The 60,948-nt window shown below is 45.0% G+C and overlaps 1 protein-coding gene across 1 annotated transcript; it reads right to left on the bottom strand.

The window, feature by feature from the left end:
- Positions 1–335: 335 nt before the first annotated feature.
- Apcdd1 (APC down-regulated 1) lies at positions 336–32,050 on the bottom strand. Its single transcript, XM_036205208.1, has 5 exons — positions 31,607–32,050; positions 19,704–19,887; positions 16,304–16,835; positions 4,344–4,665; positions 336–2,326 (listed from the first exon to the last, which is right to left on the bottom strand). The coding sequence occupies exons 1-5, from the start codon at positions 31,662–31,664 to the stop codon at positions 1,881–1,883; spliced, it is 1,542 nt and encodes a 513-aa protein (XP_036061101.1). The 5' UTR covers positions 31,665–32,050; the 3' UTR covers positions 336–1,880.
- Positions 32,051–60,948: the final 28,898 nt, after the last annotated feature.

Here is a 60,948-nt window from a genome sequence, read left to right as displayed (position 1 = left end):
TGGGACATAGAGTGGCACACTTTAGTGTGCTGGTGAATCGTGAATAAATTGTTATTATTTCTCTGTAAAGATTTATAATTCATGAGAAAGTGATCACACAAACCTCACATAGACTCATCATGCACACACTGTGTATGTGTTCATATCTATGCATTTGGAGTGGTATATGTAGCATACTGTTAAAAAGTAGAAATAGTTGAGTCTAGAAGGGAGGCAATGAACCCAGTGGCTGTAAACCCAACTCCTGGTCAACCTGTGAAGTGCGTCTTAAAGTCGGTATAGGTTTTCACTTTGAAGACAGTATCATTATTAATTAAATCGACAAATAAGACATATTTCATGGGATTACTTCCAAATTCTTTCTTTTAATTAAACTTAGTAGACATTAAGTTAGTATTTTCATTTTGGATAAAACCCCTCAAGTATGCACCATGACTTAAAATATAATCTAAATATAAAGCACTCTGGTACTCCATGCCATCCTTATAACTTAACACCTCACTGAATGCGACAGCTTCATAAAGTGAATTCTTAAAAAATACATGACCAACTCTTCTCCTGGATCGTGGTGGTCTCCATGGCTGCTTTCAGTTACATCTAGGCTTTCTGTTTCTCCCCACTTGCCTGCATGGGTCTCCGCGAGCGATAGCACTTGGTGTTAATAGCACCAGTGGCAATAACATGAAGGGATGGGCAGCCACCGCCTCCTCCTTCCTGATGACTGTGAAGCAGCTAAGGCTGGGGATAAGATGGCTCCAGAACTCACAGCCGCCGCAGAACCAAGGAAAAGCAGAGAGGACGCCGGATCAAGCCAGGATGTCTAACAATAGAGTGACTGCTCCTAAGGACTCCACGTTGTACAGAGATAGAATCTAGCAGAGTGCGTCCCTGGAGTGGATGAGTCCCACCCAGTCCTCTTTCATCCAGGAGCCACTGGAGCACTGAAAAGCTCTGTCTCCATGTGTATGAAGATGGCAGCGGAGAGGTGGGGTTCTTCTCCCCACCCCAACCACAGTGTGAGCCAGGAAACCGGTGCCTCACCTGGAGAAAACTACCACAGATTTGCTTATCACTCCTGTGGCACTAATCACATCATAGCAGCCCTTTGCACTGCTCCCCTGGCTGCCTGGAACAGGAGGCCTTTCTGAATTTCCCAACTGGACCAGTCTACTCCAAGGGTTAAGCATCAGGCTGTAATCCGAGTCACCAAACCCAGCATATGGCACACACCTTTGCTCAACAAGGGAGAACTCGTGTTAGTAAACACAATTTAAATTACTTTGAAGCTTTGCAGACACCTCCCTACTCAACATTTCTGAAAGTGGGGACTGGCATTCAGGCTGGAACAATGATTTAGCTGAACCTTGTATCTTCTCTTATGTACACACTAATACCCATATCTCTTCTGTATGAATACACAGGGTCTTGACGGCAGTCCCAAGCCAACTCTTCACTGGATTCCAGTGTAGAAAACTTGGAGTATGGAAGGGGTTTGGAGAAATAAGAGAAGCATGGCAGAGAGAGCTGCAGCTTGACATTTTTCTCTTTAAAGCTCAGCTCAGAGATACCTACAAAAGTAGGGGGACAGAAGTAAGAAGCTAGCTACCACCCTTGCTGCTACTCCAAGACACACTAGCTCCAACTCTCTGCAGACTTAAAGTGCAATCACTGCTATGAAGTTCTCAGGCCAGCGATCAGGCTGGAAGAAATTCAGAGCTGAAACTTCAAACACACTGCCCATGACTCAGAGGCTGGAAGAGGGAACAGGGGTAAGGCAATGGCAGATCTCAGGCATTCAAGTGCATCAAAAGAATCAACGTCCTTTCTCTGTGTGAAGAACAGTCATAAACAGTAAAGAGTCTTGGTTTAGAAAATATCTCCTATCGGAGGATGCTCCAATGTGGTAGAGTCCAAAGGCAGGCAAAGGCAGTAAGCAACAGGGGCCCAGCTGTCCTCCCTGCTGCCCTGCCAAACAGATGGGCTCGACTGTCTTCCAAGTCTTCAGCTCTCGGTGAGGAAGAGGCACACTGGACCAAGGGCATCTGGTAGGATGTTGCCCTCTTCTCGGGCCTGTCTGGGCTGGAGCCATCACTGGGCCTCTGGCCATTGAATAGCAGGTAGCGGCCATGGGCATCTTGCTCCATTTTGAAGATCTCATATTCTGTGTGAGGTAGTTTGATGCCCAGAGCCACACAGCCATTGGTATGTGTCACGTCCTGTTGGATACCCACTTGCCAGGAGCCCTCAGCCCCACACTCGTTTCCACTGAAGACATTGAGGAGGGAGGCTGTGGCTGCATCCATGGGAGTGACCTTCATGTGATTCACTGTGGAAAAGAGAGATATCCATGACTCTAGGGAGACAACTTGGGAGGCAGACGCTTCCAGCAAATGCTTCGGACACTGTCTCAACAGAGCTTTCATTTCAAAACACAATTAGTAGCGTGCCTGCTAACCATGGTAATCACAAGAGCAGGCTTGGGTAGGGAGTTTCACATGCTGATCTGAATGGTCATGGGGAATAGAGCCAGCCAGCTCATAGTATCATGCACCCTGCAGTCACAACTTAATTACACAGCCTAATGGTACTACATTAGGTATCCGAAGTAATCTAGAAATGTTGTAAAATACAAGGAATATGTGTACAGGTTTTGGGCAAGTGTCCTCATTTTACACAAGGGACTAGTGTAACTTTGGATTTGGGTATCTTCAGGGAGTCCAGGAATTAATCCCCCATGAATACAAAGGGACGGCAGTATACTGTAGATGTGGTCAGAAAACACGGGTGACATTGGTTAGCCCAGTCTGCAGCTGATCACACCCACAAGTGTGAAATAAAACTATCCCAGCATTCCTACAAAGTGCTCTTTGGGGCAAATGACTCCCCAAAAATATTCAACAAAACTCGAATTTTATTTTTATGGGAAGGTCCTGGAAGTATCCAAAAGGTTTCATCTCAAACATGTGTCTGAATTAGCATGTTCACAGATTAATATGGGCCCATCAGCTGGGCATCTAAATGCAGTTAGGCTGCAAACAAGAAAAGAATATGAAGAAATAAATACAAGCTCCAGCCTTTGTGGACCCTTGGGGCCCTCCTATGGGACTACACTTTGCATATAACCAAGTGGGATTTGGGGTGAGCAGACAGATTTTTCTTGGTTAAGTTTACAAGGCCAGTGTACAAGAGGAAAGTTGCCCATTCAAAGGAAGGTGGCCATGCCCAGGGATTCCTCTGAGGCCATGTAGACACCTCACACTAACTGGGCCCCAGTGCTAGCCTGGAGTGGTCACCCAATGACCCACCTATGCTCATTATTTCCTATTACAGGGTTGGCACCACCTGAAAGACATTCAAACTTAAAACTAAAGCAGCAAGACCTCCCTTGCGGTAGGGGCAGGTGCCTCCCGCCCCCTGGCTTCCTTGTCGGGGTGAGCAATGCACAGCATGAACTTTCCCCCATGATGCTCTTGCCTCCAAGGCTGGGACAAGCTCTTGTGTGCATCCTCAGCTCAGGTTGGAAGTAACACCTCTGAGCATCAAGAAGTAACTACACCAGCTCTGTATTCTTCATTCAGGAAAAGTACCCAGCGCACGAATATGCCTGATGCTACCAGAGAGGCTGTCAGGTTTCACTGCAGTCACATTCTTAACTGTCACATTATAGTGGCCCATGTGATGGTTAGAATATTATTTTAAGGTGTGTTACTTCTGTTTACGTTGCGTTTGTTTAACTCTGTGAAGCTGTGTGACTGTGCCTGTCTAAAACACCTGATGGTCTATTAAAGAGCTGAATGGCTAATAGCGAGGCAGGAGAAAGGATGGGCAGGTGGGGCTGGCAGGCAGAGAGAACATATAGAAGGAGAAATCTGGAAGAGGAGGAAGAAGTAGCCAAAGAAAGAGGAGGACATCGGGGGCCAACCACCCAGCTACACAACCAGCAACAGAGTAAGAAGGAAAGGTATACAAAAATAGAGAAAGGTAAACGACCAAAGATAAAAGACAGATGGGTTAATTTAAAGTTAAGAAAAGCTGGCAAGAAACAAGCCAAGCTAAGGCCAGGCATTTATAAGTAATAATAATCCTCTGTGTGATTTATTTGGGAGCTGGGTGGCGCCCCCCCCCCAAAAGAGCAACAACAAACAACAACAGGGTCCCACTGCATCTAAGTGTCACATGGATGCCTGGGTCTAGCCTGTTCTGAGCAGAAAGGAGCTCAAATGGCCCTAACTTCATCCTCAGCATCTCAAGCAGCAAAGACACCCTTCCTCTGAGGTTCTGCCCTAACCAAAATGTCCCAGAGCTGCCCTTGAGCTGTGCTGTGAGAAGAAGAGGCTTCTTACCTTTGAACACAAACTCTGTGCCACCCATGACCCTTGAGGAGAGCACACCGCGGCTGTAGCGGCCTCGAGCATAGATGGTGAATGTGGGGTGTTTGCAGACAGGGTCTGAGTAGTGGTAGTAATGCCCTTCCCAGGTGTTGTTGTTGTCATGGAAGATGAAGTGGCGAGTGAGGAAGAGGACTTCGGGGCGCACCTCACAGCGCTGGCTCACCCATTCCCCATGTAGGCCAATGGTCAGGTCAGCCTTAGGGGGAAGGATGGGAGGGTGGTGTTCGTCAGAGCGGTAAATGATCCGACAGGCTATGCAGGCATGGTTGTGGTTCTGAAGCAAAGAAACAAAGACATTACAGACTTTAGTCTTCCCATGAGCTCAGTATGCATGTATATCCCTGAAAAATGGGGTTTCAACATGGTTAGGACTGGGCACTCAGGGCGCCATCACTTAACCCCCAAAACAAATGAAGCCAGTCTCTGATACCCAGACAGTGGAGCATGGGGTGTGCCAGAATGTATATTCACACCGGTCCAGCTGTAATAGGACAGCCTGCCTTAAAGTCAGCTATGACATGGACTCTTTAAAATCCTGTTTGGGTTTCAGACCATGGGCTGGTGATCAATTTTGGAAAGGATGGTAATGCCTCACATTCCATAGATCCAGAGGATATGTGTGGGTGAGGATGTGGGGAAATCCCAATGCTTTGGTCCTGTTTTCAGGAACATAAAATGATAACAGTCTTCATTGACAAGAGTGGTATGGTTCCCCAAAAGCTTAAATATAGAATTGTTGTATGATCCAGATTTTGCCTCCTCAATACACATCCAAAAGTATTCAAAGCAAGGGCTCTGGCCCACAGTAGTGGTAGTAATGCCTAAAAAGAAAGCAATCTAACTGCACAGCCACAAGGGTATGGTGAAGCACACGATGGTCTGCATATACGATGGCAGAGATCTCAGCTTTAATAGGGAGGATGCCCTGCACAGGCCACAGCACGATGAACCTTGAGGACACTGTGCTAAATGAAATAAGCCAGTCATGCAGACATACACATTGTTTAATTCCATTCACTTGAGAGACATGGAGTAGTGAAATCCAGAGACAAGAGGTGGGAGGGTGACTCTGAGGGATGAGAAGGGAGGTAGAGATGCAGAGTCCAGGTATAACGGGCAGAACTTCAGTTTTATAAGGTAAAGAGTTCTGGATATGAACAGTGGTGAAGGCTGTTCAACGTTATGAATGTAACTTGTGCTACTTAACTGTAGCCTTAAAATGCAAACCCATGAAAAAGATTTATGAGTATATTTCAGCACAATTACATTTTAAAATATTTTTTAAATGTATTTATTTATATTTTATGTATGAGTGCTCTACATGTATAAGAGGGCATCAGATCCTATTATAGATAGTTGTGAGCCACCATGTGTTTGCTGGGAATTGAACTCAGGACCTCTGGAAGAGCAGTCAGTGCTCTTAACCTCTGAGACATCTCTCCAGCCCCACAATTAAATTTTTAAAGGAAGGAACTGCAAAATACACTAAGGAAAACAGGGCTGTGACTATAGATGAGAGGAATTGCTGGGTTTCTTTGATACAGTGAATGCAGGAGATAGAGGAAGCAGACAGAATGGAGTGGGGAGGCCTCTGGGACATGTGTACAAGCTGTCCTAGTGTGCCTGGATCCCAGGGTTCAGAGCTTCTTAGCTCTTGAAAAGCTTGCTTTTCCAACTTTCTGCAGCTTAGGGTCCACAGTAAAGCTCTGCTCTCATTTCCAAGAGGCATGACCCGGGGAGTATTTTGGTTGGTTCCCATGTCATAGATGTCAGCTCTGATTACCCTGCTTGCCTTCAGAGCTGGCAACCCAAATCTCTGCCTGTAGAATGGGTCCTGGGCACAACACCATGAGCCTGCCACCTAATCCAACCAACAGGACAACTCTAACCCAGGGGTCTTCTCCATGTTTCTGCTCTCCTCAAAGTTGGAACAAGGCCCAAGGGGTGAACATAGCATGAACCACAGCCTTGGATCTCTGCCCTCTGATCAGGGAGACATAGCTCACTGGGACATGAAGCCCCACACTCCCAGCCCACATGCATCACACCTTCACTCCTTCCTGGGCAGGGAAACACTTGTTCTTGGCAAGTCAAAATTCACCTCTGTCACCAATGTAGGCTTGTTGTCATCATACATGTGACTTGGTAATGGTGACAAGCTTGCCTTTGTGGAAGATGGTGGTGAGGATGGGAGGGGAGGTACATTCCACCTGCTTCTTCCACACCCCCATTAAGGGGGAACCCTGTACTCACTTGACCCTCTTCATCCATTGGATAAGCTTAGTTACAACTTATAGAAGAGGATGCTTCCTTTGTTCTGGTGATGTGTGGCTTGTAGATGGTGAAATAAGCAGGGGTGAGGAGTTAAGGGGAAGGCCAACTCTTCCCTGTCCCAGGGTCCAGGTGCATTTGCTGGCCTGGGGTTTCCTGCAGAGGACTTTTGGGCATGCAGGGTAATATAAATTATGTCCAGCCTATGACCAGCAGACCAGAGGGAGATAACAGGAACACAACCCATCAGAGCCAGTGCTGATTTAGAGCAGATAACAAGCTCTGGCCAGATCCTGAAGGCCTAAGCTAGTTCCACTGCCTGCCTCACAGCTGGTAGCCATGATAAGTTATTCATTTTTCTCTGCTTCAACATCCTCACTTACACAGTGGTGACTACTGTCCACACTTGCCTAACTGCTGCAGGTGAGAAATGGTAGAGAGCAAGGTGGTTCCCACTCAGTGTACCCACTTGAGGAGACCAAGGCAATGGCCTGTCTACCTGCATGTGTCACAGTCCTTTGGGTTCACGGTAGGGAGGAAAGTATAAACTGAAGTAATGGAGAACCCACGTCCTGAGCTCTCACGTGCTATGCCCTCTCAGTAAGCTGCTAGGAGGTGAAGATTCCACAGCCTTCACCCTAAATGGGTTGCTCTGACATTTAAAGGCCAGGATGGAATGTTCACTTGGCGTCTATAACTAGGTATACTCCAGGGCTCCTGCACAGAGCAGAGGATGCTAGAACAATTACCACAATCAGCATGAAGTTGATTCACAATGACACTGAGGCCCTGTCCAAGCATGACAGTCTAAAGCACCTGCAGGTGGCCTGCCACATTCCAGTAAGAAGAGGCATCAGAAGCTGATGTTCAGTCAGGGTCAGAAATATGGACCCATAGGGTCTCCGGCGGTCCACAAAGAACTGGGTCCCTTCCTTGCTGGCATCTCCACAGCAAAGATGCTTACTGCCTACTGCTCCTGCTCCCCAGAAGGTCCCACAAGGCTCTGTGGGCCAAATCACTTACTTTCATCCATCCCAACCTCCACTTCTTCTCCATCCCACTCTCCACAACTTGAATTTCTACATTTACTGGGAATTTAGGAATATCCACTGTGCATCCTTCACTTCTGGCCATTCCAGGAAGTTGTTTCAATCCCCACAAAAGTAAGTTTTCCCCTTCAGCACCAGTACTGGTTCAGGGAAAGCGCAATACTGATGGGAAAACATTAAAGATCACTGCTGTTCAATTCAGCAGGCAAAGGCTGGGCAAGGCGAGGGCAAAGTGGTCACCCAGGCTACTCCTCCATGACACCATGAGTGGTAGGTTGGATGTCCATGAGGAACACTTTTTTAAGAAGAGGAAGCAGGGGTTCCAGGGTTCCAAGATGCTTCCACTGGCCTGTGGTCCCTCCAGATGAATGGTGTCCCGAGATAAAAATGGTGTCCCTAAGAAAAAAGCAGGCTGGGCATGTTTGAACCAGCAGGCTTATGGGATCTGGGTTTATGTGCAATGACCAGAAGGAACCTGGCTCTTAAGCACTAGTATTACAAATTCTTACACTGGTTGTTTTTGTCTTACTGTGTGTGTGTGTGTGTGTGTGTTTTTAAAGGTTACAGACCATCTTAGTAAATTTTAAGTGCATAGTTCTGTGGCATTAAGTATAGTTACATGGTTAGGCGGCTGTTACTACTGTCTATCTCTAGAACCTTCTCATCTTCCCTAACTGAAATGACCTTCCATCCCTCCCTTTCCTAGCCCGTGGCAACCACCCTTCTACTTTCTGTCTTGGAATATGATTAAGGACCTCCTGTAAGGAGACTCATACAGTATTTTCCATTTTGTGACTGGCCAATGTCACTAGAAAATGTATTCTAGGTTCACCCATGTTGTAGCATGTTTCAGAAAGCCCTTCCTTTTAAGGCCTAATCATTCCATGCAGAGACACATTTTGCTTATCAGTTACTCTGTTCATAGACACTTAGACTGCATCCCACCTTTTCCCTGCTGTGAATAATGCCATGAACATGGTTGAAGGACTATGTATTTGCATATCTCTTTCAATCTTTTTGAGTATACACCTGGATGTAAAATAGCTACACCATACAGTAATCCAGTGTTTGCTTTTTTGAGGAACAAGACTGTATTCCACAATAGTTGCACCATTTGACATTTCTATCAGCAAACTATAAGAGTTCCAATTCCCCTACATCCTTGCCAACATTTATTTTCCACTTTTCCCCCCTTTGGTAACAGCTGTCCCAATGGGCAACTTGGTATCCTATTGTGGTTTAAATTTATACTTCCTTAACAATTCGATAAAGAGCATACCCGTTATTTCTAAGAATTCTTTAGAGGAAAGTCTGTCTTGCCCACCCCTATCCTTTCTGAAGCCATTTTGCAGTTACTATTAAGCAACCAAAGATGTCCCAAGCAGAGGCAGTGTTTTTGGCCTCCGTGGATGAGGTCAACAAGGTGACAGATTTAGTCATGGCTGTGTAAGGAGATACTTCTGTTTGTGGATTAAGTTTTAAAAATTGTTTTCTTACATTTTCATACTTTTTGGCATGAATAAAAATTAAAGGGACCTATAGCAATAATTTCACCAAAGCATGGAGCAAAGCCTGCATGATGGATTGCTCTGCAGCTCCTATTCTAGGGCGGTTTAATGAGAGAACCTTTAAAGATGAGTGGATGAGAACTACATATGGAGATTTATTTCCAATGAAAGTTGGTTTGCACCACTGAATAGCATTTGCTTTACACTTGAGAAATATCCTTTTCTCAGCTCTCCAACTTGGCTGTGTACGGCTCCATTTCCCTCCATGTTGGAAAGGGCTATTTAAAGTCACGGTTTCTGTATATACATGATTTGAAAGTTTAAATCAGAGGAGCCAGGAGATGTTTCCTTGCTGCTATACTTTACACCCACTATTTAAAAAAAACCTTTAATCTAGGGACCTAGGGTGCTGTGGAGAGGCAGAGTACTTGTCTGGCATGTAAGTGACTCTGGTTCCATGCTCTGCATCAGGGCTGGGGAGTAGACTTAACTCAAGAGGGTTGGAGCTAGAAATAAGCCCCATACAAGTGTTCTCTGAAAACAAGAACTGGTGTTAAAAATGGAAATTGACCTTGCAGTTCCCAAGTACACAGCATTGCTGTCAGGGGGCAGGGAGTCGCCTCGTCCGCACACTGACGCTGGGCAGCAGGTTCAAGAACTGCAGCCTGTGCATAAGGACATGGCATTCTGAAGCCTTCAAGTACATCCTTTTCTGAAGCTTTCCACCCTCCCAGTGAGAACATCAGCACATTTTCCTAGCTGAGGTAACCAAGGTGCAGAGAGAAAATAAGTTAGGCCAGATGACCTCACAACCTTGGGCCTCTAATTTGGTTCTGGGGCTTGTGGAATGCTGCCTTTGTCTTAATTCAGCTCTCAGGCTTGAGGTTCTGCAAACAGCAAATGTCCCCTCTACGAGGGCTATAGCCCTACAGAAAAGGGCTCTGGGGCTGATGACTGATGGGGGCTCTTCAGGCGTCTCCTGTTTCCTGCCAACATTTATTTCTGGAGGGTTGGTCAACAGCATCTGCTGACAGTGCCCACTTGTTTCCATGGACTTCCCAGAATGGAAGAAATTACTTGAGATCTTGTGAAAGATCAATTGGAGTAGCAGGCTGGACAAAACACAAGCCTTCAAAGCAGCAATTCTTGGCTAAAAGTTTTGTTCAAGGAGAGCAATGGGAATAGATGATGGAAACTTCCTTTCTTAGGGCTTTGCTCCATAGGATAAAAAAGAAGAAAGGATTCATGATTCTCATTCAGAATAGCCATGAGTAAGCCACAGTAGCCATAAGCCTATGGTGAAAGCTCTCCTTACAATGGCCATTTGCAGTGTGTCGGGTGATGTTTCTGTTGCACACAGCCTCGTGTGAGCACCCTCCCTAGCTTCTGCATCTGCCCTTTCAGGCCAAGACCAGAGAGCTCCCCTTCATGATTCTCAGGTTATTCAGCAGAATACTGCTGGACCCCATGAAGCTCCCGATGGATGGACTGACAGGGAGGAAGCTGTCACAGGATATGGAAGGAGCTGAATCATGAAAGTCACATTTATCCACATGGAGAGACGCTGTCTGTGGGAGGAGCATCCTGCAGGGCTTCCTGGGCCTGGATTCAGAGTCAGGGACACAGTCAGGGGATAAGGACACTTGCTGTCAAGCTCTGAATTTCTGTGTGTGCACACACACACACACACACACACACAAAATAAATAAATGTAATGAATAAATTTATATTCAGACTCAGGTAACCCATGACCCCCTTGGTTCATTTTGATCCCTAAAGGGGCCAAGATGACGCCATTGTCCACAGAGGAAGCTTCTTCGCCTGCTCCCCCTCCTCTCTCCCTAGCTGCTTAGACATACTTTTCAAATGGCCAATTTCCTGCTTCTTGGGGGTTTCACTTTGGCCTTTCAGCGTCCTTGCCTTTTAAGGGATGAAATGTTTACCGCTTGCATTGTCCCTGACAACAAATCTTTCCAAGCCTGCTCACTCCTTAAATAAAGCAACCCTGCATGCCTGTCTGTCTGCCAAAACCCCTCTGGAGGAGTCGAGAAATAACGAGATCTGTATCGGCAATCAGGGCACTGCTGCAGCGCTGCAGTACAGCCACGGTGTGACGTGTCAAACCAAGAAAGAAACCCCAACAGCCGGCTCTCTGTCTGTATACACCAGGAAGCAGCTGCTGCCTACTGAACACCTTGGCCCAGCAGTGGGAAGAATTTGCTTTAGGAAAATTTACCGAAGAATGGCCTGAGAGAGTATCTCAAGTCATGTCTCTCCAAACCTGTGGCCTTGCACCACGACATCCATCTCACATCGTCTCTGCAACGCCCTTTCCTTTCCTTCCCCAACTCTGGCAGAAGAGAAAGCACACAGGGTCCTTGCACAAGCATCTGGCTCCTTCCTTGAGCCAGTGTCCTGTCTTCTTACCCAGGATATGCTCAAGGAGCTAACGGCCAACCTAGCCAGCAGCAGCAAGGGGCTGAAAAACCTTACTGCCTACAGAACCTCTTCCAGTCCCTCTGATGTCATCAATACCCCGAAGTTCACAGATCGTCTGTCTTCTTCACACACCATTAGCCCTCTCCATGTGTGAGTTTTGATCTGAGGATACATCCAAGTGCAGCCCAAAATACTGAGGGAGACAACCTGCATCTGCCCTAAATTTACAAGCGTCTCCACATGTTGATTCCTGAAGGATACAGTTTATTTATACAGAATTGCATTGTCTCCGATACTGTACATCCACTAGTGATAGTTTAAAGTATAAGGAAGGTATACAGAGCTTCCTCACACTCATGTCACAGGACTTGAACTGTCTTTTGATGTCTGTGGGGGGATCCTGGAACCATGTAGACAAAGCCAGCACCCTGTAGAAAGCCGTTCTTCTCAAACAAGCCTGAATCACAAACTGATCCTGGCTCCCGGCCTGGTTTCTGTAGAACTGGAGAGGGTGTCTGGCCCTTTTCTCTTCTGTAGGGGTCAGGTGCTGTGAAGGCCTGATGGGATCCTCCGCCCACCCCCTGGCAACTGCCTGGTCAGAATATTTCAGACACACAATGCCTAGATGTTGCTTTTAGACAGCCCCTTTGATTTACAATCCTGTGGATGAATCAGTGGAAGATGCTGGAGAATGATCAATTCCACCTGCTTAAAAGTCTGGGCATTGCTAAGGCTTCCGGCGATTATTTGCTTTTAATAACCATATGAGTCTATCGCTGCACTTGAACTTGGGTGTACACTCCAATTACATGGCTCTAGCGAATCAGGGCAGAGGGCAGTGGTGTGCTGGGGCTAGACACCCACTCCAAGCATCGTTAGGGGTTATTTTAGGCCACCTTGATTTTTCTTAACGAAGAGTAGCCAATTTCCTGCTGAAAGAAATCCCCGCACACCTGAGTCTGCAAACAGCACTTACTTGCCAAGGGACTCAGAGCCTTCCCTCAAAGCTGTATGAAGCCTATCAAAACAAGTTGACTTGAAGTTTCTATTTTTACACGGTGTCCTGTTTCCACAGGGGCTAAGACTAGTGGTTTCAAACTCAATTTAGCATTCAACTAATTTTCAGTCAGGTCTCCATGGACCAGCAATTGGGGGGAGGCAAAGAGTTCAAAGCTAGAGAGTCAAGGCCCCTTGGTACAAAGTGTGTACTCTTTGAAGATACTCACTCTGGGTTGCTTCCTGTCCTGGGCCAGACAGCCACAACCAGCCCAGACAACCTGCTGCTGGAATGTCCCATGGGCACAGGCAACTGGGCTTTACCACATCCAGCGCCTAGAAAGAAACTGGCCAAGTCATTCACTCTTTCTTCTAGTTGTCTTGGGGAAGGATCTAAAAACTTCCTGAGGGGCATCCCTATGCACTGAGAAGCACAAGGCAAGGGACAACAAGGGAAGAATGGGCCTTTCACAGCCTTGCAGCCATCCTGGCTGGGCAGCCACAGTGGTCCCACAGCATAGGTCTTGCTAGGCCCAGGGAAGCCTAAGCCTTTCTCTCAGTGGGTTCCAGCTTTATCCATGGCTTCACCATCCCTTAGACTCCTCAGGGCTTTTTTCTTGATTTTGAACTTTGCTTGGCAATGGTGTTTAGGTTCTACAAGACCAGGGTACAAATTATAGAAGGCACCTAAAGGAAACCTCAGTTTCTCCAACTCCCCCCCCTCCCCCGTCTTCAGAATTCATTGCCAGGTTCCCCTTCCTCATACCCTCTGCTCCTTCCTTTCTTCAATTATTTGTTTCATACAAATGAGATCACCTTAAACATGCTAAGTCTTCCTCTTCCTTATCCCTGTTAGGAAGTACATTCTGGATAAACATCACATCCTCAAGTTCTTTCCACCCCTCACGTTTCTGGAATCTTGGACCCAGACCTGGGGTTTATAAAGTCTGCGTCTTGAGAATCTGGATGAATCCGCCCACAACTGCCTCCACAGAAAGGGAGGAGAAGACAGGAGGAAGTGTCTCATGGCAGGCATCGGTGTTTGGACACTCTCCAGCCATCCATCCTCATTTCTCCTGGAGCTATCAGCAAGCAGGGCTCTCTCTACTCTCCAGTCCAAGGAGACAGGAGAGACAGCATCCTTACAGTGCCTCCATTGGAGAGGAAAGAAGTGCCGGGCTCTAAGGGGTCAGGTAAAGAGAGAGCGCTTGACCCCAGCTGATGCCAGCGAGACAGCTGTGATCTAGGACTGGCTTCCACTTCCAAATTCCACATGCTTGCCAATTTATCCAGAGTTCAAGAAAATCTTTTAACTCTTTAGAAATAAAAAACTCCCCTAGAGAAGGTCAGCATCATGCCTGTCACCCTGAAATCCCATGCCAGGGCAGGATAACTGACTCGGAAGACACTCCTCCCCACCCCCAGGGGCCACAAGCCAGACAGGCCCAACCAGGGAGGTACACAGACATCACTGAAGGTCCACCCTGGGCCTGGACTGCGGCCAGTAGGTGAGAGGTTCACTCAGAGATCTCCACACCCTGGAGGTACACCAGAGAAGGTAGGGGGAAGAGATTCAGGTAAGAAAGGATGGGGGGCAGGGGAGGACAGGAAACCAAAACCAATCCTCCTTCTGGCATCTAAAAGGAGCGTAAGACATCAAAGAGCCTAAGTGGGCACATGCTGGCAAGGAAAGAGAACCAGGCCCTGGGTGTGCAAACAGTGACATGAGGTCAGATGGGGGACAGACCTTGACTCTGCCCCTCACTATCGATGGGATAGGTTTTGCTGCTGTTACTTTGGATTTTCGTTTGTTTTCAAGACAATGCCTTATACTGTAGCTTAGGCTGACCTGGGTACTCTTTATCTCACTACATCGCCCAGGCCGACCTCTCAGCTATCCTGCCTCAGCCTCTTGAGTGCTAGGATTAGTCAGGAGCCTACACGCTCGGCACACAGCTGTTCTCCGCTCACTGCTAAGTCCACGGGTGTAAGGGATGACGATGGCGTTGCATGCTTGGCAGATTGCCATGATGATATGGAGTAACAGAACAGGCACATGCTCCTGGTTAGGGTGGCGTGAGTGGACAACCCGGACAACTTACAGTCACACTAAATGGAACGTCAGTTAGCTTCCATCCAAAGGACACCTCACATGCAGCTGTGAAATCCCCTTCCCTGCCTCCATTTCTAATCCAATTCTAAGCAAGATGGCGCACTCCCGTGATGCTCAGAGCAGAGTAGAGATGACGCTACCAGCCGGCCAGAGTTCAGAAGAGAACTGGAAGCCAGCGGTTCTTACCTACTTTTCTAAAAGATCCACTGAAGCCTGGCCTAGAACCACACCTCTAGCAGCTGGCAGCATCCTGTTAACAGCCCCTCCCTGCACCACCTGTCCTGTGGCTCCAACACACTGAAGGGGCAGAGCTTCAGGTCCCGTGCTCGTCACAGTAAGGGAATACCAGGCATTCTTCAACTACAGGCTGCCCTGGCCCCTTGGGTGCTTCTGAACACTAAGGGTGGAGCATGATGGACCTGCTTCCTCTTCCGTGTGGGAGGAAAGCCTTAGGAGCCCTGCCGAGTCCGGCTGGCGAGCTGTCCAAGGCACTGTAGCACAGCCTCAGAATCTTTTGGGGGCTCTGGGCCTCCATGCGGCATCACCTTGCATACAGGGCAGACTTTTCAGTTTCAGTCAAGATGATTATTTAATAAAACTCCATGACATGAGCTTACAATAACAGGCACTGTGCCATCTCCAGCAGAGAAGTACCTGAGACGGCTTGATTAATGGTGAGTAACCTCAGATGAGTACTATAAAGAGCACTTCAAACAATGAATCGAAGTGAACCGGAGCTTCGTGTTTTGACCCACCACTCTTAGCTCTCTTCCACCAAGGCCCATGAGCATAGCTGGGAGACACTATATGGTAACTCTCCTGACCACTCCAACAGGCTTGAAATCTGTCTGCTCCTCCCAGCCCAGAACTTCACAAACATCTCAGTGGAAATGAATGAGTTACACACTGACTAATACGCTTTGGAGCTTGGGGGAGGAGATATCTTGTGAATTCTAGCTATTACTAGGACATAACTCAAATAATGAGCATGCTAAGGTTTAGCGGCTTCCTGCCCTCCTCAATCCCCCTTCTAATCACAGTGGCTTTCCAAGTCATTTAATAAAATGGGAAGAACTCGGGTCTGGGTATCTGGTTCAAGAGATGGCGCTGAAATCCACCAAGTGTACAGTGAAGGCACCTGACCCCTGAGAACCTTAGAGGGTCACGATAGCATGTCTCAGGAGGCCCTTAGTGTTGGGGTGTGTGCCGCCGATGGGAGTCTTCCCCACATGGTTGTCATGGTACCCCTCATGTTCCTCATGCTGTCCTCTGGGCTGTAAGGAGTTTCTGAGATGTTGGAGTTATTTTTCATGAGCATCACAACTACTCCCCAGAACACAAAACCAATGGGTGGCAGCCCCAGCACTCCCAGCTACATGTCACTTCCCAGCATTCCACACTTCTCTCTTTACTTTCCAGAAACACCTACATTCCTCAGGTCCCCCTGGGATCTCTCTGACATGCCTCATGGGCCACCTGTCTTACTTAAAGTCAAGGGGATGCAGACTCAGCAGAGATCTGTGGCTAGGTGGGTACCTTGGCATTCTGCAGGGGAGGCTGATAACTGGACGGCCGGTAGAACACCCTCTGGGTAGCATCAGTGTGGATGTCGCCCAGGAAGAGCTCCTCTACCAAGTGGTCCAGGCTGTGGTGGGGATATTGCTTCTCCACACGGATGAGCTGCAGCTCGTGCATGGCAAAGTTCACAGCCTTGGTGCACTCGTGGTTACTCTCTTCTTGCCAGAGGTCATAGGCCACGTCCTGTACCCAGAGACCACCAGGAGCCAGGAAGCCTGGGCAAGTTCGGTTCACTAGTCGGCTGAGTTGTTCAGCAACTGCCTCTGTATGGCAGATGACTTGGACGCCATGAAGCTGGTAGTCAGCCTCAGTGCCCCCACGGATGATCCAGGATGCCTGGCGCAGGCGGATCTTGCCTCGGATTATAAGCGTATAGGTGGGATCTGTGCAGCGGTTGCTGCCGTAGTAAAACTGGTAGGCCTTGAAGGTGTTATTGTTGTAGAATCTGTAAGATCTTGTGACGAACTCCGGCCCCGACCTCACTTCACAGCTGTTGAGGAACAGAGCAGGTAAATCTTGAGTAAATCCAGTGGCACATGAAAAGTCACTGTAGTAATAAGACCAGTGATGACCATGTCCTTTACAAACGTTAATTGAGTGAATGTTCACAACAACTCAGGCATTGTATATGATTACCACTCACGTCTGAGGAAACGGAGTCAGAAGAAAGCAAGCGCTAGAGCCTGACCATGAATCTAGGCAATGCAGCCTCAGTGACTGACCCTAACCAGTCTAACCTAAAAGTTTTTCATTCATTGTATGTGACACGGGCCTCATAGGGACGTTCCCTTCTCTCTGGATAAGAGGGGACAGTGAGCCTGCCACTGGTCTATATAAGGAACCTCCCTGGTAGATCAAAAGGATTCACGAACACTTCAAATGATGAAACTTGTCTAAGGTGGTCCTTTGTTCTGATATGGAATCTTGGCAGAAATGGAAGTTTGCCTTTCTATCCACTCTATTATGCTCTCAGTGGGGAAAGATATAAAAAAAAAAAATTAAATGGGAGCAAAGCTAACATAATAAGAGAGACCAGGACTCCTTTGGTGTGTATTGGTTGACAAAGGGGACATGTCCTTAGATAAATGCTAGGCTCCCAAGCAAAATATCTCTTGGGCTCAGGGACATCCTCATAGGGTTTGCCATCAATCCATATACACAGCAGAGGCTGTACCAGTAGAGGGAAGGGATTCCTTGAATCACCGCCCAGAGTTTGTCTATGAAGCTGGCTAGACCCTAGTCTTTCCAGTTACAACTCTTGGCTCATCAGAATTCTACCTCTGCTCATAAAGAACTCTGAGCTGAGCCGATGGTATGGCTAAATCAAGCACAAACACAGGTGCTTCTTAAAATTGTCCACAATTTAGACTTTGAGTTGGCAGACGCATGAGCAATAACTACGACTTAATGCAAGTACTTTTGTTATATCAACCTATCCACTGCTGTTGAATAATGCCTTACGGATGTAAAATGCATGATCATTTGAGCACTGGTCACTGGAGGTAGAAGAAAGAGGCAAAGGCTACCCTAGGCTTTTGGCCCAAAGGAACTGGAGTCTAGTGTGAGCTGTGAGAGAGGTCAGCAGAGGTAGGGAGACCTCTTCTCTTTTTTTTTTTTCTCTTAAGCTCAATATTAACACCTGTGGATTCTACCCTGAACTCAGTGTATCTCAGACCCAGTCATTTTTCCATTGCTCTCCCATCCTTTTCATGTAAGCCACCATTAGTTCTAGGCAGACGTGTGTAAGGCTCTCAACAGTCACTCCCAGCTTATGGTTGCTCCCATACATTTGCCACAAACAGCTGGAGTGCCCTTTCATAAAGTTGAATCAATCTCATTTTAAACATGGACCAGGCATGGCATCATTCATTTGCTTTCAAGTTTCCCTAGATTAGAAGACCTGTTAGCTGGACACAGCAGCACATACCTGTAGTCCCAGCTATTCCTGAGGCTTAAGCGAGAGGATCACTTGAGTTCCGAGTTCAAGGTTAGCCTGGGCAACACAATGAAACTCTGTCAAAAAAAGAAAGAAAGAAAGGAAGGAAGGAAGGGAGGGAGGGAGGGAGGGAGGTAGAGAGGGAGGGAGGGAGGGAGGGAGGGAGGGAGGGAGGGAGGAAGGAAGGAAGGAAGGAAGGAAGGAAGGAAGGAAGAAAACACAACAACAAGAAAAAGCCTACTCCAGATCAACAACTATAACCAAAAGGCCTATTCTGCAAGATAGCTCAGATCCACCCTCAGGGAGCTAGGTTGCAGGGCTGGGGTCAGTGAGGTCTCCAAGCTGATCAGGCCATGCTCACCCTATATGCAGCCATAACTTGGCTACTTTGTCTACATAAATAACAAATAACTCTTCCTTCATGAAGAAACTAGACATTCAGGGCCTATCCTAACTCTAAAATAAGGCTCTCTCCTCCCACACCTGCTGCAATCCCACCCCTCATTCTCTGTGTTCCTCTGCAAAATCTGTGACAATAGGGAACAAGTCTGTCAGAGTCACCACTATATACATAAAATATACACAACTGCTTGGCCCACAGCAGCCACCTAATATATGACCATTTTCAGGTTATAATTTCATTATAATTTCACATTTAAAATCCATATGCAAGAGATTTATTACACTTATTTTAAGAGACCCATTTTTAGCAAAAAAAAACTCAATGTCATAATTTTATAGGATTTTCTTTTGTCCATACATGTTTGGTTATTTTTTCCCAAGGTCACTGGAGGCTGCTATCCATATCCCAGGAATTGAGAGTAGGGAGGAGTCATCAGATCCCAGTTAGTCTTGTAAATGCTCAACAATTTAATGGGTAGAAAGAAAATCGCTGATCTGCCTCTAGGCTATTTTTAAAAGCTCTAATGGAAGATAAGCCAGAGCTCAAACTGGGATTAATCTCAGCTTCACAACACAGTAAAGAATCTAAGAACTGGCCAGTGGAGGCAGCACTTAACTTACCCCCAGCGCCCTGAAGCCATGGATTAAGTTACTAGAATATGGCGAGAATATTTAGACCACAAGAAGCTTTGCAGTCATGTTTCAGGGTTGGTGAAACACAGACGCTTAATTTCACTTGCTAATGGTTTCTCTTTATATGCAAGTGGTCCCACAGAGTTCAGTAAACAAGGATCTATTCACTCATATTGTGTAGTTAGCAGTGCAATGATACCATTGCTGCTTTGGGCATAAGATTTCTATAGCTCTTAGCTCTGCTTAACCAACCAGTTTCCAAGAGTTGCCTGGTTCTCAGTTACTGTGTATTCCACAAAGTCAGCATCTAAACCCACCAGAGGGGTCTTCCTTAGATTCTACTCCCAGACAGCTCTCTTCCCTTTCTGTCTCAAGTCCAGTTCTTACCCTGTGGAAACCCAGTGGCCTTCGATGGTTGGGGGCATCTGCACAGTGATCCGAGCACCATTGTGGAGATGCTTGAGCATATGATGGCACTGTGACTCCTTGAAGGCCCTCCAGGCACTTTTCTCTAAGGACCGAGGATGTGATCTGCTGTCTGGATGAAGGAGGGCAGAACCCTCTCCCAGCCCTGAAAGACAAGAGCAGAAAGTAAACAAAAGAGGCAGCATCAGGTGTGAGTCAGGTAGAAAGTTATGTCTAGAGCTGGGAGTGGCTGCCGTGGAAAAGCATGCTTACTCCACCAGGCTGCACATACATAGTACTCTCTCTCTGGGAATTCCCAAGCCAAAGTGGGGAACACTCTTGGAGATCGTTTCCCAGGTGGAAAACCAAGGCCTGTGAGAATCAGAACCTAGCTTGCTTGGGGCCACTCAGCTAGTCCCTTGCAAAACCAGAGTTCGGATGCGTTCACCAAGGTTTCTTACTTCTTCGCAAGCACCTGCATGGTAGAGCCTTGAACGGACCTTACAAGGTCAATTCAGAGAGGCCTGTTCTAGAGCAGTGGTTCTCAGCCTTCCTAATGCTGAGACCCTTTAATACAGTTCCTCATGTTGTGGTGACCCCCAACCATGAAATTATTTTTGTTGCCACTTCATAACTGTAATTTTGCTACTGTAGTGAACTGTCATGTAAATATCTGTGTTTCCCGATGGTCTTAGGCAACCCCTGTCCGAAGGGGTCTCGATCTACAGGTTGAGAAACACTGTAGTAGAGGCACTGAAAAAAAAAAGGTGAATTAAAGAGGGTGGGGGAAGGGGACATCAAGAAGGGTGCCTTCACAAACTGGCATGTTTAGGTGAGGAACAGAAAGAGCAAAGAGATCAACATTGGTGCAAACACAGCATGGAAGATGTGGAAAGAGAAAGGGTCAGGGACAGCTCTAAAGCTTCTGGCTGGGATCTGCTCCTTGGCTAGCCTCCCGCATGCGGATACTGAATCACAGTTTTTCTGGCCACCACAGACTCCAAATGGATGCCCTTGCAAATTAGAATCTTGGCTTTCAGATTTGTCATTAAGAGATGGCCTGAACTTTCAAGAGGAAAAGTCCAATAGGTGGGGTGTCAAGGCCACTGTGGGTGTCGTCACCCTTAAAACCTGCAGGCTGGCTGCTCATATTTAGCTATCTGCTATCAGTGGCTCAAATGCTCAGAGGATGGAATGGATTCTCAGTGTACAGTCCCAGCAGTTAGAAGCTACATGTCTTTGCATATGAGCTCTTGGGGTTCTCTTTGTAACATGCTGCCCTGTGGAGGGAGCAACTGTTTCTACTTATTAGCACTATTCAAACACAGTTGGGAGCCACGAGGAGGAGGAACCTATGGGCACCACTCAACTAACAAAAACCTGAGTGAGAGATTCTTAACCGAAATTGATGGTGATATGGCATGGTCTGAATGTGCAATGTCTCCCTACAGGCTTATAGTTTGAAATGTTGGTTCCCCACTTGGTGGCATTATTTTGGGAAGCTGTGGAACCTTCAGGAGGTAGAGCCTAGCAGGGAGAAATAGGTCACTGGAGGCAGGCATTGGAAGGTTATAGCCTGAGCCCTGCTGCCATTGCCCTCTCTGCTTTCTGGTCCAACTTAAACTGAAAAGCCCCTGTCACATGCTCCCACCACCATGGGCTACATTACTGTACTCTGACTTCCCTGCCATGATGGACGGAAACTCTCTGGAAGAAGGAGCCAGAATGAGCATTCTCCTTTGCTGTTATCAGATATTGTCATCACAGTGAGGTAGAAGTTACTAGTACAGGTGGTGTTCCATCTGAGGCTAAGACCACTTGCTTTTGGCCTGAGCTGCTTGCAGGTAATAATGAAAGAGGGCGATTGCTGTCTAGTGATGTCATTATTTATAGTCCTAATTATGGAGCGAGGGCTTCCGTTTCTAGGTTTTCATGGAGGGAAGGTGCTTCCTTCAGTGATGCTCCTAGCACCACCTTCCATCTCACATGTACTCTCCCAGATGGGTGGCCTGGGCGGTGGAAGGAGCAGCAAGCTTGCTGAACGCAGACCTTCCTTCCTTCCTTCCTTCCTTCCTTCCTTCCTTCCTTCCTTCCTTCCTTCCTTCCTTCTCTTTCCCAAACCAGCCTGTTACCAAAAGAGCACACACCAACACACGCGCGCACACACACACACACACACACACACACACACACACACAGAGAGACAGAGACAGAGACAGAGACAGAGAGACAGAGAGAGAGAGAGACAGAGAGAGAGAGAGAGACAGAGAGAAGAGCCTGCCCTGCTGTTGTTCAGATGTGGCACTGGGCCAGGTAGAAGGTCCATTGAGTCAGGAGCGAACTGCTGGCAACTCTGTGGTGGACACCATCTACACTGTGTGCACTCAGGGAGGATTTCTCACAGTTCTGATCATTCAGTACCTATTTGTCTGACATCCACAGGGATATGAACTAATACAGGGGACAAAAGTGCCATCCATCATACCTCTACCAACTCCAACAGTTATAATTATCCCGATGCCACTAAACATTCCTGTATGTCCCTTGTTAGGCAATCAAAGAACGAAATGTAATACAATCTGCTATCTGGTGGGTCAATAATATGATCAATTATAATGTGGCTGGCTTCAAATAGATCTTAATTAAAGTCCTAAGGCATGAGAGCTGGAGAGAATTCTACTTGAAATGTGACTCCAGCATTCAATAAAAATGCCAACATCTCAGTGATGACCAAATTATGTTCTAAAATTTGATTTGCAAACTCCTTTGCACTCTATGAATGCTCTCTCATAAACTCCTGGCTAATAAAAGCCAGGAGTGCAAGGGATGTGGGTGAAGTCGCCTGAGCTGAGTAGTCTGAGTTTAAAACTGGGTTTGTTGCTTACAGAATTTTATTCAACCCAAGACTTCAATGGTGGTTGAGATGCATCATTATTTTATCACCAGTGACAAAACACTTACATTTAACAATGACATAATGTTTCAACAATGCCCATGAATCATTCACAGCAGCCTCAGATGGCTTTGACATTTATCTGTTCAAGGAGATTTTGAATTTTCCAGGCCTTTGGTGGCAAATGTTTGTTCTTCATGTGTCTTGGTCACAAAACACAAACACAGCCTTATGTTTCTATGGGTATCCTTATTTTCCAGTCACTATGACAGACATGTTGGGTGAGAAAATATGGAATTGCAATTATCTTCCCACTGAGGACAAATTAACACTTGTTGCTCTGTTATAAGATCTGTTTACCCTTCAGAGTAGTTTTCTTCTCAGGCTCTGGGATTCATTTATCAGCAGGTTATAGAAAGAGCATGCATGCTGACTCAGTAGTTGACTCTTGATTTTCAAAACCAACCTACTTGCAACTAAACTCCAAACAAGGAGCACAAGATACACACACAGGAAGCAGGGTGGGGAAAGGTGAATACTTCTGTCCAAGTTGCCACAGGCAAAAACAATGTCATGAATCAGGAGTTTAGCTCAGTGGCAGAGCCCACCACACTCTTTTTTTTACCAATACGTATAGTCCAAAGAGACTGTGACTCCCATCGGTGGTAAGATGCACACTCACTACAAAGATCTTAAAGTGGAAGAAAGAGAGGAAGGGCATCTCGCAGTTGGTGAAATATACTTAGGCTGATAAACTCACACAAATTACTCAACCTCTCTGAGCTTCAGCCCACTTATGGGTAATGTTGCTCCTCATGGGCTTGGTCTAATTCAGCACAATGCATTTCATGCACTGTTAGCACTACTGTTCCAGGTAGTAATAACATTCTTAAGCCAATCTCAAAAACTCTCTCCCAACAAACAGTTAAAGCAATGGTGTTCCAGCACTGCCCACCCTTTGAGCTCTGAGGAGGACCAGGTACTCAGAATTAAGCCTGGGCTGGCAGACATGATTCTGAAGAAGAGAGCAAAGATTGGGGCTGGCAGCCTGTGTTCTAAAATGATTCTGAAAACGAGGAGAGCAGGGAGTAGAACACAGAGCACCAGGCACCTGGTTCTTGACAAGCTGTGCTCAGCTTAACAAATACCTATTAATTATTTGTGTATTTTAGAGTCAGGAAGTACAAATCTGAATTAAGGTGAGTTTTGTTGGCTTAGAGGTCTAGATAGGAAATGGCTAGAGACGACCAAGGGAGGCTCTGGGAATAAAGCCAGGGACTCAAAGGCAGAGGCAAGAGTGATGGTTAGTAATTAGACGGGTCATTCAAAGGAATGGACTCACACAGGGAAGGAAAGTTATGGTTGTGTTTTTAGCCAGTGGTGAAAAGTAAAATCCATTATGCAAATTATTGGAAAGTAGGAGACAAATGCCAACCTACTATGTGGCTCTTGGTCATGAACACAGCTTAGGAACCTAGTGAGGTAGCCAGTTCAGCCAGGGAACAGGTGACCAGCAGGTAGAGAAGATTCAACAAGTGTGATGGTGAGTTTATAGTGTGTGTGTGGGTGGGGTGGGGTGGGTGTGTTAATAATTGTATACATTTATTTCCCATTGTTACAACAAGCTACCTGAGGCTAGAAAAAATTTTAATTATGTTGGGTTTTTAATACAGAGTATAGCATTGATTTTTGCTTGGCTCTGCTGGGGGCTGTGGCTTCTCACATTGTGCTGGCTCATAGCATGCTTGATGGCATTGTGATGGGAATACACTCAAGAACAGGTAGGGGCTCCATGTGATCTGTTACAGCAACTGGCTTTTGAAAGGATGGAATTCATTTCCTGAGACCAGCATTAATTCTCTCCAAGGGCAATGCCTCCAATGATTTAATCCCTCCCCAACAGGCCTCACCTAAGGACCCACATAGCAAAAGAGGAATAGTCCTTGGAACTGAACAAGCCTAGAATTTTGTGTATGCTTAGATCAAACTTGGAGTTTTGGGCATACTTGGATCAAACCTAGCACTTTGTGCATGCTAATCAAGTACATGATTACTGAACATCCCCATCCTAGGTCCTCTTCTCATTTTTTTTTAAAACAGGGTCTCACTAGGTTGCCCAGCCACCCTTAAACTCATTCTGTACCTCAGGTTGGCCTTGATCTTTTGGGCCTTCAAGAAACTGTGATTATAGGCAGGTTCCACTACTTGACATCACCACACAGCTTCCTACACATGAACCCCTTGAAGGGCATACCATGTCTTAAACATATTTGTGTCTGTCTTCTTTCTATTTGTAGGTGGATAAAACTGTTTCTGAGTTTTTTGGCTGATGTGAAAAATATGGATGACCTTCTTTCAAGGGCTACTTCTGTTTAAGGTCTAGGAATTAGAAGCTCATTTGATGTATCCATTTCAGTTTTGGGAAACACTAAAGCCAATATCCTTACACCTCACCACTTCCTTTTCAAGGCATAGTCTAGATGGGCCAGTTAAGGAGCCCAGCCTTAGACTTCTGGTCAACCCAGGGGCCTTTGTGGTCACACACCACTTGACAATTTACTTTTCATGTTGCCTCATTTGGTCAATCACTAGTTACCACTCAAGCATGGGGACACCGAGGTACATTTATGAATAGTTGGCCACAGTGCCCACTGACAGGGAAGCTCTCATCACTGTTCTCAGTCCAGGGGAATTCTGAGTAAGTCAGCCATTAAACAACTTCTCCAGAAAGTGATCTCAAGCATGGCCAGGACCCAAATAAAATCATTATGGCAAAAGGGTGGTTTCTTTTGAGGGAGTGTGAGGGTAGGAATAATGTGGAAGTCTGGAAGGAAAATGGTCACCTAGTGAAAACAAATTAAGTTCTGTGAGGTTAAGCATTTATAGATTATCACTTTCCAAATACTACACAGATCCCAGAATTCTGTAAGGACCGCTCACATGTGTGCACAGGGGCAGATGTGACCTGTCACAAGAGTGATACACCCACAGGTAGGTGAGTTACTGCACCCAGGAATCTTAGATTTTGCTGTGATCTTATCCACCAATGTACTCACTCACAACAGTCTGCTACTTAGTAAGAATACCCAACATCAGCAACTAAAACCCAGATTTGCTTGAATAAGAGGAAGCACAAGGTCAACTTTTACATTGCAGTTTGTATTCTAAATAACGAGCCAGGTGCTCAGCTGTTTACATCACTTGAAAGCACAGGTAACGAACGCTCTTGAAGGTGGTACTTAGCAGAGCTTTCAAAAGGATGAAGCTGGGACTCCTAATATCACCCACACATCTCCTTACCAGACCCATGGTGCTCTCAGGAGCAAGGCAGGCTACTGAGAAACCAAAGAAGATGCTTGAAAAGATGGGAAGGGAGGGAGGCAGTGGTTGTTCACCTTCTGAGAGACAACACTCATTTATTCAACAAAGGGCTAAATAACCACCGTGTGTATGGTTCTTCCTTATGCAAAGTCCATGGTTGACACATGGAAAGTATACGAGTCCAAATCCTTGATTTTTTCAATAACATTTTAAGAACTAAATTATCTAGGTAGGTTCTGGTTTCCACGTGCCCAGGCAGACTGACTGGGACGTAAAATCCTCTAAGCCATTTTTTAGATACCACAATGCAAAATTCACCAGAAAACAACTTTTCAAGCACACATGGGTAATATTTGATCAGACCAGTCTCCAGAGACGTACCCTAATACCTAAAATGTAATTTTAAAATGTAAATAAATGTAATGTCAACACATTAGCAATACTGTCTCGGAGCGGAGTTTTGAAGGATCCTTTCCTTAAAACTCATTTTGCAGCTTTCCCTACTTTACATAATGTGTGTGCCTTGATAATCAGAGGGGTACAGCATCTCAAGTCAGCACTAGTGCTGATATAGAAAATAAGACTGATTAGTTTAACTACAGGTAATTACTTAGCCATGAAATCGCCCTGCCCAATTAAACAAGCAGTCATTACTGTAAAGCATGCTTTGAAGTGGATATGGGGAGATAAGCTCCAGCATGGCTCCCAGGTTCTGGAATAAGAGCTTGTATGCTGCAGATGGTACCTTGCCTGAATACCATCCAGGCCCTGATGCACACCACACTCTTGTTTTTAGTTCCAAGTTTCTTTCCAATGACAAACAAAAATGAAAAGAAGTGCTTATACTGTCTGTAAACCTTCATACAGGAAATAGGTACTCTTTAGAAAAAAACATAATAAAGTGAAAATTTCACATTCTGGCCTTTGGGATATAGGTTGAACAGAGATGGCCAAGTCCTGTGTGTGTGTGTGTGTGTGTACCACAAATCAATGATATATGCAAGTGCAGCATATATGTGTGCACTATGTATGGTATATGGGTATGATACATGTTTGGTATGTCTTTATAATATATGCCCATGTGTAGTGTTTGTGGTGTAGGTGGGTGCTGTTTGTATGTATATCACAGATACCTATGATATCTGTACCATATATACATGTGTGGTATGTGTGTCTACGTATCTGTGTGTGATATGATCTTTGTGCTGTATATGGTGTTTGTGTATGTACAATATACATGTGTGTTTTACATGCATGAAGCATGCTGGGGGGCATGTATGTATACTGTATATGGTGCATGTATATGTGTGGTATTTGTGGGGTGTGTGTGTGTGTGTGTGTGTGTGTGTGTGTGTGTGTGTGTGTTGGTACATGCGTGGGATTCCCAAAAGCAGACTAGAACAATGACTCACAGTGGGCCATCCTGGATCTGGGGTTCTCTGAATCACTTCTTCATTACCACTAGATAGTCTTCAGGAAGTCTTGGGAAAAGGGAAAGCCCCTCTTCAGCCCTGCACCTAGGAAGCAGTGGCACCCACAGGCAGTGACTCACAGATCAACTTTTGAACAATGGCTAGCTGAAGGAATAAAACTGGGGGGGGGGGCGCTTACAGAACAGAATACACTTCATGATTTCTCATACAGAGCCTTTCTCATAATTAGATATCTACCCCTCCATTCTCCAGAATAATTCACCCTGAAGTTGGGGAGAACCCCACCATAACCTGCATGCATACAATCATGACACAGTCACACAGGGTCCTGGCAGATGGTGGGAGGTGTTTTTCCAGAGTGTCCTGTGTGATCGTGGCAGATCTGCTGAAGGCACACCTGCTCTGTGTGTCCTGTGCCTCTACACATCACCATCACCACGCCAGCTCCTATCCCTGCTCCTCCATGTTGTATGCTTCACTTGGACTGTATCAGTCGTCACGTGCCCCTAAACACTATGCAGCTACAGGGTCCAATCACCCACCCTCATTTAGTTCTTTTATCTCTTGGGGGAGAGAATGCACATGACCATCACAGAACTCCTCAGTCACATGTGATGTGAGTCAGTCTATTTAACAAGAGACTATTAAACATCTGTCCGAGGTCCTTGCCCCCAACCAAGTGTGTACAAATAAGTTATGATCCTTTTCAGGATTCCATCTATGACAAAGAAGGGAAAGGGAGAGGAAATGTTTTGTTTGTTACGAAAACTACTGTCAGTAACATGCCATTTTGAAGATCTCTACTGGGCTCCACTTTAATATTTTCTGGAAGTTTGTTGGTTAAGCGCTGATTTGGCAATTGGCAGTTTTTAAAAGTCCACCTCCCTCTCCCCTCCTGGTCTCTGTGTGTATAGATAGGTTCATGTGGGTGCATTTCTCTGTGTGTGTAGGGTCACGTGGGTGTATTCCTGTGTATGAAGGCCAGAGAACAACCTCAGTGTCAGGCCTCCAGATACTACTTTTTTTTTTTTTTTTTTTTCTGAGATAGGCTCTCACTGGATCTCAAGCAGGCAAGCCTGGCTGATCAGGCATATGTCTGCCTCCGCCTTCCCAGCACTGGAATTACAAGTATGCTTATGTAGGTTCTGGGGACCCAACTCAGGTCCTGTGGCTTGTAAGGCAAGGCCTTTACCAACTGAGCCATCTTCTCGGCCCCGAAACATCTGATGGAATAGGTTAAATCAAAGGGAAGAATTACAAAGGTCCCCACTTCTCTGCAAAGCCAAAGGAGTCTACAAAAGTAGACAGTGTTTGAGAAACAACCGTCTCCCAACATCCGCTCCACCACAGAAGTGTGCTGGCTGTCCTGTCAATGTGGCCTCACTCATTCTCCACACCTTTGCTAGTCTGTGTCTAGAGCTGAAGGGGTTTTAAAATTTGACATGTGAACTTAACCGCCTTTTCATCCAAGCAAAAGAAAACAGGTGATAATGGATAGCTGCCAGCTGTGCACCTTTGTGATGCTCAAGAGGCTTCCTTTGGATTAAGTAGGGCAGTTGTTTGCACAATCTGAGGGAGGAGGAAAGCAGGCTGATGGGCACACTTCTATGCACACTTTGAACTTGGGTCTAGAACTACATTTACAGTTGTATAAAAGAGTTTTTAAAAGCCCCAAGCCCCAGGTCCCGTGAGAGCTAATTTACTCACTGATAGGATTTGGGAGGTGATTTATGACTTCTAATGAATTGAAATCGAAGTGGCTAGAGAATGGGACAAAGACTGGATCCCACACATAATGGCACTGCCACCAGCACCCTCGCTTGAGTCCTTCAGAAAGGACTGTGTTTTTCTCATTAACCTCCCTTGTCCCTGCAGCAAATCTGCACATGCAGTCTGAAACGTTTTTAAAGTCTCTACAAGTACATTTAGAGCCATATAACACTTGCTTTTATCTACAAAATTGCTATCATAGTCAAATAGTATCACATGGTAAGCAAATCATGCCTACATATCAGGAAAGAAATCGTTAACCCATTTGGGGATTTCCTTCTGACTTGTGTTTTTTACTGAAATATTTGAGCAGGCTCCAGCTTCCACGACAGAACTTTTTAGAAACCTATAAAACACCTATCTCTCAAATGGTACAGCTCACCAAGCCACTCTCTTGGGTCAAGTTGATTATACCGGTTTTCGGTTAAAATATTTCAATGCCATAAACATTGGGGTAGGGAGGGATTTCAAATCCTTTCTGGTGCCTTAGACTATCCTAACTAGTTTTGGCCAACCTTTCTGAGACCATGAGCATTTGTAACTTGAATAACTACTACTCCTTGTGTTGGCTTCTAGCGCCGAACCCACAACCCCCTCCTGGGTCTAAGTCGATCTTTGGGTAGCTTTTGTTTTAATAATTGCATCATTGCAATCTCCACGTGAAGTGGCATTCCTCTGTGAAGGTTTATCTAGGTTGTCCAATTAAGCTTTGCAAACCCCCACTCCCCTCTTTGTCTTCAGTTCACGTCATAAACACACAAGCGTGCTCTCTGGCCCTGCTCCTATTCACAGCTCAGACTGCCTCTTGGATTTCCTCCCTCTGTCTTGTTCATCTCCTGGCACCACTGGGGAGACTTCCCCAGATCCCAGGGGGTCATCAGACTCCTGACTTAAATGTGGGAGGTTTCTGGCTACATTGGACCAAATGACACTTGCATGTACGGGCTCTTGAAATCTGCCAGCTACTCCTATCTCAGTTGGGTTGGTAAATAGGTAGGCATATCAGCCTGTTTCTCAAGACGGGGGCGGGGGGGGGGGGGGGACTCAGAAAGGGGCCATAGTGCATTTGTGAAGATGGTCCCTGAAGTTCAACCGGCAATGATTTCATGCAAAAAGTCTATGGATGTGACCTTCTAAGTAACTCTCCATTTGGAGGTACTACTATCTTTCTCCAGACATTACAACAGTTTTCTTTTTTAAACAAGGGGGCAATTTTGCCTGTTTCATTCTCTCTCTCTCTCTTTTTTTTTTCCCCTTGTGTGTGTGGCAGCTGCTGTTTGATCTGTTCATTGGCTCTGATTTGTTTTATGTTTCAGCCAAAGATTAAAACTGCTCTGTAATTCTAAGCAGATGGGCCTAGAAGTTCAACCCTATAATTATACCTCCTCTCTTTTGCCCTGGAACTGCAAGCCTTCCTTCCATCCTGACTTTCAAGACACTGGGATGGCTAGGGCTCAGAGTACACCTTGGCAATCAATTGAGCAGGCAGGTTCACAAAGCCTTAGGGGGAACTTAGAAAGCTGTCCCAGCAGGACTACAAAGAAAATAGCACCCCAGAAGTCTGTAGCACTCCCTTTGATTCTCTTGAAGCAGGGGTCTCCACAGTCCCGGCCCCAACAGACCAGCTGCAGGTTTTGGCGTCAAGAGAACAGCGAAGTCACTCGGCTGAAACGTCAGGTGTCTGACCACTGCTCTGAACAGAATGACCAATGCCTGTTACAATGATCAACAACCACCTGTCGTAAAAGATGCCGTGTCCATCATCCCAACGCAATTGTCTTATTTTGCACTGTGCAATTTCTGGAACCCCTGTCGAGCGCAGATGTCTGGCTAAGGTTTTTTCTACAGCGCAAAAAGCAGCACCGGAAGACTTGAACCCATACCAGCCTGAGCGATCTGGGCGTGCAGCTCCTTCAGTCTGGCTTTCATGACCGGCTACCAAGAATCCCCTTGTGCCCAGAGAACTCAGCAGCACACTAAGCTTCAATGCGGAGCCAAGGTGCAAGCAGACTACAAACGCTGGTCCTCAGACGGCAGACAAACACCCGCGAGACGTGTCCTCCCTATAAACCATGCAGCTTTCTCTTTACAGTCTCGTAAAGGCCAGGACCTCACCGAGAGCCCCTGCTGCGCTCTGACAGCGGTGGAAGGGGACCGCAAAGCCTGCGATTTCGTGACAGTTTACAGCTGGAAAGACCCACAGAGTTGATAAAAAAAAGTTTTCCGTCGGCCGTGCAGCTACGGATGTGAGAGATAAAATGTGTCTGGGCGAGGCTCGCATCCTTCCAGAAAGAACACTGCCGCAGCAAAAAACCACTGTAAGCGCCGCTGGGGGGAAGGGGCTCTGCGCACCGGCCGCATTGGGCAAGTGGGCACACTGTGTCCCCAGCGACGGGTCGCGACTTCCCCTCGTCGTCTGTGGGCCGTTGGGAAGACGCGACCCTCCATCCACCCACCCCAGTACTCACCGTGCAACAGGAGGGCTGGGAATAGATATCCGAGCAGGATGCGGAGCACACGCGACATCTCCGGGCTCCTCGGGGCCTCGCTGTCGTCCTTCTCGGTCCCCTCCGCGCGCGTGCTCGGGCCGCTCCGATGCGGGGCGCTCTCGGCTCCTCGGCCGCAGCCCCCCGCGGGCGCCCGCCAGGCCCGGCCTCAGGCGGCCGCGCGCCCCATACCGGGTGGGCGCAGCGCGGGACTGCTGCGGGGCGCGCGCTCCCTCGGCGCCGTCGGGCCCCGGTCCGCGTGGGGTTCCGATCCGCAGCCCGGTCTCTCTGCGTCCCGCCCCGGCCCCTTGGATCCTAGCCCCAGTCCGGAGGCCCTCCCGGGCGCGCACAGCTCGGAGATGCAGCGGCCGCTACTGCCGCCGCGGCAGAGTCTCTTCATATTTGCAGGGCGCCGCGAACGGCTCGGAGGCGGGGCCGGGCCGGGGCGGGGTATCCGTGCGGCCCCGCCCCACGTCCCGCCCCTTCTCCCGCTCTTCTAGCCCCCCCCCCCCCCCCCCCCGCCTGAGGGTTCCTTGCCTCTCCCCCGCCTACTTGCTATCTCCTCCCATTCCTCTCCCACTTCCTCCAGGGCTCCTGCTTTTTAGCCTGTCTCTCTCTTCCATCAAGGGCCCGCCTTTCCCCTCTGCCTGAGCACACCTCCACCTCTTTACCCCTTTTTCTGCTCTTCTGCTCCGTCACCGCCCACTCTGTGAAAGCTGAGACCCTTGGGCCAGGGAGGAGGTAGCAGCTTGTGGCTCCCCATCACCTACTAGCTAGAAGGCAATGTAGTGTGCCATTCATCCTAGCGGCCTCTAACACGGACAGCTCTGGACCATTCCGCCCCATGCCACTTGTAGAAAGCATTTGCAAGGGAGTGATGAGGAGGGTCTTCAGGACTTAGGTTTCCAGCAGGGTCTCAGCGAAGCCGACTTTTATCTTGAATGCGAACTTATGAAACAGAGAGGGAGGAAACTGGAGGGAGTTGAGTTCTGGAAAACTGCTGCAGCTTTTAGGCTCCTCTGGAGGACACAGTGTTCTCTGCAAACTACTAACATTCTATGCCTAGGCGGCTCTGGGAAACACCATAGCCTTGTGGCTGGCCCCTACTTGTCCAGCTCAAGTTTTAGACTGCAGGGGTCCTTTCTCTTTGCTACCCCTTTTCTGTTAGGCTTGTTGAAACCGGAGAAATTTCATAGAACCTTGCATAGCCCTTTCTGAATCGTTTTCTCTCCCAGGACAAATAACCACGACTACGAAGCTGCTTTTATTTGTGGTCTGTGGTCTGCTCATGGTTGACATTGAACTTTATATCCCAGGGCAGGATAGCTTCGTCTTTCAGTCCTTCCATACTGGGCAGTCCTATAGCTGACTTACCTGAGAAGCCTTTCCTGTGCAAAGGTCTTACCTAGGTCCCCTCTTCTCCCTGGAAAAAAAACTTTACCAGACCCCAAAGATGACCATCAGGTCACCTCCTCCTCAAATCGGGATAGAGAGCAGACATGAGACCAGATGGAGTGGAAAACATTTATTGACTCAACTCCGCTGGTGTTTTTCCTAAATAAAACACTTTAGCTAAATGCTTGATTTCCCAAGAGGGCTTTCTGCCCCTTTGAACAAAGCAATAATTCAACTCCTTAGGCATTAGACTTTCAAAACTAGCTGGATCTTAGCATTAGCAGAACAGAAAACAGATGAAGATGCATCAGACAGTCCCCACTCTTCCAGGCTCTTTTCCCTGGGCTGGCCACGGGAGTTTTAATGTAATGCTACTGATAGCCTTTGATGTGTTTTCGTTCTTGTCATCATTATCTTTCTGTCATTAATATGGGATCATAATGCATAGCAGATGCCCGGTGCACAAGGATCTTGATAGAATTATCAGCACCACTGTTTGCAAATCTTGAAGATGAAAGAATCTCTGTGTGGGCAAAAATGGAGATCTCCGAAATGGCACCTAAGGAGAACAAACTGTATTTTGTCTTTCCTACTCTACTCAGTTTTTCCAGGTTTTGTTCCTGGCCATTGATCACTCTGGTTGCTAGTCTTGAGTAGCCGATAATGACTTTGGAGATATGGATGTTTCCCAAGGATCAATCAGATTTTCATCTTAAACTTTGACCTTGATGCCTTCATAGATGTTGGGCAGTAGCAAATGGCATGAATAGTGAGTGTACTTATGAAGAATAATGGCCTTGTCACCAAGAAAACATATTAGGTAGTGTGGAATTATTCTAAATCTTTTAATCATTTGACGTCTTTTAGTCTATTAGAGAATATTTGAAACAAGCAGGGGTGGTGGTGTGTTTCGTGTAAGTAAAGTGGTGGAGGTCATTCAACACCTATCAGCAGAAAAATGAGGCAATGCACTGTACTTCGGTAATGATTTGATTGTATTATTTAAATAGAAGAATAAAACCAAGAGGCTAGCCGTAATTTGGCATCATTCTGACAGTCAGGTTCTTTCAACTTTTGTTTTCCTAGCTGGTCTTACTGATGTGGCATAAACAAAGCCCAGATGATGTCAGCAGTTTGCAATTTGTTTTGTCAGTTGATTTTCCCCCATGTACTCTCTGAGATCTAAGTGCTGGACCATCTCAACATGATTATACCCAGAAATGTCCCAATGGGCTCCTGCCTACTGAGATCTAGATCCATCCCAACAATGGAGCTCATTGTCTGCATTATCCTCCCTCCTTCTCTTCCTCCTCCTCCCCGCCATCTTCATCCCCTTCCTCTGCTTCTTCCTTTTCTTCCCTCTCTTCTCCTTCTCCTCCTTTCTTCTCTAGACCATATTGAACAGATTCGATGTGTTGCCTAAGCTGCCCTTGGACTCCTAGAGTCAAATGATCCTCCGGCCTCATCCTCCCACATAACAACTGGTACTGAAGTTGCACTACCAGCACTATGGGTTCTGAGTAGCTTTTAGCTTTTGTTGTTAGCATACTTACTTGGAGAGAATAATAATGAAAAAGCACGGTATAAATCTGTCCTGGAGTGATGATGTTGGGCTCTGTGCCTAGAGAAGCACAACTGGGAAGAGCATTGCTAAGGAGATGAAAGGGTAATTGTGGAACCCAGAATCCTCAGAGCAACAAGTAAGAGCCAGGTAGCTCAGGTCTTGGGTAATGATGGAAGAGACCCTGCAATAGGTAGCTGGACAGGATTCTCTAAGTAGAATCAGCAAGGGTGGTAGAATATTTTAACACCTCACAAGTCCTTTGAGTCTGTTGACGGAGAAGAAGCTGTGCAAAGATCTATGTTCTCAGCCACATGGCACACTCCAAATTCCCAGGATTTGTGCAGTTACCAATACATTCATCAACTGATCTATTCCTACGTCTCCCATCTGTGGTGGTATTGTGTTCCCCCGAAATATTGTGCACTCTAAAAAACTTATCTGGGGTCAGAGAACAGAACAGCTACAATATTAAACATAGAGGTTAGGCAGTAGTAGCACACGCCTTTAATCCTAGCATTCCAGAGGCAGAGATCTGCCTGGATATCTGTGAGTTCAAGGCCACATTAGAAACAGCCAAGCATGGTGACTCACGCCTTTAATCCCAGGAAGTAACAGCAGGAAGCAAAAAGGTATTTAAGGTGTGAGGATGAGGAACTAGAGCCTGGTTAAGCTTTTAGGCTTTTGAGCAGCACAGTTCAGCTGAGAGGAAACCTAATCAGCTGAGGAAGGCAAGGTGAGGTAGCTGTGGCTTGTTCTGCCTCTCTGATCTTCCAGCATTCACACCAATAACTGGCTCCGGGTTTCTTTTTACTAATAAGAACTTTTAAGATTTGTGCTACACCCATCTGCTGGGAATTCTGAGCAGGACTCAGTGTCGTAGATGTGGCACAGCCCACCGCATTCAGAGATCAATTTGGCTTCATTTGCAGTGGTTGGTTGCCATACGTCTCTGGTATTTGAATGTTTGGTCCATAGTTGGTAGCTGTATGTAGAGGATTAAGATATGTGGCTTTGCTGGAGGGAGTAAGTCACTGAGGGCAAGATGTGAGGCTTCAAAAGACTCCAAGCATTTCCAGCTTGTGTTCTGCTTCCTCTTTGTAGTCTGAGGTGTGAGCTTTCAGCTGTTCCAGCCACCTGCCACCTGTTACATCCACTCTGCCATCATGGACTCTAACCCTCTGAAACTGTAAGCCCCAAATAAACCACTCTTTCTAGAAAGTTTTATTGGTCATAGTGTTTTATCACAGCAATGGAAAAGTAACCAATATATTTGCACAGGATGTGCCACAGCTTTTAGGCACAATGAAACAGTACACACACACACACACACACAACACACACACACACACTCACACACACATATGTATATGTGTGTATATATATGTGTGTGTGTGTGTGTGTGTGTGTGTGTGTGTGTGTGTGTGTGTGTGTATGTATATAGAGCAAGCCCAATGTCACTGCTGCTCAGCAAGTGAGGTCCCCTATGCCACCACTTGGCATTTTCCAATACAGTTCTTACAAAAATCAAGTGAATAGTGTGTAATCATGTGAGCCATTAGTTGTTCCAAGGATTCTGGGCTCTCTGTTTTGAGAGAAACTGATATATATTTAAGTGAGTGCAAAGAAGTGAAAAGCATACATTCCAAAACATGCTCAATAATAGACACATTTGAAAGCACTTTGCAACCTCTGTTCTGAAAGGCCAGAAGACGTCACCAGGAATAGATCTCCTCACAACATGCTGCGTGTCTGACGCAGGCTTGTGACTTGAGTAGATTTCTAAAGACTGGAAGCAAGGAAGGTTGAAAATTACTGTCTTGGCTACTGTCCTCTCAGCCCAGAGCCAGGGTATCCTTAGAAAGGATTCTATTAGGAGTTGTATTTCTAAAACCTCTCTAACTAGATCAAACTCTATTTAAAGTAATAAAATACAGATCAAATGTAACTTTGAATAGCACAAACTCATACCTTAATCAATTACAAGTCACACCACATTTCGGATTCTGGGGGCTTCTGGGGAAATTGATGAAGGGTTTGAGAGGGCAGCATTCTTCTGCTTAGTTCATTCATGGTGTGCACATCCCAGTATGCTGGCCAGCTGCAAAGAGCCAAGCACATCCAAAAGCATATACATGTGACAGTGATACAGTTTAGCCTACCATTCACCTTCTGTTACTAGTTTGGTGACTCATGGGAAGACACAGACCTTGAACACTTGGGGTCATGCCACAATGCCCGTCTTTGGGAGATTTATAGTTCTGTGACTCCTAAAATTATCATTCTTGTAGGCCAGTTGTCTGTCTGTCTAAAAGCTTGGCTTGCTCAACTAGAGCTTTTGGCTGTTTGAAGGCAGGAAGAAAGTGAGTTTTTTCTGTTTGTTTTGTTTCTCCTCCTATGGTGTCGTCATAAGTCCTTCAAAATGTGGACTGTCGGCTGGGTACGTGAAGCAGGATAAGCTCAGACAATCAGTGCAGAGTCTTAGGAAGAACAGTAGTACCCTAAGCCTCTGAAAAGACATATCATGGCAGCCACAGGAAGACACAAGAACACTGGTACTCACCAGGGCCTGCAGAGGTTGTTATGGCATACCTAGTAACATTCAGATATGGCAGGAGCAGGCATATTTGCTCAGTGGTCAAGTATTACTTAGCATGTGCAACACCATGGGTTCCAGCCCCAGCAACGCAGGTAACAACCACAATGACAACAACCCATGGAGATTAAGAATATCTCAAATGCTAAGGAGCCAGGTCATTTGGCTCCATCCTCTTGGCTGTGTGACTTTGGGCATGTTACCCTGACTAGGCTCCAATATATTCCTATTTGACCAGATGCCTACCTATAGTTACGCATTACATAAATGGATTGTAAAAATAACTCCTGACAAGAATGAATTTAGATTTTACCATGTCTTCTCAACCAATGCAAAATCACCCCCCAGAGGGTGAAATACTGAGTTGCTATTCATTGTTATTTATAACTCTTGAAAAGTATTTTGTTTGCTACTGTGGGTCATGCAATGTTCACAATTCAATATGAACTATAATTATGATGTGACCTAGAACCCATTGTTTTAGTCTGGCATTATATAAATTTTCATCAGCACAGGCTTGGCTTTAGAAGGATATAATTCTGAAGGTTGTAAAGAGATCTAGGTAATGAAGGTTATTTATATTTGTACTGGTCGCTAATATGGTTCATATTTAATAAACTAGAAACTTAAGTTTATGGATGATTAAAATCATTTTATTATTCCTTAATCTCATCACCCTGAACATGCCATAAGCAACTACAACTTGAGAACATTTGGCAGAATTTCAACGTATTTATATGAAGGAAATATTTTATTTGAAGATAAATTTGGGGAGCTGAATGCTGACATTCAGACAGAATAAATCCAATGCCATGATTTGTTCTTGCTGTATTAGTTATACTGAATCCTTATGTGATAATACTATTCTTGATTACACATAATATATGATTTTCCAGAGACACAGTTAAGCATCTGTCCACCATGTGACCACCGTCCAAAGACCAAAGTCAAAGCCAAGAAGAAAATTCTGATCTGAATTGCATGACCAGGGCCCCACAGAATAAATCTTTGATGCCTTACACAATAATCTCATGAGTTCCTGTCTCCTTGCACGTTCAGTAGCTCAATCTAAGCTTGTTTGTCTTTAGTTTAGCTAGCTTGGCTATCACTGTCTGTCTTTGCAGGTGGGAAATGGAGGTCTTGTCTTTAGTTTAGCTAGCTTGGCTATCACTGTCTGTCTTTGCAGATGGGAAATGAAGGTCAAAGAGAGCAAATGGTCTACTTCAAAATCACAACTTTATACTATTTCCTCCTTAAGGTTTCCGTTAGTTATATAATGTTCACCTCTAAATCTCTATTATCTCCTACCTCCCCCAGGCAAAAATGTTTGTAACCTGTTTGTAGACATTTGCACACTTATTCTCATTGTTAGTATCATAATTTAATGTGTGAAGAAGTATACTATTAACTTTTAGCTTGGAAATTACCATCTGTAGAGTAGGTAGCTGGACCCATCTGGTGACTCAAAGGTTGCCTGCTGCTCTGAGGCTCTGAATATTAGTGTGATGCAAGTAGTCTGCACCTTTGTGCAGTTGCACTTCTCGTTGTGTAGTGGAAGAGAAATGGGCCAAGTAGAGATGGCCCTGCCCAGTAACACTTCATCTCTCTGAAACTTAGGTCTCTTAATAGAGGTCAGCATCAGGACCAGATTCAACATAGTCAACAGTGGGGCTTAATCTTAGCACTGTGTGACACTTTCAATTTTCAAAAGGCTTCCAAATCTTGGTCTTCATGCGATTTGGAGAAGTCCAGAGGACATCGGGGCCATTCTGAGGGTAAGAGAAAGACTACCCCTAATCTAGAGTCTTCTCTCCAGAACCTGGTGATTCTGCCGCTCTCATCCTAATGGAGAAAACAAGAGACACAAGCTTGAACAGACACAAGCTCTGAAAACCACCAGTGTTCTGATCTCCGTAGACCGAAAACTAATTAGCTCTATAAACAGAGGAAAGCGTTATATGCTTATGGTTCATTTTGTCAGGCTTGTCTTCAAATTTTTCACAGGCTATAGCTAGTGCCTCAATTATTAGTTATACGCAGATTCTCGGTGGATGAGATAAAACCAAAATATTTAACTGCAACGAGCATACCGAATTAAATGAAAAACAACAGAACCCTGGCAAATGAGGCTGTGAAAATAGAGGGAGGAGTAAGAAACCCCGTCAAGTGCACATCTGAGCCCTTAGGGAGTTCCTGAGCCAAGAGTCAGACAAGGTAACAAGTTCACCCAGAACAAGCCACAGGGCTGGCATAATACGAAGGAAGGGCTCTCTGAGTGCAGACTAACATGGCCCAGAAGGCTGCTCTTGCTCCAAAGGTAAGGGCACACAGTTTTGAGGACAGAATACCCCTCCATGGAGGATGAGTGTCCCAAAGCACAGATTCCACCAGATGCCCAGGAGACACGGCAGGGAGTCAGACCACGTAGCTGCCCTGCCCTCAATTCTTCTTCTCTTGGAGTTTGGGAATGTTAACTCTAAAACAGCCAGTCGAGGCAGACAGAAGAAGATACTGCGATGACAGAGCTTCACTCTGGGGAAGTAGCATCTTCCCTGGGGTGAATGGTGAGAGTGGGGCCAGCCAGCCAGAGGGATGAAAGACAGAGGGACACCAAGGCCCTTCGAAGTCAGAGTTCTAGCACATAGATATGGAAATCAGGCCTTCTTCTCCTCCACCTTTTACTTCTATGTTCCCCCTTACAATGATCAAAAAATTGGAAATCATAGACCTAATGAAGTGTTGTTTGTTAAATTGTTCAATCAACTGTATACTGTTGGCCTTTGCTATCACAGACTCAACCAATAGCCAATAGAATACTTGGGGGAAAGGTTGCAACTGAAATGAACAAGCACAGGCTCTTTTATTGTCTCTATACCATAGCACTAGGGTATAGCAACTGCTTACATGCCATGTGTATTGTAAAATCATCTACAGATGATTTAATGTCTACAGGGGGTGATATGCAAATAGCGTGTGTGTGTACCAGATTCTCTGGAAAGCCATGTGATGCCAAGGTTTGAGCATCTAAGGATTTTTATATCTATAGAGGGTCCTCAAACTTAGTTGCTTGTAAATCCCACGGGACCCAAGTCTTTCCTCTTCTACAGCTATTGTTGATGTTGGCACTTCTGGAACTAAGTTGGGCTCCCCTGTCCAAGCATCCAAGTAGTGTTTTGCTTTGCCACAAGTTCCTGGTTTATAGCCATTGGGTATATAGATAAGACATGTAGTCTTGTTTTGTTTTCATTGTTTGAGCAGGGTCTGACTATATAACTCATGATGGTCTTAAGCTCACAGTCCTGCTCAGCTTTCTGGGTGCTAGGATTACAGGCACATACTATCATGCATGTTTCTCATTGTATGAGTTTTTAACAGTGTAACTATCCGTGGTATTCCTGGTTTTGCTTTGTCTTCACTTTGTACAATTCCATGTCCTCTTTCTTGTGATAGGCTATTATGCTTTTGTAAGGAGCAGGGAGAAAGGGAAGAGAGATGGGAGAGTCTGCCCTCCCACAGAGGCCACCAATCCCTTCACAGTCTCTCACCCCCTTTCTAATATTTTAATGAAGAGCAGAGTCTAGAGACACTGTCCATACCATTGCATAACTGTGATGATTTTGCTAAGGCTTGGTGGCCTTCCAAGAATACAGGATGAGAGACAAGAGGGTGGCTAGAGAGGAGATATGGCCATGGCCTGTGCTTTACTGAAGTGAGATCAAGTCAATTCTAGTTCAAGTTGAATTTGATGTATTACAAATTGTCACCAATTCCATGAAAGCCACTGTTTCAATATGGCCTCTGCTATTTTTGATGCCTTGATTAAAGGTCATTTGAAGAGAACTGGCCCAGCATATTAAGTTGAATAGTGTAGCTCAAGTGTATAATTTTGGGCCAACAACCTGCCCAAATTGCACATAGAAGACTCTCCCCCTTTCCTACATTGGCATCAAATACTCTGCCATAAAGATATGTCCTGGTGAGGGAAGACCACCATGCATGTAGGTTTGAGTCTAAGGGTGTAGAAGGTGTTGGAGTAGACACCATCAGGCACAATCCATACAAAACTAGTCATTGCAGCTCTGCCAGGGCACCTATCCATGAGTGACCAATTCTAATAGTGTTATCATCACTCATTGGATATGAAGTTATATCTATGCAGATATGCCATCCTGCCCAGCACTGATCAGGTAAGCTCAAAGAAATAATTTGGAGGTTAAACATGTTTGTGATCTGAGGATTCTGCATGTGCAGCAACTAAAGCCATCTTGTAGTAAGATAACTTGGAAACATTAACTCTCCATACAGCCAAAGAGCTTGACCAATACACAACTAAAAAAGAACACAGAAAAGAAACACTGTGGAACAGTGTGTTGGTTAGTTTTATGTCAATTCGACATAACTTAGAGTCACAGGAGGGGAGGGAGCCTCAGCTGAAACAATGCCTCCTTAAAATCAGACTATAGGCCAGACTGAAGGGTATTTTCTTAATTAATGATTGGTATGGGAGGGCCCAGGCCACCGTGAGTAGCACCATCCCTGGGCTGGTGGTCTTGGTTCTATAAGAAAGCAGGCTGAGTAAGTCATGATGAGCAAGCCAGTAAACGGCATCCTTCTATGGTCTCTGCATCAGTTCCTGCCTCCAGGTTCCTACCCTGATTGAGTTCCTGCCATGGGTCTCCCTTCAATGATGGACTACAGTGTGGAAGCATAAGCCAGATAAACCCTTTCCTTTCCAATTTGATTTTGATCATGGTGTTTCACCATAGCTATAGAAATCCTAATAAGGCAGTCTTAGAATAAGCTCTTGTCTAAGCAGTAGGTTGTCTTCTTGATCTGACAAAATATTTACTGAGAACAGTTTTCTTCCCCCTCTTACACTTGTGTTTTTGAAATGTATACTTTCTACTGTGGCAGGCCTCATTAAATGTGTATGTGGGGAGTGGGTCTATGCTAGCGGATACACTCCTCATTTGAAAGCCATTGGTTTTCTTGACGTTTCCATAAGCGTTTATTGCATCATGTCTGCCTCCTTTTGAAATACATGCAACAAGAGAAAGAATCCTAACGACACACCTGGCAATGTACTTTCACTTTTCAGTAAGAAAGGTAATATCGCCTGTGATAGGCATGTAGGTCTGGGGATCTGTGGAGTGGGATAAAACTTGGCTATTGGTTTACCATCCCAATGTAATGTAATGGTAGTGATGAAGTCACTTGTGAGGGTGGACAGTGGGTTAAGAAGTGAGACTCGGCATTTGCTACAGTGCTTGGTCCCTTCAAGGAATTCACCAATGCAAACACTGGATCACAAAAGAAAGGGCGCCCAGGAGGTCACATCTCTCTGCCCCCGCCCCAATATCCTGGGCCTTGTGTTATGGCCACTTCTTGGAAAATAAAAAGAACCTTGTGTGTTTGTGGTAAGTCATTCATTTGGTGCATAGTCAACACCACCTGTTTCAGACATGCTCAACATGCACATGAGGTCAGTTTCATCAGAAGAGTACAGAAGAATGTCAGGCTTAGCTATGGATTCTTAGTGATAAATCTTCCTTCTCTTCTGGTGCTACTCTGGGTTGGCATCCAGCTTCCCACGCTCAAAAGACATTTCTTTGATTGTTCCTCCTACTAAGAGGTGCCAAGCAGAGTACTTGCACCGTCTTTGCCCTTCCTTTTCTGAGGTAAGAACTGAGTTTGTTATTAGTTACTTGTCCTGTTACTGCAACACGATGATGCCTGACAGAAGTAACTTCAGGAGGGAAGAGACTGCCTTGCTCATCGTGGAGGGTACAGTCCACCATGGTGGAGAAATTCTGCTGATGGAAGGAAGCCTGGGGCACCTGAGCAGTTTGCATCTCTAGTCAGGAAGTGGGTTGAGAGAATGCTTATGTGTGGCTTCCTTTCTCCTTTTTCTGCAGTGCAGGACCTAGTCCATGGAATGGTACCTCCTACATTTAGTACTGATCTTCTCACCATGATGACTATAATCTAGATCACCTCTCACAGATCTGTTTCCATGGCGATTAGAAATTCCAGGAAGATTAGCCATGAGTATTCATATGCTAAAATACAAATAATCCATAAATCCTAAGCCATCAGCCTTCATCAAAGGTCTTCCATTTGAAATGGTGGTGAAGGCTTGCGTCTGATCTGTGAAGATATAATTGGATGGCGTTCACACCAATGCCCTGTCTGCAATACACCCCTATCCTGGAGCATCTTACCAGCACTGAACACTTGGTCTGAGGAGACTCTGCTCGTCTTTCTCTTTGGGGAAGAGTGGAGATGTGTGTGGGAGGTTTGCATTTGCTGTGTTTGTTTTGGGCTTACAGGAAGACAGATTTTTCCTTTCTCTTGCATTATATAGCTCCAGTCCTTTTATTTATTATTTTTAGCTGGAGAATTTGGTAATGCTGTTGGGTGTTGACTTTTGGTTCTGTTCTGACTTGTAAATGTTATCTAGCTCTCATTTGTTTTCCACCTTGTGTAATATAGATCCCATATCTCAATGATCTGAGCTTTCAGCTAAATTCCAAAGTCTTTTCCCACAGATCATAAAGAGATAGAGGGACTAGCTACAGGTGGTCATTCCTCCCATTTAGGTCCATTTCAGGGGTTTTCTCTCATCTGTTGTTCCTCTCCCCCATTCTCAGGATCCTAGTTCCAGTAACTGTAACTTCAAACTCCACACAATTCCTGACAAAGTATGAAAGTGTCTGCCTGCTTTTCATTCTAAGCTGTGTTCCCCTCCCTTTCATTTTTTGCTGGTGATTCTCCACTATCAACCAGCTGAGGGTCTGAGCTTCTCAATCTCTCTCCTCTACAGGCCAGTAGTCCCATCTCTGAGTTCCTCTACAACAAAACGAACATAGATCTGTGGTGATATTGTGCTACCCCAAATATTGTGCACCCTAATAAACATATCTGGGGTCAGAGAACAGAACAGCCACTAAATATAGAGGCCAGAAAATGGTGGCACACACACCTTTAATCCTAGCATTCTGAAGGCAGAGATCTGCCTGGATCTCTGTGAGTTCAAAGCCACACTGGAAACATCTAAGCATGGTTGCCTTTAATCCCAGGAAGTGAAGGCAGAAAGCAGAAAGGTATATAAGGTGTGAAAACCAGGAACTAGACCTGGTTAAGCTTTTAGGCTTTTGAGTAACAGTTCAGCTGAGATTCATTCTGGATGAGGACTGAGAGACTTCCAGTCTGAGGAAACAGAATCAGCTGAGGATTTGGCAAGTTGAGGTGGCTGTGGCATGTTCTGCTTCTCTGATATTCCATCATTCACCCCAATACCCAGATCCAGATTTGTTTTTATTAATAAGACCTTTTAAGATTTGTGCTACATGAATCCATTCAAGAGCTGGCAATATCTCATCATTAAATAATATGTTGATGACCCTACACATCATTCAAGAACACGACCCAATGTGACGATGCCAAAGACACATGAAAGTAGCAGCATATACCAGGATGGACTTTGCAAACTCCAGATGAATCTCAAGATGGATCAAAGGCCCCTAAAGTGATGACAGTGGTGTGGGACTGGGCAGAGTGAGTTATGGCTGGTTTAAGACCCAAGAAAACAGCTTGGCATTTCAGTATCACCTGGGGAAAAGTTAAGTCATCTACCTTTATTTTTTCATAATGGACACACACACACACACACACACACACACACACACACACACACACAGTTCATTATGAAAATCAGCCTCTTGACATATAAATATGCAAACAGACTGTTGGGTACCTTATGATGTCGGTTTCTATTGCAGAAAGAGCCTCACTGTTCTAACAGATGCAAGCAGAGGTATTTTCTTACCAGACTTCTGAAGAAATTTTCCCTCTTTGCATTCCATTGGATTCAAAATGCTTTGAAGTTAAAATTAATAGAAACAAAGGGACAGAAAAGAAACAGTAAACTTCAGAATATCTCTCTGCCCGCAGTAAGCTCAGCAGTCTCCTAAGAGTTGGGAAATGCAAGGAAAAGCTTCCTTCTGTTCTACAGAGCACACTGTCTGTGTTTATTTAAAAGCTCTCCTTTGTGTATTTTCTTCTTCCAAACTAGAACAACTTCTTTTAGAAATACGAGGACATGGCATCTTCAAACTATTAAGTTAATTTCATTTCAAGTGGAGAAGTTGTTACAAAAGCAGAAATGGATGGTTTAGCTTTAATTCGTTTGCTGTTTGGGGGGCTCACTCTTTAACTCACAGTCCATAAAATATACAGAACAGACTGAATCTACCAACAATGAAAAAATAATAGTATGAAATGACATTGTATTTTATGTTATTATCCAGATGAAGCCATCTTCAGGTGACTGCTAAACATCTAGTGCATTCACTCTCTCTCTTTCCCTCCTTCTCTCCCTCCCTTGCTCTCTCCATCTCTCTGTGGTACCTTCTTCATGTTTACAAAATACACATGGTAATAGAATACATTGGAGAAAAACAAAGCAGAATGGACAAAGTTAATACTACCAGCTGGATTAGTCTTCTTTGAGCATTTTAAAACAACTGTTCGTACAAAGCAGGAACATATTAAAACCATAGAGCCCCAAACTAACTTCTTGTATGTATGAAGTGTAGACGGTGTCACCAGATTACCAAATGCTGCTCTGTCAAGCTAAAGTAAACCATCTGTTCAGGAAGACCAGAGCACAGGGAGTCAGTCCTGGGGTTTCCGAGCTGCATGGAATGGGCATTTGGTACTCTGATTTTCTATTGTCCCGGCACCATGATGGCTTAGTCCAGTCCTAACACACCACAGAGACGTTGGACTATGTGGCACTGGTATGTTACGTTCTGGCAGGGAAGAGAAGAGATGCCAGTGGCACTTTGAGCAAGTATGTGATGTGGCCCATCCAGCTGCTTTGCTTAGTGAAGAGAAGCTGGCTTCAAAAACAGCCCTCTACATCAGCTTCCCATGGGCGGGTGCCACAGCTTGCCAAAGGGGTGGAAACCATTGTCCATTCTCTTCCTTAACGCTAGGGACTTGACATTGCTTCAGGTAGGTTTTTGTTGTTGTTTTGATCTGTTTTCTTTTAGTTATACTGAAGCAACAGCCAAGTGTGACTGATGTGACTCGAGCATTTTGGTCGCCATTTTTAAGTTTGCTCTGTTGGCAGCTAAGACTCTTGAAGGCCTAGGTTAAAATTGTTTTCTTTGTGAAAACTGGATTACAGTGGATTTGGAATGAGCTTCCAGAAGGCATGGGAACACATGCCTGAACATCTGTGCTTGGTGGGGGATGGAGGGGAGAGCACAGAGGGTAGAACTGAAGAGTTCCAGTAGTCAGGGGTGCAGATGATAGCTGACTGGCCTCATTTCACATCTTTACTGTGTCATGTGACATCAACACACATTCCTTAAATCTCCCAAAACCTTGTGTGTGCCTTTGTGAAATGGTAGAAAACATGAGGGGACACTATGAAGGTCTGAAGAGAAAAGCTTGGCTGCCCTGTGCCGGTGCCTGGTGAACATCAACCATTAGTTAAGGAGCAATACCTGGCAATGGCCAGCAGGCCTTGAATCCACCTAGGAGAGTGAACAAGCTAGAAGTGATCTTGGTAACAAAGCTGCAGACCAGCCTGGGTTGATGAAAACAAAGTGAAGAGCTCATGTTGGTGAATAGAAAACTGCATAGCCTTTGGGCCAAACCATGCAGACAGCTGAGTAGACACTGTGCACACTAGACCCTGGAGAGGGCTGGTAAACCTGCTGTCTCCTGCCCTATAGGATGCCTGGCTGCCTCTGCTGTCCTACATCAATCAGAATAGATTCCTAAAGGTCCTTTCTCCTTGTCATCAGCAACTTCTGGCCTAGGTTTAAGGTAAGTGAGTTGGTCTGGCCATTTCTTTGTCACACGCCTAAACCTCTGTGTTTCAAAGAAGCTGGTGTTCAAAGCTTCTCAGAGGAGGTGAGTTCTACCAGTAGGTATATGAATGGTATTTGTATTCTGGGGGTCCAGAAAAAAATGACAGGTGTCCATTACAAGGTCCCCAGAAGATGTGTTTAAGGTTCCTTCTAATCTTTTACTATTTCACATCCTTAAACTGAAATGTTCCAAAATCTAAAACATTATTGAGTGCTGAGAACAATGTCGCAAGTAGAAAAATCCCATAAAATGAAGAATTCCATGCACAAGACTACAGAGTATTTTATAAAAATAACTGCAGACTCTGGGTATAAAGTACACATGAGACAAAAAAAATAATTTTGTGTTTAGAATTCACTTCCCTCTCCAAGATAACTCATTCTTTCTTATATAGATATTTTAACATATGAAAAACTCCACCATACACAATCATTATTATCCCCAGAATTTTTTTTTTTGATGAGGAATACTTAGCCTGTAATAATGAACTCCTTTCCTATAGATTAACAGCAGACAGAAAACAGGCTTTCTGAGTAGTAAACAGGGCAGGACATTTTCTCTTATATCCTGGATTATGGTAACTGGTTTCATGTTCAGAAAGGAAGATCACTTACCATGGCCTCAAAACTAAAATTGAGCTCACTTAGTGGAAGGTCTTCTGCACATCAGGATCTTCAGGTACTCTCATGGGTAGAGAGAGGGACCTGCAGTCTGAACACGTGGAGTAATTTTGTTTTTCTATGTCAGAGATGGAACCCAGGGACTTCACATTTTTAGGAAAGAAACTCTACCACCGAATGACAAACCAGGGCTTTGGAAAGGCCTTGACAATCTCTTATTAGCTTTGTGACTTGGGATTAGTCACAGCACATCCCGGGATGTCAGTGTCTTAATTGGAAAAACAGAGCCAACAGGATAACTATCTAATGAAGATGTGAAGAAATAAAACCAGTGAATTCCATGATGGATCCTGGAACACAGACAGTGTTGGATGCCCCTGAGTGATCTGTTCCTTGCTTTCTGACCACCCCAGAGGCTGTGGTGGTAGCCACCTTCTGTGCCCTAAGGCCCTCAATGTCTTTTCTTCGATTTTAAGTAGCACTGAGCTATAGATCTTGTGTGGGAGCCTGGTGACCTGAGTCTGGGCTTGTAGTGTCAAACAAGAAGCCAGCATTTCTTTGATCACGGGAAAACACACATCTTGAGTCTGGCAAGAAGCCAAGGACAGAAGACAAAGACAAGGAAAGGCACAGGAGTGGGGATGGAAGCATCAGTGCTGAACAACCCAGCTCAGGCATGGGCAAGTCTCCGCGCCACTCCAGGCAATACTCCAACAAAAGTTCTGAGATTCGCCCAGGGAACTGACTCTGTGTCATGAGCACTTTGTACCCTGAGGTACTGTCTGCCTTGCTGCCCTGTGGGCCTGCCTGATTCTCTTGGTAAATCCCATAGGTGGTGATCTAGCTCCTGTGAGGTATGAATCCAAAAGCCACAATATTCTGGGTAGAACCAGTGGCATATACCTGTACCCCTCAGCTACTAAAGCAGGAAGACTGCAAGGTCAAGGTCTGTCTGGGCTACAGAGTAGTTCAAAGCTGGCCTGGGTCACTTGGCAGGACCTTGTCTCAAAATGAAAAACAGAAGCTGGACTGGGGTTGTTTTTTAGTGGCAGAGTGCTGGCCTGGGATGCAGAAAGCCTTAGGTTAGTCCCTCAAAACTGCCAGGAAAAGAAGGGGAGTGCATGAGGGCAATCTGGTACCCAGCCCCTTAAAACCTACAGGTTCTCCCCAGGCCTCTCCCTAGAAACCTGCCTGGGTCTGCTGTGGAGCTCAGGAGACTACGGTCTCCTTAGAGAAAGTGAGAGTTTGTGGGAAGAAGACTGATGGAGAGGACGGGAAGAGTGTCTGAGGAAGTGGGTATAAAGAGGTTCCTTGCACAGTAGTGAGGTCAAGCCAGAAAACTGACCCTGGGTCCTCAGCACCTTGGCCCTGAGGCTTCAGAGGTGGCTGGGAGGTGAAGTCAGCATATCCCACTGGGCGTCCTGGACCCTCACCACACTGAGGCCCAGCACTGGTTCCCGGTGAAGTGAGAAAAGTTCTCTGGCCTGTCCTCATTGCTCAAGGAGCTCTGATTCCCAGGAACATTTGGGAGACATAGCCAGTATTTCTGTGGTGCTTTGTCACTGTATAGGGAGAGGCCAGGCTACCTTCTCAGCATATCTCCTGCTCATGTAGAGTTTGCACCAGTTGAAGTGGGTACATGGTGGCCTCTGCCCTGGCCATAGATTAGAGAATGGAGGCTAGAACCACATGCAAGCAAACACAATTGGGAGTGCCAGGAGAGTAAGGGTTGGCTTCCAAAGCCGCAGCAGTGTTTACCTCTCACCTCTCAGGAGGCAGTGGGCAGAAAGAATACAGCAGAATGTCTTCTTACTGCTACTCTGGCAATAATAATAACAATTATAACTAAATCTAATAAAATGTAAATAAATAAACATTTCTTTTTAACTCATAGGGTAGCTGGCTATGGCCTGTGTATTAGGAAGTCCCAAGTTGCAAATCACACGCTAGGTCCCATGGGGTTTCCAAAGCTTTGGAGGATGGAGGCATCTTTCTTCCCAGCTCCCTGCTTCCTGTGCTGGGGTGTGGGGGAGGGGTTCAGCCATTGGCTCTTGCTGTGGCTAGAAGCTTTGCAACAAGATTGTGAGTCATGAGAATCTATGTGGCACCATACAGCGCTTCCTGCTCTCTTATGGGAAACACTTTGAAGAGTTGCCCAATGTATATACTAGGAGTATATATTTTATAAATGAGGAAGGAGGAGAGTGGAAGGGAGAAGGCTGGTCACTAAGCTACAGCTAGCTTGGAGAAAGTTCTGGGTACTATATGGTGACTACAGTGATCACACTCTTGAGTTTTCAAAACCCTGAGATAAGGAGTACAGATATTATCACTATCAAGAAATGGTATGTGTTTAAGGACGTAACCCAATTCAAACAGGCTATGTGTGTGCTTTCTGAAACATCACTGTAATACTTACAAACACGCATATTTTGATATTTCTATATATTAGTTAAAATACATTTAATGTAGATATCCTCTATTCTAAAACAATGAAAGGCAACATAGTTCAGAAATTCTGATTTGTTTTTCTGTAGCAATCATCCCTTGCTAGTAGAGAACTACATAGCAGGGCTTTGGGGATGGGGAAGGTTGTGGCTGGTAGCTATATTGTGGGGAGATAGCCTATCTCTGTTGAATCCATAATGAACCAAACATGATCTTCGTATTTTAGTAAACGAATAAACGAATCAGTAAAAATGTTCCACAGATCCTTCATTAGTTTGGAACTTCTCCATGATTAACAGCATCACAGTTAATGACACAATTGTGTGGGTCCTTACTTTGGTCTGTCTAGCAGCATTGGGACAGCTCAGTGGTTTTAAGGAAGGTGAGCACTATAGACAAATTGCAAACAAAACCCCAACTTGGTTATTAACAGCTTTCAGATAACTTTTAAATAAATTTCCCAAGTTATTGCATTAACGACTACTTGCTTAGTGTTGGACGTTCAGTTCTCTAAGTCATTCAGAAATGCCAGACCCAGGATAGGATTTGCTTCCTATTGAACAGCAGGGATTTCTGCCCCTAATTGCTTGCAGGTGTCTCTTCAGAACCCCTCCCAGCTCTTCCAGAATGTGTGCCCTCCCTCCAGGATGGCAGCGTCCTCCAGGGTTACAGTCTGTGTTTGCAGGACAAGCATACGAAGCTGAACTGCTGAAAGTCAGGCCGGTGTTTGATGTGGTCAGCATCCCATTTCTTCTCGTGCATTTGATGGATGTTAATTAGTCGTTTTAGGTTCCCGCCTAATGATTTCCTTTTAAAAGTCTCACTGATCGTATACTCTTTCAGACAATACCGCGTACAGCACCCATCTGAAGTGTCACATGTGGCTTGTTGAAAACAATTAGGTTTCTTCATAGCATGGTTCCCCCCTTCTTTTGCATTAGTTTCACTGACTTTCAATGTCAAGCAAAAATGTTAGCAAAAAAAAAAAACCCAGTTAAATTATATTCACATGAACAAGTTTCCCCAGAAGGCAGAACTATTTGTTTGACCAAAACATATAAATATCAATATCAATATTCCCAGACAGATGTGTGCATATATGCATACATATGGGTATGTTTAGATCCATATCTTCGGACACCAAATGGCAATCACAAGCTTTGAAGATTAACTCCATTTTAAAAAACAAAAAGAAAGCAGTGTGAAGAGAAGAAAGCTTGAGAATGCGTCTGCATGCCATGTGAGATGCATTTAGGTTTTTCAAAGTGAATCAAAGGCTTTCAATTTCCACAGAAGTAAATTGCTGTCATTATTAATAGCAGACATGTGGCAGTGTTTTTAATTGAGACCAAAAGTGGGGGTTCTTCCCAGTACAGACAGTACAAACTGGAAGTTAGTAAGATGTTCAGAAATGACTTTGAATCCTTGGAGCTACTGGCTTCTTTTTCTTTTGGAAATGCCTAAAATATTCCATATCCAGCCTTAGAGTTCGAGAGGTAAGCTGGTTTGAACAGTGGGGCCATGCTTAGACTGAGAAATGATGCCTCCATGCAGTCACCCCGATGCTAGGTGAGGGCAGCCAGGCCAGAAGCTTTGAATAAGAATTAGGGCAAACTTTATCCACAGAGTTGATCAGAGGCGGTCTCAGAAACCCTTCTTTTCTTTCTCTGACATTCTTTTTCCTAAGATTACATATTTCTCTCCACCATGGTTCAACTTATGAAGCTAAATATAGCTTAATAAGTCTGTTCTCTTTATAAAAGGCCCAATAAAACTGCCACAGCAATATAAACATAGATTGATACTACCTGAACAATGACAGCACGTAGCCACGTGGCCTTCGAAGAATTTAGCATCAGATTGTGGAGAGACCTGTCCACAAATGATGGGAGGGAGACAATAATGTCAACAGGAAGCAATCCAGGGTAAACCAAAACAGTGGGAGAGGATCTGGGAATGGACAGGACAGGGGAAACTGTGAGCAGAATACACTGTATGAAAAAATTCTTTTAAAAAATAAATGGCGAAAGGAGGTAGGTCTCTTTGTTTGGTATAAAGGGGCTAGAGAGCTGGCCGTGGGAGAGGTCATGGTTCTGGTTTTCTGGGATTGGTGGTCTGGAGTGAGAATGCATTCACAATCTACAGGAAGATTGTTAAAGGATGAAATCCTAGGTCCCACTTCTCAGAGTCTGATTGTGTAAATTTGAAGTCGCATGGAAGGATTTCTAGACACTTCTAGAAAATTCTCAGGGAATATGGATGTGTTTTGGTTGGGAGCTGACTGTTCTGTCCCCTGCTCTGGACAGTTCCTCAGGGATATTGATGTCCTACAAAAGGACATGGTCGGCTGAGTTTTGTAGGAGAACCAAGAAGAGGTCCACTTTAGGCATGCTAAGTACCGGTAGAGGCCACATAGGGAGCCCTGTAGAATGAGCAATACCCTTAGGGCTGGAGGGGAGGGCCGAAGGAGGGAACTCCATCCTCTGATTTGCCAGGGACCTAGAAGGTTAGCCCAGAACCTGAACAAAAACAAGAACAGCTCTGGACAAAGCAGAACACTGAACACGGGTCTTCTGGGAGTGACAGGGTGATCAAGTCCAATGGGTAAGCATAACCCTCTTTTTCTCTCCCTCCCTCCCCCGCCCCCACCTCTCTCATTGTTCCAAGGTTGAGTCAAGGAACTCTGCCTGGGATAGGAAAGCCACACAAGCCTGAACAGAGTCTGAAGCAGAAAACATCAGAAGATGGCTGAAAGTTCTGTGGAAGGTGGATTAAAGTCTGAGACTTAGCCAGTGAGGAAGGCCTGGGAGTCCTTGGTAGGAGAGAGCAGGAGCCATGGAATTCAGAGTGAGATCTGGGTGAGGAGGGAAAGGTAAATATAGTAAGAGTAGGTTTTATGGCCTTGGTCATGACTGCAATTCAAGTGGAGTGAAAACATAGATTTTGGGTTCTGGGCTCTGGGCTCAGATTTTGGGTTCTGGCTCAAGGGCTGGGACCAAGCTGATGATGCTGGCTGCTAGCTTAGAGGGAGAAATCAGATCTGAGATGTGAGTGATAAGTGGGCTGAGGCCAATCAGGGGAGGAGCTGTGACCACAGGGTCGCTGTAGGGCCAGGCTTGTGATGGATTGCCTTTTCCATTCATTAGAGCATGCCCTGTCATTCTCTACCATCACCTAGCTGTTGCCTAGGTATAACACTTGTCCAATACACCCGATAGTGGCTGTGCATTGTTCAGTACTCAGAGAGTTTTCTTAGGCCATCAGGTTATTCCTTAAGGGGGTGTCAAGCCTTTCCACAGGAGAGTCACCCTTGACTTCACTGTAGTTGTGGTCTTTTGTTCCTGGTCCACTTTCTGCATGCCTATTTTTCTAGTCTTTGTCCCAAGTTTCCCATTAGCAGTGTGCATTCTTGGCCCTTTGTCAATCTTTGGGTGGACTCACATTGTCTTTAAAGTGACTCACGTTGGTTGTTAAGTGAATTTCTATGGCTCAAACTCAATCCCCTCTTGAGTTTTGGCCCATGGTGTGTGGGTGCTGCCAACACAATCTTTGTGAACCCTGTTGACACAGTGGGAATGTTTCAGGGCTGCCTAAGAAGCACCTTCTACCAAAGAGCATTACTAATTGGAAGTAAATCCAGGTTTCAGCATGAGTCAACCAGCCTACAAGAGCTGCATGCAATTGCCGTAATACTGCTGTGCAAACAGGCTAGCCAGCTTTCTGAATTTGGTGAGGCTTACCCAGGTTAGAGCTCAGCAGCAGGTCAACGGCTTGGAAACCGCACTTTACAGAGTGAACAGGACAGGCATGGCCCTTATTTTGAGCAGAGGAAAATAGCCTCTTGCAACCAGAACATAAACCTTTTCAATGGACTCTCAGATATCTGTGTTTCACCTTATTATAAGAACTGTGTCCTGTAGCTTCAGCTGGGCTGAGGCCAGTGAGCTGAAAGGGAACATGGGAAATGTGATATGGGCCATCTGTTACCCTTCTCGAAGCACATCCTTTACAAGGTTGGGATTTGACTCTCTTAGGGGTCTGAGGATAGTTGGGGAACTCATCCACAGTGCTCATTTTGAACATGTGTAATATTTTGGACTTATGATTGGATATTTCTAGTGACCGAATAAACACATTGAAACAAGGACATCCTTAAAAAACAAAAAAGTCAGTCAAGCCCCTCTTGTCCAAGGAAAATTTTTCTTTCTTCTTAATTTTAAAAATAAAAACTGAGCATGTGTATGGTGTACATATGAGTATATACATATGTATGGAAACATAATTTCCTTGAGAAGAGATCTCTCACTGAATCTAGAGTTAGGCTAGTAACTTGCCATCCTCAATGATCCTCTTGTCTCTATAACTTGAAAACTGAGATTATAATTGTGCTGGCTCTTTATGCAAATACTGGGTAGCCACTGCATCATCTCCCAGTCCTGAAAAAAAAAAAAAAGCCTCTTCTATCGAAACATTGTTTGTCTAGTGTGTCTTTCCCCTAATTACTGATGGATGTTGCTTCTAAACCTGGCATCTTCCCTTGCTATGTTCTGTTCCAGCATCTCTGGTTTGTTTTTCCTTCCTTGCCCAGTGTTGCTTCTAACCATCATCTTTGCTTCGCTCCCCTTCAGCTTCCCTGTGTTTCTGGCTTCTTGGCCACATCCGTCTCCATCATTCAGCCAACAACAGGGAAGATGGTCTGGTAAGGGAAGTGAACTCACTTTGATGTAGCCATAATTGATTATTGGAACAAATAACTATTTGGGGTTGCTGATGTCTTCTTGTGTCCTTCAATTCATAGAGGCTGAATGGTGGGCATTCTGTGTTTCGGGGAGACCCTTCACAGCTCACTGTGGCTGTGCATGAACCCTCCTCCCCCCAGCTTCCCATTCTCTGAGACCAAGTTCTTTTCCTTTACTATTTTTTCAAAACAAGTCATAGTTATTATAAAAATTCAAAAAATGTGGCTTGGGGATTTAGCTCAGTGGTAGATTGCTTGCCTAGCAAGCACAAGGCCCTGGGTTTGATCCTCAGCTCAAAAAAAAAAAAAAAAAATCAAATAAATGCAAAAGAGGGTAGGGGAGAACCAACTAAAATCAGAAAGAATTGAATGCTAATAGCAAGTTGTGAGAAAAATTCCTGGCCATCTTTCTCCGAAGACAAATGGAATGACTGCCAGTCTTACAACATGAAATGTTCTCAGTCTGGTGTCATGCTTTGCAACTTATTTCTTAAGGAGAAATTTAGGTTAAAAAAAAAGAAGATTTCATGACTGCAGATCAGTGTTTTTTATACTGTGAAGGTTCTTTCCATCCTTCTCAGAGCGGTTTCCAAGTGCCTGTGTTTTCAACTCTAGATGGGATAGGTTCATGCTTGTTGGGAAAATGGGACATTTAAGTACTTTTGCTCATCTTCTGGCTTTCTTCTGTTATTATTTTTCCATTGAGTTTTACATTTCTATTTCGTTTTGTAGCCACTGGCTATTTAGCTTTGTCCTCCTTGAAGATGATCTCTGTGTTGCTCTTTTACTGTGGTGGTTTCTTTATTTTGATTTATCACTGGCTTCGCTACATTTCATCTTTAAATGTCAGAAAGGAAAACTTGGATGGATGTCAAATTCCCAGATAATCTCTCAGACTCTCTGGTTAGGAATATTGGCCCTCAGTTTCTTCATTTGGTCCTTGGCTTCCTTGATGTCCATCACACCTTTTTAAACAGGGCCCTGGGTGTTATATTTCTTGAGTTCTTTCACACTTGGGGCTTCAGACCTGTTGTCTTTGAACTTGAATGACATCTTGATTGGGTGTAACATTCTTAGATTTTGTTTTCTCTCTCTTTCATCACTTTGCTCCAGTGAATTTTGGCTATGGATATTGTTATGGACAAGGCTGAGGCTAGCCAGGCAGAGCTCACAGCCAGCCAGAGCTCACAGGCTTCTTTGTGTAGATACTGAAGAACTCCTGATTGTTTGCCTTGAAGATTAATAATGATAAGCAAATGCCTCAATATTCGCCACTTTTGTATTTGTTTTCTGGGATTCATACCTCTATAAACTGGAAGTTCCTCTGTCTCTACATCTCAGGATATAGTTTTTTTCCTGATGTATATTTGAATATTTTCAGGATTTTTTTTTCCTGCTGCCTTTTTCTGTTAAGTGCACCCCTTTTATATTCGTTCATGTTCTCTTTCCCTTTAATCTGATTATTCGGAGCCATGCTTTTATAGTGGTGGTTGATTGCTTACCCTGTTTTCTTCCTTGGTGTTTCTAATCTTTGTTTTCATTCTGTAATGCTTTTTCTTTGATGCTCCGTTTAATTCTTTCATTCTGCAATTTACTTCAATGTGTTTATTTACAACTCCTATTTCCCCGTAGCTTTATATAACTCCTTTTATTAAAGGCTGGGTCAATGATTTAATGTGCTGAAAAGGTTATTTATGGGATATTTGGCTTCAGATGACTACTTCACCAATTAAACTTGCAAATCTTAAAATCTAGTTTTAGGAGTTCAAGTTTAACTCACAATCCTTATTGTTCTATTTATAAATATAAATTTGGCACAGATAATTGCCCTTGTATGTTTCAAGGACTTTATCTCCTTATTTATGTTGAAGGGCCCCTGTGCAAGTGGATTGAGGTTTCCCCAGCCAAAAATTCTAGGCATAGGTGGAGTTGTTTATCAACCAATGGATCTGAGCCCAGGATGAGGAATGGGGCTGCATATTTGGAGGATGGTTTTATCCAACAAAAGAAGTCAAGTCCAGTTACATGGGTCATGTCCTGTTCAAGGCATCTGCAAGAAGGCATTCTGGGAACTGAATTCCACTTGGCCTTGAGCCAAGACCAGGCCTTACCAAGGATGTGTGGGACCAGACAAAGGACACTTGTACTGGTGGTTCTTCCCAGAGAGGATGCCTTTTTTTTTTTTTTAAGTGGTGCAGCATCTTTTTATATGCTGACTTACTTCAATACAGCTGATGTCCGTGTCTGATTTACACAAGGGTACCTCACAGTGGCCAAGTGCAGGTGATGGCTCCAAGCCATTGATGACTGCTCAACCTTCCCTTCGTCAATGCTGGCGGCTAAGAGCAAGCAAGGAGCCCATGCCCTCACTGACGCGGGAGATTCAGTGTTACCTGCCAGCCCATGGTGACATCGTAGGCAGGTTTATGGTTCTGTTCTCAGGGTAGAGATCTTTGACTTGCAAAGAGTTTTTACGATATCCATGTCACTGTCATGATAAACTGCAACATAAGAGATTCAGTGCACCTCTCTACTGCCTTTGCAAGATTTTGTACTATTTTGAATTTTTCTTAGCAAGATACCAGCCACATTATAGCCTTACATGAACATGTATTTAAAAAAAAAATTCTATGCTGTAAAGCCCTGGGGAGTTGTTAATTTTTCTTCAGTTCTATACAAATTCCTTCCATTTTGTAAGTAATTTCTTTTTTCTAATTGGGTCTGTTGTCCTGTAATGCTCTCCTCACTTCCTTTTATTCTTTATTTTATTGTTGTAGATTTGCATGGTGGCTAAGAAGTCCAAGTCCCCTCCTCTTTTGCTAATTAATAGATTATTTAGAATGGGAGAGTCGGGAAACCTGGAAGCCTGTGTCTCAAAGACAACAGGGGTGGTGAGGCCAAGGTCAGAAAGTTCTCCCTCCCCATGGAATCTGGCACTTTAAAGACACCTGTAATGAGGTTTCCCTTGCATCTGTGGCTTCCTCCCCCATCCACAGCTGACTGTACCTGGGATGCCATAGCTCCATCCCCTGCAGAGGAACATGGTTGCCTGTGGCCAACTTCATTTATGCTTTTGCTCATTCAACAGAAATATATGAACACATAACATCCCACAAATGTTGGAGCCAGAAAATGCTGGAAAGCCTTGCTTCCTTTGACTGTTCCTGATCAGAAGATGGTCGTGTCTGCACCACCATTTTCCTAATTTTTGAAAAAAAAAAAAAGTGGTGTTTAGTAAAAAATATTTAGTTCTTTGGCAAAGTGTTTTCTCGATTGAAGACAAAAGAGAGACATAAAGTCATAGAAATGCTGGAAAGCTGCAAGGAGACTCCTGGCCAGGGCTCTGGGTACATGTTTGTTGCCTCCTGTCATTATAAAGTTGATTTTTTTGTTTTTTTTGTTTTTTGGTTTTTTCGAGACAGGGGTTCTCTGTGTAGCTTTTTGCCTTTCCTGGAACTCACTTTGGAGACCAGGCTGACCTCGAACTCACAAAGATCCTCCTACCTCTGCCTCCCGAGTGCTGGGATTAAAGGCGTGTGCCACCAACGCCCGGCTAAAGTTGATTTTTAGAGAGAACATCCATTTTCATGTCTCAAACTGGTGCTTAGAGTAAGCTAAGCTCACATAAAGTACTTTGGCATCAACCCTGTATTTCAGCCCAAACTCTTCAAATAAAAAAAAAAATTATCAGAGGGATGTCAACTGCAATGATTTGGGTAAGGGCCTGAGCTTGACATCAGAGCATATTGGACAGCCTCATTGCTGTGTGTCAGGAGTTCTAGTGGAGGTCACAGCTAAGGAAGGAAGAAATCAAAACAGCAGCGTGGAGTTAGCTAAGTTTGGAAATCCTGCCAAGATACAGCCTTCCAGCCACGTGCAACTAAAGCAGGCCAGTCAGTTTGCCCAGTTATGAAATATACACTGCTTCTGAAGCATGCTGGCTTTTCTGGAACATTTATGAGCTCTGCATTTATGTGCTTATTTATGGGTTGACTATTCCAGAGTATGTTCCTCCTTGTTGGTGTGACTGACCTGTGGTTCCAGTGTGTGTTCTAATCTGCTGTATGTATATGTAAGAAGACTGATTTAAAAATTATTTTTTACATATGGACAGTTGTCACTGATCTAGACCCAACTGCAGAACTATTGCAGAAGATATCACATGCTGGTTGCAGGACACAGAGAAGTGTAACTGAGCTGGAAGCTTCCTCATGGCAGACCAGGCCTCAGCAGTCCTAGTTGGCTATGGACTTTGTATACAGCAATGCTGACCACCTACAAAAGATATGCCCGCTTGTTCAATCATGGCAAGTTTGATATACAGGTAACAAAATGAATTTGGATTAGATTTAAAGTCTATGCCACAAGAGGGAATTCATATCTAATACTGTAAACCTGGTCAAAAGCCTATGCCTAGGAAGCTCATAGGCCTTAGTGAGGGAGCTATAGCTATTGTTTTGATAAATAGACATAATGTGCTCATCAAATGGCATTCGGAATAATTACGTTTATGATTATCGACTGTTGTTGCTGGATTTGGTCAAGAAGCCCCCCCCACACACACACACCATGGTCAGTGTTAACTACAGACACTTAAAACTGGTCAAAGTGCTGACAGAAAGTGACCACTGTATGCTCAACCCTCACTGGAACATGTACATCACCCATTCCGAGTCACAACAGACATCTCAGAAAAGTGACCAGAAAGATTGTAAGAGCCAGAGGGTGGAGTGTTGGGAGGTGCTGTCTTCAGGAAGTGATGCGACCTTTGCACTCATGAACTCAGAACAACTATGATTACCTTCATGGCAATCAAGATGGAGCCTGCCAGCACCCTGGCACAGAACAGGGAAGGGTCCACAAGGCCACACCCCTGAATATCTGTAGGCAGTTAATAGTTACTAGGAGAAGGGGAGATGTTTTCTTCAGTGATGTTGTCACCGGTAAGGTGCCGATGCTCCTGTAAGTGGTCCCTGACCTATGTTCTGTAAGGGACCCTAATGAAACATCCTGGGCCACCAAAATCACAATGAAACCACAAAATGGAAGGGAGATGAGCTGAGAAGAAGGAAATTCGTGAGAATGGAAAGGCAACGAGACAACAATGGAGGCTGGATATGGTCAAAATACAAGTGTATGCAGGAAAGGAAATGTCATCATAAAACCAATGATTGTGTTTAATTAATATTTGCTAGTATAAATTTAAAATAGCTTTCAAAAGCAAAGGAACTTTTAGATAATATGAAAACTTGCTTTAAGAAAATCCATTTTCAAACCCATGAAAAAAGCAAGCTAACTCTGTGAAGAAAGACCCTGGTCTCTGGATGGATACCCTGTTTAACTGCTAGGCGATGTCTCTGAGGTTGAGGGAGCAGCGATGAAGTACAGGCTAGAGAATCTGGTTCAAAGGATGACTCCTGCTTTCTGTCTGGGTCCTGAAGCAAGTAGCTCACCCTGTATCCTGAAGTCACTCACTTTAGTGTCTTCTTGGTCAAGAGGCACAATATCAATACTCTCCCTTCCCTAAGGTAAGGTGGCGTAAATGCATTGTAAAATGAAGGGTGCAGCTACAGACATTTCCTTCACGACTCTCAGGTGGATGCCTCTTCACAAACATAAAGCTCTTGGGCATTCTGCCCCTGCCTTGTTCCTGACCTCACATGTCCATTTATGATGGGGTTCTCTGAGAAGTGCTAGTCCAAATCTCAGGAGTCAGTGAACATATGAGGTTATGTGACAATGGGGACCTTATGATCCAGGTTAAAATTGCTTCTCTGCTGGCTTGGATATAGAGTCACACTCTTGAGCTTTCAGATGGCTCACCTTTACCACCACCACCTGTGAAAATACTGGAGCCAGAGCTGGGCAGTGTGAGACGACCTTGGGTTGCCATCGTTGACTTCAGTGGAAAAGGTAGACAGCTCTGCCTTCCTTACCTGGAAAAGGGGAAGGACATGCGTTCTCTCCCTGCAGCACCTCTAAAGAACACTTCATTTTTATAGTCCAGGGATTCTTTGTATTCAATTTCTAAAACTACGAAATAATCAGTTCCTGTCATTTTAAGTCATGAGTTTGGGGCCA

This window comes from Onychomys torridus, chromosome 13 (genome assembly GCF_903995425.1).
Source record: "Onychomys torridus chromosome 13, mOncTor1.1, whole genome shotgun sequence".
Classification (NCBI taxonomy): domain Eukaryota; kingdom Metazoa; phylum Chordata; class Mammalia; order Rodentia; family Cricetidae; genus Onychomys; species Onychomys torridus.
This window is presented reverse-complemented; position numbering and strand designations above follow the sequence as displayed.

Bases quoted from the DNA above. Each gene is read 5' to 3' on its own strand.
- Apcdd1 (XM_036205208.1), bottom strand. From the start codon at position 31,664: ATGTCGCGTGTGCTCCGCATCCTGCTCGGATATCTATTCCCAGCCCTC. The intron at 19,888-31,606 runs GTGAGTACTGGG...CTTGTCTTTCAG, and splicing joins CCCAGCCCTCCTGTTGCACG to GGCTGGGAGAGGGTTCTGCC. The intron at 16,836-19,703 runs GTAAGAACTGGA...GTTCCTCAACAG, and splicing joins GGCCACTGGGTTTCCACAGG to CTGTGAAGTGAGGTCGGGGC.